Source organism: Humulus lupulus, chromosome 2, assembly GCF_963169125.1.
Source record: "Humulus lupulus chromosome 2, drHumLupu1.1, whole genome shotgun sequence".
NCBI classification, from domain to species: domain Eukaryota; kingdom Viridiplantae; phylum Streptophyta; class Magnoliopsida; order Rosales; family Cannabaceae; genus Humulus; species Humulus lupulus.
In genome coordinates this window covers 9472128-9544216 of record NC_084794.1, presented here as the reverse complement: position 1 = coordinate 9544216, position 72089 = coordinate 9472128, and the positions used below count along the sequence as shown (strand labels likewise).

At 33.8% G+C, this 72089-nt stretch overlaps 5 protein-coding genes and 2 non-coding genes across 8 annotated transcripts; 4 read left to right on the top strand and 3 right to left on the bottom strand.

Annotated features, from left to right (window-relative positions):
• Positions 1 to 23699: 23699 nt before the first annotated feature.
• LOC133817220 (chalcone isomerase-like protein 1) lies at positions 23700 to 27832 on the bottom strand. Its single transcript, XM_062249675.1, has 4 exons — positions 27595 to 27832; positions 24368 to 24611; positions 24193 to 24284; positions 23700 to 24092 (listed from the first exon to the last, which is right to left on the bottom strand). The coding sequence occupies exons 1-4, from the start codon at positions 27767 to 27769 to the stop codon at positions 23953 to 23955; spliced, it is 651 nt and encodes a 216-aa protein (XP_062105659.1). The 5' UTR covers positions 27770 to 27832; the 3' UTR covers positions 23700 to 23952.
• Positions 27833 to 34185: 6353 nt separating this feature from the next.
• On the top strand, positions 34186 to 36525 carry LOC133817219 (ribosomal RNA-processing protein 8). 2 transcript variants are annotated; one of them, XM_062249674.1, is made up of 9 exons: positions 34186 to 34433; positions 34522 to 34583; positions 34802 to 34853; positions 35183 to 35297; positions 35418 to 35512; positions 35690 to 35796; positions 35890 to 36004; positions 36086 to 36130; positions 36225 to 36525. In XM_062249674.1, exons 1-9 carry the CDS (start codon positions 34227 to 34229, stop codon positions 36303 to 36305), a joined length of 879 nt encoding a protein of 292 aa, XP_062105658.1. In that variant the 5' UTR covers positions 34186 to 34226; the 3' UTR covers positions 36306 to 36525. The 2 variants fall into 2 exon arrangements, with proteins under 2 accessions (XP_062105658.1, XP_062105657.1); XM_062249673.1 differs by having other exon boundaries at positions 35890 to 36130.
• Positions 36526 to 37731: 1206 nt separating this feature from the next.
• Positions 37732 to 37803, top strand: TRNAQ-UUG (transfer RNA glutamine (anticodon UUG)). The gene has a single exon. It is a non-coding gene; the product is annotated as a tRNA-Gln (tRNA).
• A 10526-nt stretch (positions 37804 to 48329) lies between these two features.
• Positions 48330 to 52184, top strand: LOC133817217 (serine/threonine-protein kinase STY13-like). The gene is made up of 6 exons (XM_062249672.1): positions 48330 to 49106; positions 49546 to 49678; positions 49846 to 50041; positions 50569 to 50693; positions 50791 to 50949; positions 51485 to 52184. The coding sequence occupies exons 1-6, from the start codon at positions 48970 to 48972 to the stop codon at positions 51797 to 51799; spliced, it is 1065 nt and encodes a 354-aa protein (XP_062105656.1). The 5' UTR covers positions 48330 to 48969; the 3' UTR covers positions 51800 to 52184.
• Positions 52185 to 52651: 467 nt separating this feature from the next.
• TRNAD-GUC (transfer RNA aspartic acid (anticodon GUC)) lies at positions 52652 to 52723 on the bottom strand. The gene has a single exon. It is a non-coding gene; the product is annotated as a tRNA-Asp (tRNA).
• A 918-nt stretch (positions 52724 to 53641) lies between these two features.
• On the top strand, positions 53642 to 58148 carry LOC133817216 (SUPPRESSOR OF GAMMA RESPONSE 1). Its single transcript, XM_062249671.1, has 6 exons — positions 53642 to 53828; positions 54970 to 55102; positions 55439 to 55622; positions 56680 to 57170; positions 57297 to 57575; positions 57674 to 58148. The coding sequence occupies exons 1-6, from the start codon at positions 53821 to 53823 to the stop codon at positions 57728 to 57730; spliced, it is 1152 nt and encodes a 383-aa protein (XP_062105655.1). The 5' UTR covers positions 53642 to 53820; the 3' UTR covers positions 57731 to 58148.
• A 3366-nt stretch (positions 58149 to 61514) lies between these two features.
• Positions 61515 to 63307, bottom strand: LOC133815826 (3-ketoacyl-CoA synthase 5-like). The gene has a single exon (XM_062248623.1). It carries the CDS (start codon positions 63259 to 63261, stop codon positions 61771 to 61773), a length of 1491 nt encoding a protein of 496 aa, XP_062104607.1. The 5' UTR covers positions 63262 to 63307; the 3' UTR covers positions 61515 to 61770.
• Between the last annotated feature and the right edge of the window lie 8782 nt (positions 63308 to 72089).

The following is a 72089-nucleotide window of genomic DNA, read 5'->3' as shown; positions in this document are numbered from 1 at the left end:
TATAGTCGTTATGATAACGACAGAACTTGGTAGTATCTCTTCTCGAAATATCCTTTCGAATGGGGGCAGGTTTCTTATAAGGCACACTGGAACTCGTGGCCTGATGAACCTCTCCCCGAGACTCAATAAGGGCAGTGTAGTTAGTGAATCGAGGTACATAACGATTACCCTTGGCTCGTTTATTGTCAGAGGTGGAAGGCTCATTGTGCGGCCGTTTCCCCCCATTCTTGCCATTGCCATTGTCGTTCCTGTTGCCTTTGTCGTTGCCGTTGGGCTTCGACCCATTGGCAGCTTTGGCGGGCTCGGCTGTCCCCTTGTCCTTGCCTGGGGGCTTCCCTTCATTGGCGATGGCATCCTCGAGCTAGATATATCGATCAGCTCGATCCAAAAATTCCTGGGTAGTTCTGACCCCATGTTTTCTGAGGCTGTCCCAGAGAGGCGTGCGGTGCTTAACCCCTGCAGTTATGGCCATCATCTTGCCTTCGTCTCCCACTGTTTTTCCCCAGCAGCTGCTCGCATAAAACGCTGGACGTAATCCTTCAGTGGTTCTCCATCTTGCTAGCGTATTTCGACCAGCTGATTTGCCTCAGTCGGGTGCACACGACCCGCATAGAATTGTCCGTAGAATTCTTTCACGAACATTTCCCAGGAAACTATACTTGCAGGAGGGAATTTGAAAAACCACTCATGTGCGGCATCAAAAAGTGTTGCAGGGAAGATCCTGCACCGAGCGTCTTCGGACACTTTCTGGATATCCATTTGTATCTCAAACTTGTTGACGTGAGATACCGAGTCACCATACCCGTCAAAGTTCAGAAGCATAGGCATCTTAAACTTGCCAGGAGTTTTTGCCATAGCTATCCTCTGGACGAAAGTAGTGCCCTTTCTCCTATCGTGGTCGATATACGATGTTCTTCCCCTAACCAGCTGCTGCACTGCCTGATTGAGGGCATCTATTTGGGCCTGCACGGCGCCAGGAATCGCCAGGGCCTCTGGTGCTGGGGGAACGTACTCATCGTGTCGTTCTCGGCGATCGTTGAGCACGTCTCTTAAATCCTCGTCTCTTCTCCGCTGCTCGCTAGCTCCGAGCCGATTGAAGACGTTATTTTGTCGGGGCTGCCCCCCAACGTCCCGTCTTTCGGGTTGGTCATCCCTAGGTGGTAAGCTTCTGCCCCCACCTCTTTCTTCATTCCTCCGACCGGCGTTTCCTCTGCCTGAGTCGGCCTCGTTATAATCATGGCCATCTCTGAATCTTGATTGGCTATGATGGGATCGGTTGTTCCCTCGGTTGCCTTCCCGGGATGGAACCTCCCGAGCATTAGAGGGTGGCCTGCGTTGGTCGGTAGGTCCCCGTGCATTATCATGCCGTGGGGGGCCTCAGACCACAGAGCCTGACTCTGAGTTCCTTCTGTTACCAGGAGGATGGTGTCCTCTGCTCAGAGGGTTTGGCTCATCCCCCCTATGGCGTCTAGGACTGCGAGGCGGCTGCCCGGCCCTATTCTGCCTTTGTTGTGGGGGATTGCCGCGACCATCTTGGGATGGAGGCTGTGCCTTAGGGTCCCTTAGTGGGACATCGTCCTGAGGCACCGATGGCTGCTCGGGCCTTTGGGGGCTCAAGGGCTGGATAGGCGGACTAGGATTAGGACCCCTTTGGGGCGGCCCATTCGTAGGTTGATCAGGCTGCGAGGTAGGTGCAGCCTGGTTCCTAGCCAGCTGTAGGGCTGCTTCGAGGGCTGCCATGGCCTCCCTCTGGAAACGATCCATCTCCGCCTGCCTTTCACTCAGTTCCAGGCGCTGTCGTTCAATCTCCTGTTGCTGCCGCGCCATGATTTCGGCAGCACTTTCCTGGCTGGCCCTCAGATTGACCAGTTCATCCTGCAATACCCCCAGGGTATTCTTCAGCGTCTCGGAATCCATTTCTTCCTCATCGAACTCCAAATGTGGCTCATCCTCAGTCACGTTTGGAGGAGGAGGCGGGTGAGATGGTGCAACACCAGCCGCCTGTCCAGTTTTCTTGGTAGTTTTCGCCATTGATATTTCAATGATACTGTATCAAGCTCTCAATGAAAGCATCAGAATGTTGACCCTGATTTTGGCCAACTGACACGAAGTCAAATATGCTTGATGTGGACAAATGCGTTGAAATGAATGTGATGACAAAAACAATAAAGAACACAAGAGTTTATAGTGGTTCGACCCCAGAATATGGTAACAACCTACGTCCACTTGAATTTTTATTAATATAGAATTCAAAGGATTGATCAAATAACTAAGGTTCAATGAGTTTCACCAACCTCTAAAGAACAAAACAATATATCAAATAGAATAACTATAATCTCCGATCATCAGAAAGCAAAAACTTCCCTTCCTTGAGCTATCTTTCTCTATTTATAGGCTCAAGGAAGATTACATTAATTTGTTACAGATATTCTTTCCTAAATAATAGGATACTCAGGAAATCATGGGAGATTATTTCGGATTCGATCATAACTGCATCAGATTTTCTCTATGTATAGCATGCATACGACCAAGCTGGTCGTATATAGAAATTGAGCGTTGTGCTAATAGTTATCTTCCTGGTCGATAGTCGAGCAAGAATTTTGTCAGATGTCCGCCACGTGTATTAAATGTCTGCCATGTCATCCATGCCAGTTTTTTGGATAACATAAGATAAAAAATAATTAAAAAATAAAAATAAAAAAAGCTAAACTTTATAACAAACTTAGTAAAATAGATTATACCAATAAACCCAAAAATAAAATCATATAAAACTAAATCAAATACTAAATTTAAAAAATATAATCAATTTTAACAAAATTAAATAAAGCTAATTAATATTAATCAAAACCTAAAATGTTATGACTAACCCGTCTTTTCCTCTTCTTCTCTTCTTCATTTTCTTCTTGATCTGAGTTCTCCTTCTCTTTGTCAATTTGATATCTATAGGCTAGAAGATGGGTTGTCGGAGTTGTGGATCGAGGACGCACTGCTAGTTCTAGATTGAGGATGGGTGGTCGAGGGGAGAGAAGGTTTCCATTGACGAGGAAGAAAGAGAGGAAGAGGGCACAGGTCTACAAAGAGGGAGTAGGGGAGAAGAAGGGCTTTGGATGTAGGTGGTCAAGGGTGAGAGAAGGTTGTCGTTGACGAGGAAGAAAAAGGGGAAGAGACAGTAGATATACAGAGAGGAAGTAAGGGCGAAGAAGGGTTTTAGACGCAGGTGGTTAAGGGTGAGAGAAGGTTGTCGTTGACGAGGAAGAAAAAGAGGAAGAGGTTGCAAATCTATAGGGTGGCTTGGCTTCATGGGTGGAGGGTTTCACCAACAGTGTGCATCATAGGCAGAGGGCTTCAGATCTGCCTTGTAACGCCCCATGTCACTATGCTTGCTTCCTGGAATGACAACTAGCCCTGCAAACCAACATGATTCTTTCTAGCGTGCTTTTTCCTCACTTGCACGCTTCCTGAGAAAACCTCCCAGGAGGTCACTGTTGCAACTCCTTCTCCAACAACTCCTTATCTATTTGCAAGGATACCGCATCTTCCTGCGAATCATTAATCATGTTATCTAACGTCTCCATCCGCACCTCATGCTGTGTGCAGAACTGGCTTTTTTCCATCCACTTGCCAGTCATCGCCACTAGGTCTGCCTTTAGCTTGTCACGTTCTATCTCTAGTTCGATAGACCCTACTAACTTTGCCTTTGTGGCCACCACTTTCTCTTTCACCTCAGCCAGCTCCGCTTCTAGATTTTTTATAGCCTCTACAAGCACATCACGATTAGCTTTGGCCATCATTCTCCCTGCACGTTCCTCCTCCAGCATGGTGGCCTGTTCAACCATTTTAGAGCTGTTCTGAACAGCCGCTGCATATTCCTTCCTAGCAGCAGACGCGCATACATAGCTATGTAGAAAATTCACTAAACTTGTCAAACATCAAATGCGATACGCACTATGTAGCGACCCAAATTTGCTAATAAGGCTTAGGGCCTTGGTTAGTGTGCCTGGAGGGCAATAAGTGAATTATTGTTATATTATGTGAATATGTGATAGAGATGCATGTTTAGTTGAATTAAATATGCATGTGGGCCCCGTTTGGATATTAGGGGCATGTGTGAGATTTTAGCCGTTGAGGGTATAAATGTGATATGTTTGTGATATATCTGCGTAGCACGATCCGAGACAGTTCTAGGGAACCGCTAGTCAGAAAGTCATAAGGGGGTTGAGAATCTGACTCGGGGCGAGTCGAGGGGTATACCGTATATTTGAGGATAGAATGTCTAGGAGGGAATATTGGGGAAATTTACCATTTTTCCCTCTGTTGACCCTGATTTTGGCCAACTGTCACAGATTCAAATATGCTTGATGTGGACAAATGCGTTGAAATGAATGTGATGACAAAAACAATAAAGAACACACGAGTTTATAGTGGTTCGGCCCCAGAATATGGTAACAACCTACGTCCACTTGAACTGTTATTGATAGAGGATTTAAAGGAGTGATCAAAGAACTAGGGTTCAATGAGTTTCACCAACCTCTGAAGAACAAAACAATATATCAAATAGAATAACTCTAATCTCCGATCATCCGAAAGCAAAAAGCTCCCTTCCTTGAGCTATCTTTCTCTATTTATAGGCTCAAGGAAGATTACATTAATTTGTTACAGATATACTTTCCTAAATAATCGGATACTCAGGAAATCATGGGAGATAATTTTGGATTCGATCATAACTGCATCAGATTTTCTCCGTGTATAGCGTGCATATGACCAGGCTGGTCGTATATAGAAATTGAGCGTTGTGCTAATAGTTATCTTCCTGGTCGATAGTTGAGCAAGAATTTTGCCAGATGTCAGCCACGTGTATTAAATGTCTGCCATGTCATCCATGCCAGTTTTTTGGATAACACCCTCGGGGATGTTTTCGGTACCCCGAGTCTTGAGGTAACCTTAAAGCTTAAGTTAAATAAAATAAAGCATAGGAAGTCTTTAGAAACTCATAAACCAACTCTTTCTTTCCCTCTCACCTGAAGTTGTCTTCTCTTCTTTCTCACCATTTCTCTCTAAGGCATATCAAAGGAAATTTTGGTGAAACTAACTAGAAGCTAAGGAATTGGGCTGGTAGACTTGAGGAATTAAAGCTTGGAACCTAGAGGATCAACACAGAAACATAACTCAACAAGGTCAACTTCTTAATATATTGAGTTGTGTTAATTTGCAGCTGGTTTTAGGTTGAATATTAGAGTTTTGCATGTTGGAGGGATGAGGATTCAACTTTGATTTCTATAAGGGTTTTGGCTTGAGTTATCGTTGGGTTTTGTTGTTGAATCAATAGTAAAATCTTTGTGATAACTAGTTTGGATTGTTGGCTTGATTCTGGGGATAATTGGACTGGTTTTTTAGGTGAAAATAGTGAGTTTTTCTAGGCTCGAGGGGTCGGGCCACAGCGCTGTTCTTACTGAGCCGCGGCCCCTTAGAACTTGGGGCACCTGGAAATGAAGGCGCGTCGCAGCGCCCTTTAGGAAGGGCTGCGGCGCGTGTTGGATATTTTGAGGCAAGGCTTCGGGTTGACCTGGGGGGCGCGGCATGAGTCCCTAGGGCCGCGGCGCTTAAGGTACTTTTGGGTTTTTAAGAGGTTTTAGGCTCGGGAATTCACTAGTTAAGGCTCGGGATGGATTTTATCACCCGGATTGATAGAATTCAAGGCTCCAGAGATTAGAATTATGACTCAAAGCCATTTAATGGATTAGAACTTGATGGATGAATATTGTTAATGCGCTGTGATTAGGGCGCCGGCGAGGCTCGGACTAGGGAACTGTGCTCAGGATATCGGTGCTTAGAAAGCTCGGGACACAGGTAAGAAAACTACTGTTCCCATAGAGCTTGTGTTGCAGGGCTCGGGCCTATATGATTGTGTTGCGAGGCATGGCCCTTTGACTGGATTTACGTGTGTTTTAATATCTGTTTAGTATATAATGTGTATGTATTAATGATGGAACGGCGAAGGCCGAGAACGGCAAGGGGCTAGGAGCAACATTTGGCACGCGGAGTGCGAGTTGCCAAGGTGAGACCCCAAGGGATACTTGGGATATCCTTACGGTTTAGACTGCGAACCCAAGGCCTGGTAAAGCGCCTGGGATGGCATGGCCGTACTTGTATGACCAGGTGTTGGCTTGATTTTATATTAAATGTTTTATATGCATTTATCATCTGCTTGTGAGGGTTTTCTTGTTGGGCTTCGGCTCACGGGTGCTCTATGGTGCAGGTAAAGGCAAAGGGAGGGTCGATCAACCTTGAGTATGGCGAGTGGGACGAGCGGCACATACATGTCCAGTCTGTCTGGCTGCCACAGCCAGGGGTGTTTTGGGAGATGTTTGTACAAAACTTGAATTTTGTCGTTTAGTCGACTTTGGTTATATTTTGAGTTGTAAATAATTCTAAGCAATGTTTTGGGATCCCAAATGTTAAATGTTTTATAACTTTTCAATAAAAGGTTTATTCCCAAGTTTATGACTCTGATTATGATTTAATTACACTTTTGTTCTAAAACTTCGATTAGCAAGTTAGTTGCACATTTTAAACTCACTTAGTAATGGCTCTAAGGTAGTAGGGCGTTACACACTACATGACACTAACTCTAGCACATACAGGGTATTCGTACACATATTCTATTAATCAAAACTCACCATCCATATGTGGTCAGATACTTGTTGAAGCAAATCTCCCTGACCGCTTAACGACCCAGCCGCTTCAGCAGGGAGGTGTGGCCTACTGATGCGCAACATCTCCTCCCCCACCTCTGTTGACGCGGAAGGCACATACTCTGGCAGCCCCTTTACTTTACCAATTGCTTCTCTCCCTGCTGACGCAGCAACAGAAGCAACGGGGGCAACTGGTTCCCCACCTCTTGTTAGTGATGACACCACGATGCTACCAGATGCCAGCGCAGTTAATCCCTTCTCAGGGAGTTGTGGCATGGAGGAACGAACAAAGCCCTTCACCAATATCCTCACCTAGTTCACTCGGAAAAAACATTGGCGTCTGGACTCCAGAAGACGTCAGCTGCTCTAGAAAGGCGTTGGGTGACTCAAAATTACTTGTTGTCTCTGGGGACACAATGATGACCTCCCCCAAGGATGTCCCAGTCGCTGCAGAAGAAGCTATGCAAGCATCGACACCCAAGTTCTGACCGCCTACAGCCTTGGTAGCTCCTGATCTTTGACAAACAGGAGCAGTTTCTGAGGTGATGGCTTGGCCCGCATCGACTGGTCGAGAGGGACTGCATGTGGTCCCTAAACCACCCCCGAAAGCATCTTCTAAAAAACGATTCTTGCAGGAGGCAGAAGTGGGGCGTTTCCCCTCTGATCCATGTCTATGGCCAATGTCAGACCCTCCAGTCAAGGTAGAGACAGAAGACACCGCCTTTGCCAATCTTGGACAGGTGTTGGGAGATCTCGCCCCCACCAGCGAGCATCATGCACCCGTGTAGTAGTTGTCACTTCTGACGACTTAACTGTTGTAGAAGACAGAGCCACAGGGAGCAAGACATTTTTCGGGCCTTCACTCGGAGAGGATCCTAGTGCGAAATAGAAAGAGGATGGAAGAGGTGAAGGATCAGCTAAGGCAGGCCCCAGAGGCATCTTGGGTAAAGCCAGAGCTTGCCCATGTGGTAATTTCCCAGGCGTAAGCTTGGGGATTGATAAAGAAGAGCCTCCAGTGGCAGAAGCAGACCCTCTTGAAATGCGAAGCTTGGGTGAAATACATTTCCCATCGTCCGAATCCTCATCAGAAGATTCCTCCTGAGACTTCCTCTTTCCCAGGGCGTCCTTTGGTAGAGGCATCTGTTGGAGAGGTTGGACTTGCAGAGCAGCAAAGAGCATGGAAGACCACCCATGTATGCGAGAGTACCTGCGAGCCAAAGCAGATTTGTCAGGGGACGTTTCTGCAGCAAGGGGTGAATCAGAACCATCCCTCCTTTTGCTCTTAGGGACCCCTTGGCACTTGGTACATGCTGTGAAGGTCTCGGAACACGCCCTTTCATACTCGGTCTTTGATAATGATAGAGTCGAAGGGCATGTGGAGAAATTTTTAAGAACACTCCCAATTGCTTCACACATGTAGCAGTAACCTTGGAGAGGGACATGTCAACCTTCAGCGTTCTAACTCGCATAGCCCCTAGATCAGTTCGATCCATGAAGCAAAGCCGAGTCATAATCTGCATACAATAGGGATTCATGACACCTCTGATGCTAATGGCATTTTCTTTAGACTCATGAATGAGCCATTTCTCTGTCAACAGGCTCTGTCTCTCAAGGCTCATGCTGACTTAAGGCCACGAGAAATCTGGAACATAAAATAAAATTGCAACACAAAGGACCAAATCAATAGATAATCTTTAAACACAGCATATCTACACAAAAGAAGAGAAAGAAAAAAGTAAAGACAAAGCTCACCTCTTATAAAAACCCTGACTAAAGGGAAGATTTCTTGGGGCAAGAATTCATGGTACCACGCACCTCCGACTGCAAATAAATACTTGTCCCAATTCATGTGGGAGTTGTCGAAATCAGTGAAAATGGTTCGGTCCTTCTTGGGAGAAAAATAGAAGGTCTTCCAGGGCTTGCCTTCTATTGCTTTGTTCATAAACTTGGTGAAGCACGCATAAATGTCATCCGATTGGATGTCGACGTTCCTGAGAGCTCCAATCATTTGAGCCCCAACTATGGATTGAATGGCGTTTGGAAGAAACTGCGACATGTGAGCCCTAGAATTTGAAATTATCTGGGCCAGCAGAGCGGGAAGAGGAAATCGAAGCCATTCGATGTGCCTCAGGCTCATGACGATCTCCCCGGGCTTGACCACATCTTTAAACCGCCATTCTCTTAGCTCAGAATCCGTGAGCATTTGGACCATGACGTTGTCTAGGATATCGAATGATTTGCGTATACGGTCGAGTGCATCTTTGTACCCTTCGCGGTCTACTGGTTCGGGAGACGAACGTGAAGACATGATTAGGAAAATTTTGGGAGATTGACTACCTACGGAAGTGAAGGAGCAAATGAACTTAGGGCTTTTTTCTCTGTTTCTCTTTGAAAAAGTCGAAATGAAAGTTGGTAGATTTGAAAATTGAGAGATTTGAATTGGAACTACAAAATGGGAGAGGGAATACCATAATCAAGTGCAATGCTTGGTAATTGTGTTCACATTAAATTCGAAATGACATTTTTCAGGGAGGAATGTGACTATGCGCACACGATACACCTCGATTGACGAGAAGCGACGGCGTTGGGCGAAAGTTTTAAAGATGAAGAGTCGACCCAAGGTTCGAATGATCTGGTGTGCATACCACATTCAAAACTCAGGCCGGGGGGCATCTGTTGGGCCCAAAATATTTGGCCCAAAGGGCTTCTCCATTTAAAGTAAATCGAAACAGAGCGTTTTAGCCCCTACAGAAGCTCCAGAATCAGAGGCCACGGGACAGAGGCAGTTCGCACCTCTGTCCTTTACACACTTAAAATATCCGAAAGCATTTTGGAGGGAAATTCAGTTATTCCTCCAACCAATCAGGGAGCAAACTTAACCGACTAACCACCTAATATTTCTTATTCTATAAATACCTTGTCCTCGTTTAGATAAGGGGATCGAAATCTGACTTAAGCATCGAAGTGTCTTTCTTGCAGGTACTCCCAAACGATTCGACGATCATCAGAGTCATCTTCATTGATGGAGAACGACCGAAGAACCAGAGTTTGACGAAAAGTACCTTTAGATTTAGAAAGAAAAAATTGTTTCATCAACAGTCACCCATCATGAGACTACTCTAGGTCAAGCACGCTTAACTTTGAAGTTCTCAATTGATGGGCTACCGAAAAGAAGATACGCCTTGTTGGCATAGGTACCCATCAATCCATTTAAGCCTTCTTCAACTGTGTAGTCCCATACCTACACAGTCCTAGAATCATCACACTTGACCTTCCCCAAGCGATATGGAATTGCACAGCTTTTTACCCAGTCTTTCCCCTTGCGGATTACGGGATTCTGACTGTCACATGCCTATTTTTTTTTTTTTTTGGCTCAGAAAAAATCTGAATGTGTTTCATGATATGAAATATGCTTGAGTTTGTGTGTTTTTGGATTTTGGATAGAAATTTTTGTTTGTATATCTAGAAAATATTTCATTTGGATTTTGGATGCAAATCTTAACAGAATTATTAAACTTTGATGTTGCTTTGTATGCTAAAGATGAACATTATATCAAAATTTTGGGATCTAGGGCTTGGATTTAGCATTTAATTTGTTGGTATAGAACTTGAAGAAATTTAGGGCTTGGATTTTGGGTTTATTGGCATAATCTATTTTATTAAGTTTGTTTTAATTTGTTGTTATAAAGTTTAAAGTTTTGATTTTTTTAATTATTTTTTATTTTAAATATAATTTATATAATTTTGGTTTAAAATTTATTTTAATTATTTAAATAATTCACTAATAATAAAACTCAGGGTATTCTAGTCATTTAAAAAAAATTATGACCAAAATCGGGCTCAAGGTATTACTTTGTTCAGTTTTTGCAAAACACGTGGTCCGATTTGTCATTAAACAAAACTCAATGGTTGATGTAACTTCCACTTAAGTCCAAAAGTCAGGAATTTGAACCCTTGCTTCATTAATTGTTATTCATTTTAATTAGATCCACTCTAATAATGAAAACAAATGGGCTAACCCATAAGAGAGGAATTTAAACTTTACACTTTCAATTGAATCCAAATTTCTTAACATTTACTAAACAATGAAAATAAAAGAAAATAACATGTTTTATTAAAATAAGAAATTATTTACAAACCAGCAAAAAAATTCATAAAATAAAACTTAACAATGTGTTCTTATATTCATCTAATCTTTCACATCAGATCCATCTTCTAGTATGTCATGAGTGAAGTCCTCATAATCCTCTTGGGTATAGATAAATCTTGATGTGAAAGGAACATTACTAAGAAAGCCTTCCCTAAGGTTGTCTACTAACTGATGAACCTTTTCTCCGATTTCTCCATTTAGTAATATGACATCTTCGAATATTCTAAAATTATGTGCAAACCTATCCATAAATATGTTGTATTTATCTTCAATAGGTACATCATGATCAAATAAAAATTTGTTCCATGCTATCTTTAAAGTTGGTTCTGCTAGCGGTAATTTGGCTAAGTGCATGAGATCTATGAACTTCTCATGTGATTTTAACAGGGTTGTATGACTACCAATATTCTTTTCTATCTCCTTGTGAATTCGGTCAATTCTAAGAAACATCTTTTCGAACTCAGTCTCACCATCAGGGTCGGTTATTCTTCTTATCGCCTTAACTTTTCTAACAACACTTGGGTCCATGGTGCTAAATTATGAAAATAATACAAGAGAAACATTGCAAACATATTTTAAAAATGAGTATACTTACTTAGTAGTGAGTGTTCCTTTGTAGTTGTCTTGTGTATTTCGTGAAAACGTTTAGGATCAATATAGTCGTGGTTCTAGTACCACTTGTAACACCTTAATTTCTCATAATATTATTGAACACAGCGTTGGATCATAAACTAAAATATTGCTCCTTTATTTAAGAAAAATTATAATAAAAAAAAGGGATTCCATGTCTTTACAAAAAATAAAATAATGTTTTTAACAAAATGAACTGAGCAACATTTGAATAAAAAGAAAATGCATTGTAAATAAAGTCATAGGCCTGTTGATCATTCCTCGACTATATGGTCCCCACGAATACATCACTAAGCTCTTAGGTCTCACTCGCCACCGACCTTTCTATCCTCAATTGTCTACACAACAACATAATAAGGAGTGAGCTTCTAAGCCCAATAAGGAAAATACAAACAAAAGTCATATAACAAGTAATCATAACAGACATAACATAATCATACAAAAGTTCATAATAACGCTAATTTATACTAATCATACAAGATCATAATATATTCTAGGTCATAACATAGGTCATAATAACAAGACAGGTATAAGAAAAAGATAAGTGCTTAGACAGGGGTGGCAATTAAGCCCCGGACATAAGTTCGTCATACAATTTTTGCAATCGAGCCTACCGGACATCAACTTAGGTATGTCATACATTTTTTAACACCTTAGGTCCAGCCACACTTATCTTCTTTTTGTACCTGAAATGTTAGGGTCATACATATCACAAACTAGGTCATCATAAACTAAACTACCTAATTTTCCTTACCTTGAGTGTGGAAAAAGAGAAGAAAATATATTGTTTTGCCATAGAGAATTGCCCAAAACCTTTATATATGACATAAAATTTAAGACTAGAGACTTATAATAAAACTATACTTCCAATAACTCTAAACCTTATACAGTCGTACCTTCACCGTGAAATCAAAAGATCGAACGCCTGAGCCTTTCTTCAATGCCTTTCTCCAATACTACACCAAGAGCTTGGAAACTTGAGATATTTTCGGGTATATATAATGGCTTGATAGGGTTTTATAATGACTAGAGTGTTTGAGGCTAATTAAGAAAATAGAAGAAGAAAGAAATCCTGAGCTTTATAAAGACTATAGTGGTTCGACTATGGTGTTTTTATAGGGCAACAAGATGAGAGCTTTTGGGCGCTATGGATTTCGAAAATGAGAGGCTTGAAAGCTTTGTTTAGAGTGTGAAAAATGAAGTTGTGAAAGGCTCTATTTATAGGCTTCAAATCCAACTCATTTCCTTGATTTTCTCCTCCACCATTCAACTAGTTTTTAAACTCCAAACCTTCCCTCCACTATATAGTTTCGGCCAGCCCCCTTTTTACTCATTCAAAGTGCTACAAATCCTCATTTGATGCCACACACACTTAAACTCAACAACATGTAGTCAAACTCCTTACTAATCTCTCTACAATGTCTTATGCGCCTCCACCTATGTGTTTTCAAGTTCAAAATGCTCCAACAAGCTTCAACTATCACATATTTCCTCTATATAGTTGTTGACTCTGACAACTTAGTTTTCTAGTCTCCATTTAACTAGCTTTGATTGGCACATAGTCACTTAATTTAAGCCTAATGTGACACCTATCTTGTAAAAATTCAAAATGAGTAAAAAACTATCCTATTTTTATGCTACACGCCCAAGACTAGTCCATTTGGTTCTTCAATTTAATTTTATTACTTACTTAATTAATCCATGAAACATTCACTTATTAATTCTATAGGAAATTTCGACCATACTAGCTTATTTTAAATAATTGGGACTTAATTTAATGTCACATGTATACTTCTTAGACCACCAAATAACATGTGTGTATTATTCTTTAATAAAACTATATTCTAATTTAATCATAAAAAAACTATACACTAATTTAATCATATGTTAAAACTATCCCATAATTTACTAGCTATAATAATTATAATCATCTAAATTATAATTATTTCTAAGTCAAAAGATTATACCTTCAAATAATTAATTTAAACTTAAAGCGATCTTTTTTAAATTTCATCACTCAAGTTAAATTATAAACTATAATAATAACTAACCTATGGGCATAATTAAGGAACTTATAAGAAAATAATAACCTTGGTTATTACAACTTTTGAAGATGATCTGAAAACTCAAGAATAATCAACTTTCATAATGGGAAAGTTTCCATCGAGAAGGAACTCAGAGCTTTTGATAAATGTTAATTATATATTTATATGTTTAAGCCTCCACTACGTCACCGTGGGTGGGTAAGAGGTGGTCGTCCATGGGAGAAGAAAAAGGCGGGGGAATCTGTACAATATTTACACTTGCCATAGAATAAAAAAAAATCATTTTGGGGTGGTTTTGGTAATTTTATAACAACAAAAAATGTTAGCCCACTTAACTGGGCATAGAACTAGCCCCATAAAAAGGTTGGGCCTATTTTACCATGAATACTGAACAAAACTTCAGAGTCGGAAAAACCCATCTAAAATTTCTATGTCAGAGGAAGAAGATGAAGAGTGAGTCAGTCATGGAGGACAGAGAAGGAAGTAGAAAACGGAAGAGGACGGGGCGTTGAAGACATGATAAAGCAATTTTTGAAGCTCACCGAAGCAATGGTTCTCAATAGAAAGAGGATTCTTCTAAGTTCAAAACATCACAAAGAGCCTCCAAGACCTTGAGTTATCTCGATAAGATGTGTATTTTCTTCATTTAACATAATTTTTTGGGTCAAATTCTTCCCCAAAACAATAACTTTTCTTCATTTAACATAATTTTTTGGGTCAAAATCTTCCCCAAAACAATAACTTTTCTCAATTGAAAAGATCTTCATCTTTAGTCAATCAGTTGATGTAGTACCTCAGATCCTTACACATTCTATTAGCTAAACCAATAGCATAAATATGCTCTTCAATTGAATTGAAAGAGTGAACCGGATGGGGAGTACTTGCAAAAAGATACTCCAATACTTACGTCAGTCAATAATTCTCCCTCTTCAATCCACAATTAAGCAAATAACAATCAATCCAAGGTCCCCAAAATGAGTCATTTATCCTACTATTTATAGAAAAACTAAAAAACATAATCGTGCTTCACATAGTTTTTGTAATAATTAAAAAATATATATTTTTAAATTTTATTGGGAAGATTGTGTGGTAAAGAGTCTTTTTCACCTTATTTGCATGTTCCTTATATAGACACGTGAACGTGTCTTGAACCCAATTTTTTTTATGATTGTGTTCATTGTACAACAAATAATTAAAATGTTGAAAACAAAGTTCAAATAGCTTGTTGTACGCATAATTTTATTCATATATTTATTATTATACACTTTGCATGATTTTTTTTTATAAAAAGTCTAAATTATGTATAAAGAAATTTATGTTTTGTGCAAAAGTTATTTTGGTCAATTACCCTTCATTTTTATAAATTAATTTTTACACCCCGTATTTTGTCAAAAGGTTAAAAATATAAATAGATTGATCAATTATTTGAACAATCTATTTTGACTGATTACCTGTTTTGAATTTTTATTTTTTTAAATTAACCTTTGGACCATGTATGTATTAAACAGGTTCAAAATTCTTTATAAAAAGTAAATTATATATAATATGCTTTGTGTAAGGGTTCACATCATTTTGAACCTTCTTTTTTAGCCGATTACCAGATTGGACTCTTTATTTTAAAGAAATTAACTTTTAGACCTCGTATTTTGGCAAAACGTTAAGAATAAGAATATATAAATAGATTATATTAATCTTTTTTTTAAATAAAAAAATGACAAATTATGAGAAAATAGATAAATCATGTATAATTAATTCTAGCAAGTCACATCATCTCCATATAGCTCTCCTTTATATAAATATATAGATTAATGAGAAAGGGGTATATAGATTAATGAGAAAGGGGAATTAGAGAGATTTACTCTGATTGGTTAACATGTCAATCTTTCTACTTCATTTCCTATCCTTCAAAACGTACTGCATAATATGAATGCAGAGCAATATTCAGCCTATGCACCTTTTTGCTTGCTCTCCGCCTGTTAGACTTTTAATTGTTAATGTAGAGCTTTTGAGGTCTTCGAGCGTTCATTCCTAGCTCTATGCTCTCCATTCATTCATTCAAAGCTGCAAGATCTTCATTCATTCGTGCAAAGCTTTAAACTCTTCATTTATTCATTAAAAGTCGTGAGTTCTTCATTCATTAATACATGTGAGCTCTTCATTTTTTAGAGTTATGATTATATTTGTATTAGTTAGTTAATATAACAACTTTGTATCTAATCTGTTACAACAAAATTGGTCTTAAACTTATCTTAGTTAGCCTATTATAAAAGGCTGGGTTTTTCCTCTTGTAAGATACTTCTTGAGAAATAATAAACACAAAGACTCTTTTTCCAAATATGGTATCAAAAGACACTACCTCCTTTTACGATTGATTGCACATCATTCTCACCTTCGGCGTTGATGGCATGCACCAGACGACAGCCTCCTCCTACCGATCAAGATCTCTCTAATGGTGCCACTGAAAATCTAGGTCACGCAAATTCTACCACTAATCGTTTTGACCCCATCGCACCACAAGAACCAAAACAACCACAACATCCGATCGAAAAATCTCCGGTCGCACCATCCCCGATTAGACCACAACCTTCAATCGCACAACCTCCAATCGCTCGGTCTTCGATTGGACAACAACCTCTAATTGCTCAAACTCCAATCGCACCACCTTTTCTTGGACCTCAACCTTCAGTTGTTCCACCAACCATGTTCAGCACACCTTTACCTCGTTCTACTCATGAAGACGATCCTTATTTTCTAGGGACTGGTGATCATCCCTGTCTAATCTTTGCCTCACCACCTCTCACGGTAAAAAATTTCCTCCATTGGTGCCGTGATTTTAAAAGTTCTATTGGGTCAAAGAACAAGACTGCATTTCTTAATGGCTCCCTACCACAACCTAATCCATCTGATCCTCTCTTCAATGCTTAGCTTCGTTGCAACCAAATGGTCATGTCTTGGATTATACATTCTGTTTCTCCATAAATCAAGAGTAGCATTAAGTTCCTGGATAAGACAACAACCATGTGGATGGAGCTCAATAACAGATTTGATCATGGCAATGGACCTAGAATCTTTGAACTCAATGAAAGTCTCATTAGTCTTCATCAAGGTGACGATTCTGTAAGTGCTTATTTCACTAAACTCAAATCTATGTGGGATGAAATAAATCAATTAAGGCCTAGAACTCCTTGTACTTGTGCTGCCTTTGTTGATAACCTTCATTTTCTGAATCAAGATCAAGTCTTACAGTTTTTAACAGGCCTTAACGATTCTTTTCATGTTGTAAGAGCTCAGATCTTGTTGATTAATCATTTTCCCCTTTTATCCAAAGTTTTTTTCCATGATTATTCAAGAAGAACGCAAAAGAAAACTTGGCTCTTCTCTCAACCCTAACTTGGTGGCTGTTGTTCCGGCTACTAATACTCGTCCTAAGAAAATGCATCCTACTTGTTCTAATTGTCACAAACCAGGACATCTCAAAGAAAAGTGTTACTTTCTACATGAATTCCCTCCGGGATATGGTGACAAGAGACGCACTGATGACAAAACTAAAGTCAATATTAACTCGGCTACTGTCACTCATCAAATTGGTATCACCACTATGACTCCTCCCATAATTGATTCTACTGCAAACAATTCCATAATACAGAGTATCATCTCTTTTCTAAGCCAACAACTTCAGAAGAGTGATTCTTCCACTCCACAAACTCAGCCAATGGTTTCCAATATTACTGGTAAATCTGTTTTTTTTCCCTCTACACATTGGATAATTGATAGTGGGGCTACCTACCATATTTGTTATGATATTGCTTGTTTTTCCTCTTTTAATGTTACTAATATTGCAAACACTGTCACTTTACCCACTGGTTTGCATATTAAGATTAACAAAATATGGACAATACATTTAAATGACAACTTAACTCTTCATGATGTCTTTATGTACCAGAATTTAGGTTCAATCTCTTCTCTGTTAATGCACATCTGAAAAGCAATCCTCAATCTCTTCTCTGTTAATGCACATCTGAAAAGCAATCCTCATTCTTTCTTGTTTACTGCCTCTCATTGCATTACTCAGGATCATACTCGAATTTCCAAGATTGGGATGGCTAATCGAGTTGGGAATCTTTACATAATTGCTCAGGACAAGCCTTATATTTCCTCTTGTTCTTATGTTTTTTCCAATAATTATGTATGTACTAATGTCAACCTATGACATAATCGCCTAGGCCATCCTTCCATGTTAATCACAAATACCATCAATAAAAGTTTGAATTTTTCTACTGATAAATCTCATGATATGCATTGTTCCATCTGTCATTTTGCTAAACAAAAGAGACTGCCATTTATTTGCAATAACAATATATCTTCTACTTCCTTTGATTTAATCCACATTGATATTTGCGGCCCATTTCAAATCACTACTACTGAAGGGTATAGATATTTTCTCACCATAGTTGATGACCTTACTAGATTTTCATGGCTTTATATGTTAAAATTAAAGTCTGATGTTCAAACCATAATTCCAGCATTTTTTTCACTGATTTTTACTTAGTTTTCTACTACAATTAAAGCTATTCGTTCTGATAATACTAAGGAATTTAATTTGACATCTTTTTATGCTACTAAGGGAATTCAACATTACCATTCATGTGTTGATAGACCCCAACAAAACTCCGTAGTAGAAAGAATGCACCAACATATTTTGAAAGTAGCTCGTGCTCTTGCTTTTCAATCAAATCTTCCACTATCATTGTAATGCCCCAAATTTCCTAATAAGGTTTAGGACTTTGATTAGGAGGCCGGGAGAGCCATAATTGATCTATTATGCTATTTAATAATCATAATCATATGCATGTTCATGTGAATTATATTATTATATGATGGTAAATGCATGCATATGGGAGTATTTATAGTCATGAGGCCATTTTGGTAATTTGGCCTGTTGAGGGCATATTTGTAAATTGGGTGCATATTGTAATTTATGAATGAGATTTTATTATTATGGAGATATATTCGAGCTATTCGACATGAGACGATCCTAGATTATGAGTTAGCGGTTTTGTCATAACGGAGTCAATTCTGGGGTAATAGAAATGTTTATTTGATGATATCTTCATTGGGTATCCTACAGGTATGAAATCTTATACTCTTCATGATATTGAAACAAAACAAGTTCACCATTCAAGAGACGTTATTTTCTATGAGAATATTTGTAACACCCTGGATAGTCAACTTCCTGGATAGCCAAGACCGTTACATTGTGTGTTTACAAATGTGCAAGACTTGCTAAACAAGTCATTTAGTTAAAAACGTGTTACAGAAACTACAGTTGAACTAGGGTTAAAAGATTTCGGTCTCAAAAGTTTCATTTCTTATAATCAAACATTTTTACATGGGATCCTAAAAGTAGCAACGTTAAAAGACAGTTTACAAAATTTCAGGATTAAAATACAGTTACTAGCCACTTTAAGGGCAAAACAGACAATTAGGCTCTTCTTGTCCTATACCACTCCTTAGCCGTGGCGGCCGATCAGCTGACTATGTACTTTCAGCCCCAAAGCTCTCCATCTCAGGACTGGTCCACTTTGCCCTTGCCTTTACCTGCACCACGTAGCACCTGTGAGCCAAGGCCCAGCAAGAAAACACAATAACAAAGCATAATCATCTAACAAAACAACCAAATAACTCATACAGTATAATCATATACTCAACATTCCAAATATTCACAATAATCAAGTACTCAGCATACCAAGTTCATCATTACATACAAATAACCAATTCACATATGATAACCAGGTCAACGCTCTTAGGCCACACCCTCTATTTATCCCACTGACTTCGTCTCGCTTAAACCGAGCTCAGTGATTATTAAGCTGTCCTCAGCTACCAATGGCTGAGCCGCACCCTGTGCACAAATATTGATTACGGCACTCTTAGGCCGTTTATCACATGTCTCATGGCATAATACCATCTATGACATTATACAGACATAGGGAGCCCTTAGTCCCAACGCAAACACATAACCGGGTGCAGTTTTCTTACCTTTAGATTCTGATAGCTTTGTTCAATTCAACCCCTAAGCACGATCCTGTTCGAGCCCTAGCATACACCTAGTCACGGTCACAAGTTAGAACCATGCCAAAATTCAAATCCAAAACCTAGCCTCGGGACAAACCCCGAACCCTCGAGAATTCCTAATTCCACCAAACGGGGTGGTGGAATCAAACCCCGAGCCCCCAGGCAAAAACCCTAAGAAATAACCCAAAAATCCCATTATGGGAACAGGGTAGCGCTACAGCACCATAAAGAGGGCGCTATAGCGCTACAAACAGAGCCAACATGCTCCCAGACACCCAAGCCTAGCGCTGTAGCGCCCTAAGGCTAAGCGGAAGGTCCTGCACATAAAAAATATTCCACTGCAGAGACCTTTTAAAGCCTTTGATTACCCAACCATATGAAACTTAAGCGCATGCACCCCAAAACAAGGAAATCACCATGGCTGAGTTTGAAGCTCAAAAACTCAACAGAACAACAGAAATCACAGAACTTAAAGCTAGAATTTCTTACCTTTGATAGAAGAGTTCGACCTAGGTTATCTTCCACACTTCCTTAGCCTTCACCTCCTCAAATCCTTAGGCTTAATCCCCTAGAATTCCCACAAAAACTCAGCTTAGAAACCAGTTCAACACCAAAAACCAAGAACTGAATAACAACCTCAAAACCTTACCTCAAATGGATGAATAACCTCTGCCAATTCCTCAAGCCAAATCAAGGTCCCTAGTGCTGAGCCTTAGCCAAGAGCTCCTCTGAATTTTAGTTCCAAAAGACCCCAAGAATTGAAGAAGGAACCCCAAACTGTGAGAGAGAGACTTCTATTTCTTTTTCCTTATTTCCTTTCTTTTCTTCAGACTTCTACTACTCTCTACACATCCCACTAAGGCATAAAGCAGCATGACCCTTATCTCTGATTTTAACCACCAAAAGACCAAACTTCCCCCCCATTTAAAACTAAGCTTTTAAACCTCCTAAGGGCATTTTAGTCATTACACTCAATTCCCGCTAATTCCTTGAATGTCTCTAATATTTACCGCTTACTTCCCGACATCTAACTAATCACCAATTATATTCCTCAATATCAAATTATCTCTGATATATTTCCTAAATTCCCATAAATACCCCCAGGCTCGCCCCCAGCCGGGTATAAATCCCCGCCGTGACTTTTTCGCTAAACCGCTCACTAGGATCGCCTCGAGTCACAAGCTACAAATATATCCACATAATAATGTGGTCTCAATAATTTATCACAGATATTTACAGTTATGTCCTCAATGGGCCAAATTACGAATATGCTCTTCTAACCTAATCATGGCCTATATGCATACTAATACACATAGTCATGCATCACAGATATCCAAATAATCATATAACATGCTTTTAATCATTTAAATCACATATAATCCAGTTATGCCCTCCCGGCACACTAATCAAGGCCCTTAAGCCTTATTAGTGAATTTGGGTCGTTACAATATTTTTCCTCTTTATAATTCTCATACTAATATTACTATAAATAATTTTTTTCATACCTCCTTGCTGTCATGTTTAGAATCTATTTCACCCAGGTCCCCTCCAACACATTGCACTGCACCTGAAATGTCCAAAAAGAACTCTTCTTAGCAGGATGATACCTCACAAGGATTACCTGTACACACAAAATCTAGTCGTCTTACTACTCGACCAAGTCATTTAAATGGCTATGTCTGTACAAATATTATTTGTAAACCATCTACTGCTCATCCCTTACATAAATATCTTTCTTATGACAGATTTTCTCCTTCTTTTTGTGCAGCCATTCTTACTGCTCATAGCACTACAGAACCTTCAAGTTATGCCAAAGCTTCACTCATACCTCAATGGCAACAAGCTATGATGTCCGAACTTGCTGCACTTGAACTTAATAATACTTGGAAAATAGTTTCTCTTCCTCATGTAAAACATACCATTGGCAGAAAATGGGTTTATAAAATAAAACATCAACCAAATGGTGAGATAGACAGATATAAAGCTAGACTCGTTGCAAAAGGTTACACGCAACAGCAAGGTATTGATTACATTGACACCTTTGCTCCTATCGCAAAATTCAATACTTTAAAGCTCCTTCTAGCTCTTGCTGCCACTTTTAATTTGTCTTTACACAAAATGGATATTAATATAATGCTTTTTTTTACATGGTGATTTAGAAGAAGAAATTTATATGAAAACTCCCCAAGGATATATACCTAAGGAGGATCTTCCTTCTAATCCAGTATGTAAATTAAAAAAAAAAACCTATATGGCCTAAAACAAGCATCTCGACAGTGGTATGCTAAACTCAACTCCACTTTAATTGAAGATGGCTTCAAACAATCTCATTCACATCATTCTGTTTTCATTAAAAATATGTCAGGTGTTTTTATAGCAATTTTGGTCTATGTTGATGACATAGTCATCACCACTACTAATGACCAAGCTATTCATGACTTTGAACTTCACCTTGACTCAAAATACAAATTAAAAGATCTTGGTCCTCTTCGTTTCTTCCTTGGCCATGAAATAGGCAGATCTAACTCTGGTATTTCTGTTTCTCAAAGACCCTTTCTCTTACAGCTCTTAAGTGATACATGATATCTAGGAACTAAAACTTCCTCCACACCTATGGAGCCTAATCTCAAGTTGAGCAAAGATGAAGGAGATGTCCTTCCTGATCCTACATCTTACAGAAGCATAATAAGCAAGTTGATTTATCTCACCATTACACAGCCTGATATATCTTTCGTTGTTAATAGGTCGAGTCAATTCTTATCCTTGCCTAGATTACCTCACTTAAAGGCTGCCCAAAGAATACTCCAATATTTGAAAGGAAGCCCTGGTCAAGGCCTTTTCTTTCCATCAAATAGTTAGCCACAACTTACCGCTTATGCTGAATCTACTTTTACTGCTCATGATCTCCATCGTAAGTTTTTTTAGATGCTGACTGGGATTCTTGTTTAGACACTAGAAGGTATGTCACAGGCTACTGCATATTTCTTGGTAAATCTCTTATTTCATGGAAATCAAAAAAACAAATTACAGTGTCTTGATCCTCAGCTGAAGCAGAATACAGAGCCATGGCTAACGCAACATGTGAGCTTACTTGGTTACTTGCTATTCTCCAAGATTTCGGCATCCATCACAAACAACCAGCTCTTCTCTTCTGTGACAATAATGTTGCCATTCACATCTCCAAAAATGCGGTTTTTCATGAACGTACGAAGCATGTTGAAATTGACTGTCATATTGTTAGAGAGAAAGTTCACAATGGCTCCATCAAGCTCATTCATGTTCCATCCAAAAGTAACCTTACTGATCTACTCACGAAATCACTGTTTCCAGCTCAATTCAAAGAATTATTATCCAAGATGAGTATCAAAAATCTCTACACTTCACCTTGAGGGGGAGTTTTTAGAGTTATGATTATATTTGTATTAGTTAGTTAATATAACAACTTTGTATCTAATCTGTTACAACAGATTTGGTCCTAAACTTATCTTAGTTAGCCTATTATAAAAGGCTGGGTTTTTCCTCTTGTAAGATACTTCTTGAGAAATAATAAAAACAGACTCTTTTTCCTAATATCATTCATTTATTAAGAGCTATGAGCTCTAAGTTCATTCATACAAAGCTTTGAGCTCTTCATTCATTCATTAAGAGTACGAGCTCTGTTTGTCATACTGCACGGTGCAAATCTATTATTTCACTTGCCATGTCATTTAGGAAAATATTTCCCCTACAATAATATTTCTTAATTAAATTGAGTTTCTTTAATATGAATTAATTTTAATTAATTTATTTATTTTCAGTGAAATACAGATGAAAGTGTGGTTGGCAGGTGGGCATCTCAGAATGCTTAACGAAACGTAATTAATTACTTACTCCCTCATATCTTACTATTCTTCCTTTTGATTTATTTTGCTTATTTTTATACCTATAATTTATTGGCCTCTTGTGCTGAGATGCAATTGGCTTCAAAGTTTTGCTTAATTAGATGAGCCAAATAGTTGTTGAATTATCATATTTTTGAAGAGAATCGATATGGGTTCCATTTGTTTTTGGCAACAAAGTTACCAATCTATGTATGTATATATTTTTTATATGGTAAGAGTGTAAAAATTCAAGACAAAAGAAGAGCTTTGCTTCTTGTATTTTCAGTAATGCACTAACTGCTGTTTGTTTGTATGAAATGAGCTCCTCGGATTGTATGCTTAAACTAAGTATGTGAAGCATAAAACACACTTGGAATCTATGACAGAAAGAAGAAAAAACATTCTCATTGTCTCCATTCTTATTGAATAAGTAAGTAGCTTTGTTCCTAATAAGTAGTGCAGACTTGAATCTTATTGATTGAAACTGTTTCTCCAATCTCTTAGAAGAGAGAAAGCATGGACTGTCCGAACATCTCTCTCGATTCCTTGTCACACTCCATCGTATCCTCTCCTAGATACATTCGAAAATAGGCTCTGCAAAGAAGTTCACTCTCAACCCTGCTTACAAGCTCTCCATTCACTGCACCCATCAAAACTTGTAACATTAGTTTTCTGTTAACTAGCTCGACAATGATAAAACAGTCAAACTACGTACACTACTGCTGTTTTTGTAGTCTAACCTTTTGTTTCAAGAACATATCCTTGTAGTTTAGATATCTCCAATTCAGAACCAGTTGCCAACTTGATTTTATCAGATGCAGAACCTAAAATTCTATAAGAAAAGCCCAAAACAATGAAGTTTGTATAGACAAGAATGTTTAAAAAAAAAAGTTGTAGAAAGTAGAAGCTTTGTACTTGTTTGCAAGGTCCTCATTCTTTTGGCCACCAGTGAGTTTCATTATAGATTCTACCACAGCTTCACTGAAGTTCTTTTTGACCATGCTCACTTTCAGGCCAGAAAAGACAGTTACTATTTTGATAGTCATACCAAAATCACCATCGATTGCCAACTGATACATCTCCTCTGTTGGTTTTGCTGGGGATTTTCCTATTTTTAACTTCAAAAGACTTTTCAACTTCTCATTATCTGCATACAACGCTGCAAGTCCAAGAATGGATCATATAAAGTATTGGTTAGATTTCAGTCAAGCTCTATATGATGGTATGTATGTATTATTTGATTTGACATATAAATGTTTTTGGAAGCCAACAAACTAACAGTATAATTCCTTTTGTATATATATCTTTGTAGAAAAATAATGAACAATGCCAAAGTATTTGGCCTATAACATTTTCATTTCCTACCATATCATCATTTAGATGTTATTAAATTGATTTTTTTTATCACCATAATGTTTGCTTATTTGTATAAACATCTTAGAGCTTTCACACTAGATGAGCTATAATAGCTAAACAAATAAAATATATCTCAAAACTTAAAAAAAAAAAAAACCAGTTCCATCATATGCTTTAAAATACCAAAATTTTACCTCTATCTACTATTGATGCTCCACATTTATTGAATATGTTCTAAATAATATTTTTGTTCTCTCTCTTTTCATTGTGATATAAAGAGATGATCTTTTAATATAGTAGCATTTAAGTCTCTATTATTTTTTACAAAGGCAAATGTCTCTGGTTTTTTGATATAGTAGCATTTAACTACATAATCTTTTTGTTAAGGCAAAAATCACTTACATTAACATATTGGTTCACATATTCCCTAAAGACTCATTAATTATTTTAATTGATTTTAAAATTGTAAAAGTCAAATAAAATTGTATTTAATTAATAAAAAATGTAAATTAATTTAAATAATGAATTAAAAATATATATTACATTTTTTAAAGGAAAAAATATATATTACTTAAAATTACTAAAATAAAATTTTATTCATTAACACATGTTTACATATTTACTAAAATATTTTTTTATTTATTAATTAAATTAAAATTGTATTATTGTACTAATTCTTACTCGCACCAATCAAATAATTTTAATCTAAGAACTAATAATTAATGAGTCTTTAGGAAACATGTGCATCAATATGTTAACGTAAACAACTTTTACCTTAAAAAAATTAGGGACTTAAATGCTATTATATCAAAAAATCAGAGACTTTTGTCTTAAAAAAAAACTAAGAACTTAAATGATACTATATCAAAAAATCATGAATTTTTACCACTAATAATCCTAATATATATACATATTCTACCATATATATATTCTTTCTCTACCATATATTTGTATAAAATAAAATATTACAATATTTTTTTACTGTTGTTTTTTTATTTGAATTTACACCACACATAAAACATATATTTTATATATAATATATTTATATTTTTTGTAATATTGATAATTAGAGAAAATATATGAATAATTTTGATTAAAAACAAGATATATTTATATGATATTATATATTGGTAGATATTGTATACATTAAAAGATGTAGAAATATTATTGATAGCAAGAAAAAATATTTGAAATAAATAAAAAAATATTATAATATATAATATTTAAATGATATAGATAAAAAAATAAGGAAGTTCGTGTATGGTGTAATATAAAAGTTGGAAGTAAAATAGAAAAAATAATGTTTTGGTAAGTTATTTTAAATGATATGAGTGATGATAGAGCATCACCAATGGAGTATCAAAAATGTGATGTATTATTATATTTAGCATATTTTAGCAAAAATATCATTCCAATGGTGTCCTAAAAAATATGTTAAATTTGGCACATGCTAAAAGTTATGCTAAATTTGGCACAAGATATAGTACGAGTCAAATTTGGCACAACAGCAAATGTCATTGTTTTATTTACTATATTGTCACTAATTTATTAATTGACAATTAATTACTAAACATATTACTTTTTTTATTCACTTATTTTACAATATAAAATTAAAAAAATAATTTTTGTATATTATCAATAAATATTAAATGAATTGTTGACTTTTTTAATTAATTTGTATCTTATGGATTGGAGTACAATTATAAATATTGAGTCAAATATAACATTGACTTATTTTTTGTGTCAAATTTGGCACAAAATTTACATGTTGCATTAAAAATGGTCTTAATCACTAAAATATATAAATAAATAAGTGATGAGTTCCACGGGCCTAAGCCCCCTTCTTTATTTAATTTCTATTTAATTTTTTATTGTATAATTTTTTTATTAAGAAAAATCTTCAAAATTTAGAAAAATAGTATATTGCGTCTCCTATATTTAAAAAAATACATAAAATAGTTTTCCTTCATTGTAAATCCTAACTTTGATTCTCATAGATGTTGATATCTATCTTTTTAACTAAACAATATGAATAAAAAGAAAATTTTGCAGTTGTACTTAAATTTTTACTTTTTTTATACTTAAATGCCATAATTTTTTTTTGGCAATAAAAGTACCAAAAAATAATTTTTTCTTGCATTATTGTGAGTACTAACTGTTAAATCTAACTTTTTTTGCAGTAAAAATACATAAACGGTGTGTTTCTTTACAGTTAAATAGCAAAACTAATTTTAGTAAAAATTACAAAAATATTAAAATAATTAAAATTCATTTTGAAATATAAAAAAAAATTAATGGATTTTAAAATTAAAACTAATTTTTTTCCCTTCGTCCTTGTCCCTCTTCTTCATCCCACAAGATATGTTCCTTCGGCATATTCCTCTATTCTCTTCTTTTCTTTTGTTTTTTTCTTATTTTAATTAAAATAGATTTTTCATATATTTTTTATTTTTAAATCAATTAAAATATTTTAAAATATATTTTTATTTTTTATATTTTAAAATTACTATAGGCATTTTGTTTTTTAAAATAAATAAAATATATTTTAATATAAAATTTTGGTTTTAATTTTAAAATCAACTAAAATATTTTTTATATTTAAAATAAATTTTAAGTATGTTTTTCATTTTAAAATTCCTACAAGATTCAAAAATGGAGAAACTAATTTTAATGTTTTTTTAATTTTCACCGAAAAAAATGATATTTAACTACAAGTAAAAACAAAGTTTAGACACTTTTACCGCAAATGTTCCTAATAAGAATGAACATAGAAAAGGAATACATACCAAAGCCATAAACCTTAATGTTCAGGCCAAGTATAGATTTCTTGTTCAAGCCAACACAGTTCAAGCTTTTGCCATCGTTTAATTTAACCGGAAAAGCAATGCCAGTCTTTGACTCAATGTGAACCGCCACCTCCTTGGCGGCGGCGTTGGAGCTTCCACTCTGGAAAGTTGCCATTATTTGAGTGTTTGTGTTAATATGATGAAAGAAATGAAAGAGAAATGGAGTTTTGATGGTGAGCAGTGAATACAATATAGCTATATATTTATATTGGATGTTAGATGTTAGATGCAATAAATATGCATGGAAAAAAAAATGTTTTATGTAAAGAGTTTCAATTGGCTCTTGACTATGGAAAAATGTTGTCCTTTCTAGCTGCTACACGATTTAGAGATGGCCATTGAGCTATATAAGTAGTAAGAAAATGTTATGTTATAGGCATTAATTAGCATGGAAAAAATGATGATTTTTAAATTTAGGTTTTTTTTTTAATTAAAAAGCAATACAAAGTTAATTCTTGTGTACAAAAAATTCAAATTAGAGATAAAATTCAAATTCTCTTATCTGTGTACTCATGAAACATACTGTTTGAACCTTGATTATGACTCAATAAATCATCCAGAATTTTTAGAAAAATAAAACATTACAATATCTTTTTACTGTTATTTTTAGTCACAACGAATCCATATACATTTTTTAAGAAATTCATAATAATTTATTGTGTTGAAAATAAAGTTCAAACAACATGTGGTACGCATGCCTAATTCTTTTTTCTGTGCACTCGTGAAACAGCTTGTTTGAACCTTGATTATGGCTCAATAAATTATCCAGATTTTTTATAAAAATGTGTTGTAGGTTCGTTGTGACTACAATATATATCATCATATAAAACAATTAGGATTATAATTTATCCACTACATAGGACTCATCTACCATAGAATTTCCCATGTATTTAGTAATGATAAAATTATTTTATTTTAAAGTTTATATATATATATATATGTATTAATTGAGGTATTGTAAGATGGCATAATAGGGTGGGGCATCATATATTTTTTCCATTCAAATAAATTAGGCACCACCTCAAGCTAATTATGTTACACGATTTAGAGATGGTAGGTATGGAAAAAAAATTCATTTTAGGTGAAGTGTTTGTAATTGCATTAATTATAGGAAATTTTGTAGTGAAAATTAATAAGTAATCTAAAAGATTGCACTCAAGTTGCTAAGTAATTTTTTAGGTGGCTAAAATCAATGAGTAGTCGGAAAATATTACACTTATCACTGAGTATTTCTTTGATAGCAAAAGTCACATTTTACACCAATTTGGTATAATGATCTGTTATATTTATTGACTTCATTGCAATTTCTCTTAATGATATAATAGATAGGTTAGATTGTGATTCCAGTTCTCCTCACTATAAAAAAAAATTAATATAAGAATATTAGTATGCATCCACGACGGTTTGTGTAACAAAAAAATGTGAATTTAAGTTGGTTAATTTGTCACCATTTCATACTAAAAGTAGGAGCATTGATATAAGGCACCGTATAGTGTCCAACATCATATAATATGACATATTATGATAAGTGCAAATCAATTAATATCTAATCCTGCATATATGAATTTAAATTGAAATATGTGAGACTAAATATTAAATTGTACCAATAACAATATAACATGTCATAAGATATTGGACACCTTAAAATACATACGAATTCTCTAAAGGTATAATTTCATTTCGGTCAATATAGTTATGGTCTCACTATTCTATTTTACAAATTTAAATATTATTGATTAAGTCATTTATATTATAATTTGTATAATAACTAGATTGTGACTTTTTTTCTTTTGAAAAATGCTTTTGTCATGATTTAATAAAATACAAGAATTAATCATTTGGAAAAATTACAAAACAAATGGTGTATTTCGTAAAAAAAAAAAAGTACACATGGGCACAACTACAATGGTGTATGCATTTTATGCACTACTTCATAAGGATGTTCATTGTAGTCACAGCAAACCTCCTGCAAATTTTTAAGAAAATTTGAATAATTTAGGATGCTGAAATAGGGTTTTAAACTTTCAGCATTGTCATTCATGCATATATTATTTTAGACCTTATTTTCGACACCTTAAATTATTCAAATTTTCTTGAAAAATTGTAGGAGGTTTATTGTGATTATTATGAATATTATCATGTAAAAAAATAAGTTCTACGTATGTAAAAATATACGAATCACCATGATAGTGCATAAAAGTGTGCACCATTGTAGTCGTACTCAATATATATATATATAGGACAATTCATTAGTGCAGCCCCCCTAATAAAATGCACAGATGCATTCCTCTATGTTTTGGCACGCGAAGAAGTTATAACATTTAATTTTGTTATATGACAGTATTCGTTGTAGTTATTTAGGATATCTTGCAACTTTTCAGGAAATTCTAAATTATTTAATGTACCAAAATCATAGTTTAAACAATCTGTTGCACACGTGCTTATTTTATTTTTGTAAGTATGTACGACATATTATTTCAATTCTTATTTCAGCATCTGAAATAATTTAGAATTTCCTAAAAATTTGTAGGATATCCTAAATAATTACACTGAATACCGTCATATAAAAATTTGAGATTATAACTTCTTCATGTGCCAAAAGTAATAATTCAATTTTTTTTAATTTTACATCACTGAATTTTTCACATATATATATATATACATTCCATAAATGCTACTGCTTATTACAAAAGCAATCACACAGAAGAAAATAATTCAAATTTGCAGTCTTCATGTTCCAAATAATTCAAATTTGCAGTCTTCATGTTCCAAACCCATTGTGCTCCTCCTCTCATCCTATTCCTAGCTTCTATCACTATATATATAATATACATATATAAAAATATATATATGCACTTGTACTCATACACATATTTATCTATCCAACCTAAATAGTTATGTTATCTCTCTCTTCCATTCTATATAAATTGTTATTCTATATTGTAATAATTCATATATAGTCATAAAAATTTCAATTCCCACTCATAACCAATTATAAATTGACATTAACTCTATGTTGTAATAAGTAATAATATTTACAGATCCCATCTTAATAAATATGTCTCTACAAAGTAATAATTATCTCATTATTGCTCAGAGTTTGTGTTACAAACAATGTATTTGTATGTAAATTTTACATTGAAATAAAAACTTTTAAACTTCTAAGCTAACAACATTATACAAATGCACATACATACTACTTTTTTTTAAACTATCACATCTTTTTCAATGTTCACACATTGAATTTAACATGTTTATTTATAAATTAATTATCAATTTAAATTTCTAAAATAATTTTGTATATTTACAACTTTATATAAATACACTGGGGAATTCTCCTATAGGGGCTTCACTTTAAGCTCTACCGGTAGGGCTCTCAGTGTTTACAACCCGTGAACAGTTTTCGGCGCGATTTTTTTTTATAACCGTGTATATTGTAGCTATTTAGAGCATCCTGCAAATTTTCAGAAAATTCTGAATAGTTTACAGTACCGAAAACTAGGTTCAAGCATGTTGTTGCACGCGTGACTAATTTTTTTTATGCACGTGGAAAACAACATGTTTGAACCTAGTTTTCAGTACTGTAAACTATACGAAATTTTCTGAAAATTTGCAGGATGCTCTAAATAGCTACAATATACATGGTCATAAAAAAAATCGCGCCAAAAACTGTTCACGGATCGAGAAACACTGAGAGCCCTATCAGTGGGACTTAAAGTGAAGCCCTATAAAAAAAATTTCCTAAATACATTATAGCTATATCTTTAAATACTTTTGTTTATCAATGTTTATAAAGCAAAATTTACATATTTTATTAATTATTAATTATATTTATACTTAAATGTGTATATTTCTTATATTTTATAGATATCTTCTATTAAGTTATAACATTTTTATAGTAATAAAAATAATTAGTCCAAATATTATTATTATAAATAGGTTTTAGTGTATAAACACGGTTAAATATTGACTTCCTTCTTTGACAAAAAAAATATTGATCTTCTTCTCTTTAGATTTTTGTTTTTTTTCTTTCCCTTTTCTCCATATAATTAATTCATTTAAAGTCATATATATAGTCTTCTAATTTTACTTTTATACATATATATATATATATATCCACGATAATAAATATGATTTTTCCCCTTAAACTATTACTACTTGTAAATCATGCCTCCAAATTTTTTACATTGTTAAAATTTTTCCTGAACTTTGCACATTACTAAATTACGAAACTTCCGTTAGTTTTCGAATGATGTGGCTAACAGAATACTAATTTGGCAGTTTGGGCACTAATGTAGCAGTTTTAACAACGTGAAAAGTTCGGGGAGCATGATTTGCAAGTGGTAATAATTTGGGTAAAAAAATTATATTTATTCTATATATAAATTTATAATTAATATTTAAATTTGATAAGCACAAATATATATGTCATTTCTTCAACCTCTAATTAAATTAGATATCTTCTATTCTACTGTCTTTGTTAGTAGTTTATTATATTTTTGTAAATATTTGTTACAAAAATATAATAAAAAGTTATAAAATTAGTGTTGTAAATTTTAGTTACTAAGTAAATTTATAAAGTATTTTTGTAAATAGCAGTTATAGAAATATATATCTTTATTTGTGAAGTTAGTTTTGTAAACTTTTGTTACAAAATTAAACTTTTTAAGTTATGAAAATATTGTTTGAAAAAATATATTTTTATAACTGGCTTTTATAAAAAAGAAATAAATGTATAGTTCGCCTTTTTTTTATTTGTGTTTATGATGTTACCACTCCATATTTTTGTAAAAAAAATTCATTTTTTTTTTAATTTTTGTGTATTTTTTGAAATTTCCCAATTAATTTTTGTAATGAAATTACCACGTGAAGGTAACCACATAGAATTAAGGGGACTTTACACAACTATGCACATTAAATTAAATAATTACAACTTTGTTAGAGATAAAAATATATACCCAAAACGTATTAATTATTTTTATATATAACCGACTAACATACTATGGTTAATTTCTTAAAATACTCACTAACATACCAATTTTCTTAAAATACTCACTAACATACCAACTTTGTTATTTCCTTAAATACTCACAACATACCAATTTTCTTAAAATAACATAGTTAACCAACTTATTAATAATTCATATAACTAATACTTTATTTGGTTTTATTATTAATAAAGAAACATCATGGTTATACTGCAAGGTTAGTGGAAAATTAAAAACCAAGTAGTCATCGACTGCATAATCCAAAGAAGTGAAAAACAAGCATTTTGGATACTGTTTGCTAGTTGTTTATTGTTTATTCTAAGCATATTCTATTTGTTATAATGGATATAACATATAACTTATTTGGTTTCATTTTTATTAAGAATATGTTTCTACTATTATTATCTTTTGATACCAAAAAGTAGTATTTGAGACTCTGTTGGATACCTAACAACAGCTATTGTAATATATATCACTAAGTATGTAAAGGGTAGCTTATAATGTTTAAATGTTGAATACTAATAGGTAGTTTTTTTATGTAATATATATCACTAAGTATATAAATATAAATTTATTGTTGGATTTATACTGCAACGTATTTAAATGTTTGATACTAATAAATAGTTTTTATTGTTGCTAATATATATAGTTTGGCTATTAGCAACACAACTCTATTGTTGTACTATAGTAACCAACTTGAAAAGTAATATAAAGACTGAAGATCGTAAGCTGCCACCAAGTAGTCCAATATTGAGCAAAACAATCAATTTGGGTATCATTTGATAGCTTTTTAATGTTTCTATTACTTTTATTTTTTATTTTTCTTCTAATCTAATATGAAAATTACATACCTTGCCCATTTCTTATATTTCTTGAAATTGGTTTTAATGATAACATTTGTTATAAGAATAGTGGCTATTAGTGGCTAAACCATCAAACTTATTTGGTGTCATCTTTAATTAGAATATGTATATACATCAATATCATTTGATACTCGATAGTTGAATAATTATAATGATATGCTTGTTTAAATTAGTAATGTCGTTTGATACTAGTAAGTATATAATTATAAAAATATAATGTTATATAAGGAAATATATTGAATGTGATATATTATGATAAAAAAAAAGTTGGTATAATAAATAGGTAAATAAAGTTTGATTGTTTGTTGTTTCGGTTAATAAATATTATAATACTATATTAAAATATCAGTTTCAAATTAGTAATTATTTATGTTATAAGGTGTGTGAGTGTAAATCCTCCTAGAATTAATTAGCCGTGCCTGATTTTTAATGTTCACTTTGTAATTTATGACACTACTTTTCCAATCGATTAATACCACTTTAGTAAATCACACCATTGTATTAGCATAGTATAAGATTAGTGATATAAGTGCATTATTTTAGAAAATAAGTGTATTTGTGAAGTTACAGTGGGCTTAAGCTCAGTAACAATGTTAGCCCACTTAAATGTGCTAATTGGGCCTGAAGCTATAAAAAGGTCCGGCCCATTTTTACCATGAATACTGAGCAAAGCCCTAGAGTCGGAATAACCCATCTGAAATTTCTACGTCGGAGGAAGAAGATGAAGAGTGAGCCTGTCATGGAGAACAGAGAAGGAAGTAGAAAGCGGAAGAGGGGTGGTCGTTGCAGACGTAAAAGTGATAAACCTTCTCATCTAACCAAAGAAACTTCTGAAGCTCACCGAAGCAATGGTCCTCAAAAAAAAGAGGATTCTTCTAAGCTCAAAACATCACAGAAAGCCTCCAAGTCCTTGAGTTTTCTCGATAAAGTCTGTACTTTTCTTCATTGAACATAATATTTCTAAATTAAATTGAGTTTTTATTTTCATATATTAATTATTTTTCAATGAGATACAGATGAAAGCGCGGTTGGCAGGTGGGCATTTCAGAATGCTTAACGAAAAGCTCTATACTTGCACGTAATTAGTTACTTAATCTCTCATATCTAATATCTCTTTCTTTTGGTTTATCTTGTTTATGTTTGTATATACAATATATTGGTTGGCTTCAAAATTTTGCTTCGATGAGCCAAATAGCTGTTGAAGTATCATATTTTTGTAGAGAATTTATCTGGGTTCCGTATGTTTTTGGTAACAAACTTGCTAATTTATATTCTTTTTTTTTTTTTTTGTTAAAGTGGAAAGGAGGCACTTGAATACTTCAAAGAAGACCCAGAATTGTTTGATATGGTATGAGTGCATCAATTCAAGACAAAAGAAGAGCTTTGCGTTTTGTATTTTCAATGGTGTACTAATTACTGCGTTTTGTATGCTAATTCCTGGTTGTTCATGTAAAATGAGTTCCTTGGATTGTATGCTTACACTGAGTATGTAAAGCATTAAGAATTTTGAACTGTAAAACTATGTGAATTACATTTGCTCTATTCCTTTGTTTTATATAATGTCATTTCAGTAACACTATATTGTTTGGTCGTTTAGGGAAATTTCCATAAACAACAACTTGTTATGTTAAAGTTTTTGTTCGATAATTGACATTTCTTACTTACTTACCTGTCCAGTATCATGCAGGGTACCAAGAGCAAATGTCACATTGGCCTGAGCTACCAGTTAATATAATTATAAAGTGGTTGAAAGATCACGGATCTTCTATGGTTGTTGCTGATTTTGGGTGTGGTGAGTTACTTTATTATTCATTTCATTGCACTCTACTACATTAGACAATTATAAAACTTTCTTCTTTTCTCCTTTGATTAATTCTTGGTGACATGTTTTTCCACATTACCATATCTTCAGGGGATGCTCGCCTTGCAAAACATGTGAAGAACAAAGTCTTCTCCTTTGATCTTGTCTCAAACGATCCATCAGTCGTTGCTTGTGACATGTCAAATGTATGTATGTTTTACGGTAATTACTTATAGTGATCGTTAATAACAATTGTGATAGGGACTTACTGTGAATGATTAAAGCCTTTTTAATTGATCATCGGTCATATTGTTAAATACATTTTATTAAGTGAGAACGATTAAGCAATTCCTTGAACTTTAGTTGTTTGTATCTACTGGCAGACACCTCTTGATTCTGAATCCGTAGATGTTGCTGTCTTTTGCCTTTCGCTTATGGGAACCAACTTTTCAAGTTACCTGCAGGAGGCATACAGAGTTCTCAAGCCATGGTCTTCACCTCAATACTTTTAAAACTTTATTTTGATGACCTTTTGTGTTTATTTTTCTTGTTCTGTAACTTATACATGGTGGTTTGTCCACAGTGGGTGGCTTTTGATAGCAGAAGTAAAAAGCAGGTTTGATCCAACTAGCGGAGGAGCCGACCCCAACAACTTTACCAAAGCCATTTGCGAGCTGGGATTTTCTTCGGTGTCAAAGGTATGTTCATGTTACTACCAGAATCAAGTTTTGCACAAATTGATACTAGCATTGATGCTGACAGATTCTTTTCTCATTCAGGACTTCTCTAACAAGATGTTCATTTTATTCTACTTCAAGAAAAAAGTGAGCTATTTCGAATGCTGTACATTCAGTTCATACATTGATTTGTTTGCCGTTGACAAGGACATTGTTAATAATACTCACCTGTTTTCTGCAGGAAGAGCTAAATTCGAAGAAGAAAAAGAAAAAAGATATTGAATGGCCTGAGCTCAAGCCTTGTTTGTACAAGCGCCGGTAAGACAACAGTAAAAGAGTTAAAACTTTCGTACTCTTTGGTTGTTACTTTGATAGTTATGTAACATAATACCTCAGTGCTAAAGCTTCTCTAACAGTATAGTTTGGTATGAATATTCATTTCTGGTCCATTACGTTTTAGAATTTTTGTATGATTCTTTTATTTATAGGTGTGAAAATTCAAAATACCTCTAATTAAGTAAAATTATTATCTTTAGATTTCATTCTATGTACTAGTATGGATTGTCGCAAATACCAGCCGTTGAGTTCTATTTATGGATGGAAGACACAAACTAAGTTGTAAAATCCTTTTGTTCTTAAAAAAAAAAGTTTTAAAAGTCTTTTTTGCAAAATAATTTTTGATTAATTTTATAAATTCTCCAACTTCTTATTACTTAGAATTTTAAAAAATTAGTGAATTGACAAACGATTATGAAACTAGTGTTGATATGTATAAAATATTTTAACATATACATGGAATGGAATAGGGCATTTTTGAAAAAGAAAATATATATTTTGAAAGCATTTTGGTATAATGAATATAATTAGAAAGCATTTTATTTGTTAGTTATTTTCAAAAGGAATTTAAGGGTATTTGACTATGTTAACTAAGAAGCCTTTATTGCACTAACCCTATATTTGGTATGGAAGGAAAGAAAGTGTAGAAGAGAAAAGTGGAAAGTTTAAAAAAAAATGTTTGGTAGGAAAGAAAATGAGAAGAAAAGTTTTAAGTGGGGTCTACTATTTTTTTTCTCCTCCCAAATGGGGCGAAAAGAGAAGATAAAAGTTCTATAAATACAGATGCATGTAAAATTTCTAAATTAATTTTCTCAACACATATTTTATATTAATATTTTAAGAGTAATATAGAAATTTCACAATAAATCATTTTCTTTCCTTTTCTCATACAAAACAACCATGAAGGAAATATGCACCCCTTTCTATCTCTTTTATTTTCTACCTCTTTATATTTTCTTTCTCTTCAATTTTCATTCCTCCATGCCAAACATTGGTAAATTTAATGCAATTTAAATAAGAATATACTTTTTACATACATAAAAATTAAGTTTATGAATAAATTAAGCTTTATACTTATTAACACATATTTTTAATCTAATATTACTCTAAATATTTATTTTACATAATAAATTAAAGTTAATTAGCAACTGAATTAAATTAAATAAATATTCAATCAAATAATAATATTAAACATTAAAAACTTTATTATACATTATAAATAAATAAGAACTACTATCATAAAGTAAGAATTACTATATAATTGGTAAATTTAAAAAAATTTGAATTTGATTAATAAAATATATAAAATAAAATAAAATAAAGTATTATAACTTTTAGTGTGATTTTCAGATTAAACAAAGATAAAGTACGAATAGGATAAAATATAAAGCTTGGATTGGAGATGAGCACGGGGTTCTATGGTGTAGTGGTTAGCACTCTGGACTTTGAATCCAGCGACCTGGGTTCGACTCCCGGTAGGACCTAATAACTCGTTTATTATTTTATACTTATCAGAGAGAAAAACAAATACAAATAAGACACTACAATCATTGATACCTAAATTTAATACATCCCTTCTCTCAAATTTCAATATTTAATTTGAAGTTTTTTTTTTTAATTTCTTGGAAAAGGGAAAGAAAAAAAATTAAAAATATATATATATATATAATACATCCAAATATGGACTAGGACTAGCGAGAGCAACCACTTGAAAATTTGGTTCTTATATAGTTTATTTATTGAACGAATTCAGATGCTAACAATTAAGCATTAAATATATTGCGACAAAAAAATAAGCAATAAATATATATTGTAAAATTAATATAAAAGATTTTGGATTATTATATGGCAGGGGCTTCAAAGAGAACCCCACTATTTTGTATTTCCGATTTGTGAACAATTTTTGGCGTGATTTTTTTTTATGATCGTGTATATTTTAGTTATTTATAATTTCTTGTAAATTTTTAAAAAATTCCGAATAATTTACAGTGTCAAAAATTATGTTCAAACATATTATTTTTCACGCTCATAAAAAAAAAAAATTAATTATGGGTGTAACAACTTATTTTTAAATAGTTTTAAAAACTATTAACGGTTGAGAGCTTACCTTTATTAAAACTCCTACGGTATAAATTTCGAAAGATTTTTTTCTAATATAAAAAAACTAATTAATAAAAAATTAGAAATAAAAAAAAGTAGAAAAGAAAAGCAGTAAATGAACGGAATGGTACGTGATGTGTAGTACGTACGGTCAATTATACCATATGATTAGGGGTTAGGATGGTGTAATGTGAATGCGAGCTTATGTTATGTGTCGGAGTCGGACATGTCAGACTCCGGTACGTGTGTAAATCTTCACCCTAGATTTTGCTGCCTAAATAAACTTGCACAAACAAAAATAGGACAAGGAAAAAATCAATGTGGCATTAAATAATTAAATAATCTAATAAAAACTATAATGTAAGGTAGTTCTCCTCTATTCTATAAATTATATTCTCAACTATTTTTTTTTATGTAATTTTGTATATTGTAGTTATAGTTGATAAGGTATAAATTTTTTAAAATTTTTGAATAATTTAAGATGTTAAAATTAGAGTTCAAAATATTATATTGTACGTGCAATAAAATGTTTGAACTAAGTTTTTGATACCTTAAGACCCTGTTTAACATTGTTTTATGTTTTTTGTTTTCAAAATTGTGTTTTCAGAAATGAGAATAGAAAACAGTTTTTGTAGTTTTAAAAAAACAACAGGTATTTGGTTAATGTTTTCTAAAAATAATATTTTAGTTTTTTTTTTTTTTTAATCTTAAATAAAAAATAAAAAATATATTTACAAAAAGAAAAATCTTTATAGAGTTTGTAATAAATAATGAGGTAATAAAGAAAAAGTGATGAAAAATAAGAAGAGAAATTTTGAGGAAGAAAAATTGCGAAGAGAGAAAAAGTGATGAGAGAGAATATGACGAGATAGAAAAAATGAGGAGAGGGAAAATGAATATATAGGAAATGATGAGAGAGAAAATAATGAGATAATAAGTTATGAGAGATAAAATAAAGAGATCAAAAGTGATGAGAGAGAAAATAAGGAAAAGAAAAGTGAGGAGAGATAAATTAACGAGAGATAGAAAGTGATCTGAGATAATAATAATAATTAAAAATGTTATGTGAGAAAAAAAAATGACAAAAAAAATTTAGAACAACTAAAAATAACTTTTTGTTGTTCTCAAATTTTTTTGTTTATTGTAACTTTAATTTTAAAAATTATTCTATGAAAACAATGTCAAAAACTCATATTTGTTTTCTGAAATTTTTTTAAGCTTTAAAATAAAAAAATATTTTTTTAATTAAGGAATAAACCATCCATAAATTATTCAAAATTCCCTTTTAACCTAGGTTGAGTGTTAATACTTAATAAAGATTTTTCTCTTAAATGTATTTCTAATGAAACTCAATCACTATTGGCTTTTCTTAAGAAAATCTAATTCATTTTTGTGTGTAGGGAAATATGTTTTCTCATTTATTCCACAAGTTCTGCTCATTGAGAAAGTTAGCATCATGAATGAAAAAAAAATTAGTAAATAAAATTTTTTCAACAAAAACAAAGAGGAAAAAAAATATGGGGTCAATTGGCCTTCATTTTTACGTTATACAAAGCTTTATCACAAATTCCAAAAATATATACATCACTATATTTTAAAAAAAGAAAAAACTTCAAAAATTTGATTGGTTTATTATTCTAAGATCCAATAGCCAAGACATTTTAGCGAATATGATTTTCTAGAGGAAGAGTTTAGTGTTTTTTAGCAACTTTTCAACTTTTAGAAATTGACTAATCTAACTCAATCATAATACTTTGCACTAAGAAATAAAAGCTACTATTTAAAAAAAATCTAATAATCAATTTTTTTTCTTCCTCAAAATCATTGTCACAAGTTTTATTGAAAAAAAAAAAGATGATTTTAAATAAATGATAAGGTATTAAAGTGTAGGAGTATTATATGGTAGCCCACCGATGTGATTCTTTTGTATTTTCGACCCATGAATAATATTTGGTGCGAATTTTTTTATGATTGTGTATAATGTAGTTATTTATAGTATCTTATAATTTTTCAGAAAATTCCGAATAATTTACGGTGCCGAAAATTAGGTTCAAACATGTTATTTTCCATGCGCATAAAAAAATTAGTCACGTGTGCAACAACGTGTTTGTAAACTAGTTTTCAGTGTTGTACATTATTCAGAATTTTTTAAAAATTTACAAAATATTTTAAATAACTACAATATACACGATTATAAAAAAATCACATCGAAAATTATTTACGGATTGAGAACTAATAGAATCCTTCATTCCTAAAGTGTAATTGAAAAACTTTAAATCTGAGTAGCTTTATTACCATTATACCCCTTAATTATAAAAAAAGTATAAATAAAAACAAAGTGGAATAATAAACAACATGAAGCACGTGATAATGAATTGAAAAAAGGGTACAAGATGTTATTTATAATGTATCTATCTATTCCTTTCCTTATCTTCTTAATTTATTATGTATTATGTATTATTTATTATTTATTTATACTTGTCTTCTTTCTCCATTATCATGATTTTTTTATAAAATTTAATTTAAAGCACCCTCCGCTTCCTCTTGTCCTCATATTTCACTTAGCTAGTACCAAGTCCTAACTCAACTCATCACAAGTCTTCACTATAACAGCAACTGTGTGATATTTTTTTTCTTCTTCTTCTAACCAATTATTGAATATACGACAGTCAATAATAATTTGATTGGACTTTTTTAACAATAAAATATCTTTTTATTATATGATTTGTTTTTAGTCGTTGGATCACCAATCTACAACAACCAACCGTGGTGTGTAGAGATAGTCAAAACTTAATGCCAACCCACCGACTCAACTCATTTCGCAAATTCCAAATGTCCAATTTCCCAAACTTAAATCTTCTTCTCTCTTTTATATAAATATATATATATATATTTATATTGGAAATATTGCCTTTAAAATGAGTGTTATAAATTTGAATTATTTTTTGCGTGAATTTTTGTATGACTATATATATTATATTTATTTATTGTATTTTATAAATTTTTAGAAAATTTTAAATAATTTATAATGTTGAAAATTAGTTTAAAAACAGGTAGTTGAACGCGTGACTAATTTTTTTATGTGCGTGGAAAATAACATGTTTTAACATAGTTTTCGATAGTGTAAATTATTCAGAATTTTCTAAAAATTTATAAGATACTCTAAATAACTAAAATATACATGTTCATATAAAAAATATCTAGCCAAAAACTATTCGCGACTTCGAAATACAAAAAAATATCATCATGAGATTCTTTTTGAAGCCCCCTACAATAGAATGCTCATAATATATGTATAAATATATAGGATATATATAATTTAATATATATGAAAATACCTGTGTTTACTGTTTAAAATGTGACATTACTTTCAATTCTTATGAATTTTTTTTATTAAAACAACACTTATTGTTTTAAGAATATATTACATATTGCTTTTTTTTTTTTAAATTAATAATTAATAATTTTACCTAAATTTACTGTCTGCTATTGAAAAAACAAACATAAGTGGGTGAGAAAAACTTAAATTCATATTTATTTTTATTTCTAAAGCAAGTCTACATTATGCTCATTGTTGATTAGAAAATACGCAATGAATATTTTTTTTCAATGTAAAATCTTGAATATCACTCAAACAAAAAAGAAATGAATATAATTGAACTTCTTATATATATAATTAGTTTTCATTAATAAGTGTAACTATCATTAGTTTGACATATAATGTATATTTTTTTGGAATATTGTCGGTGATAATACTAAAAAAAAATTAAAAGTTACTCTTTAATTTTTTATTTTTTTTCGGTAATAATACATAAATCTATAATTTTGGTGCAACCGTTAGTACTCACCGTTAATTGTCTGTTAAATATCAACGTGATGTATTTTTATTAGTCTAATTAACAGCGATAATATCCAAATCTTTTCAAAAGTTACACTTTAATACCCAACTTTTTTGTTGGCGGTAATACCTAAATCTACAAATTTGGTTCAACCGTTAGTACTCACTATTAACTGTCTGTTAAGTATCTACATGACACATATGGATTTTGGGATGATTTTAGACTAGATTATTTAAATATTATAAAAATCACTTTAAATTTTAAAAAAATCTAAAAGATTATTAAAAACTATTTAATAAAACTAAAATTTGCAAATTCAAAACAACCCAAAATAAAAATTGAAACTCAAAATCATCCCAAAATCCATATTATTATACTTAGTTTTTAATAATCTTTTAGTTTTTTTAAATTTTAAAATGATTTTTATGGTATTTAAATAATTTAGAGATATTGGCGGCGATAATACTCAAATCGTTTCAAAAGTTTAACTTTAATACTTAAATTTACGAGTTAAAAAATATGTCGTGTGAATTCTTAACAAATAATTAACGCTGAGCACTAATAATTGCACAAAAATAGTAAATTTACGTAAATTTTAATATTAAAATGTAATTTTTGAAAAAAATTGGGTATTGTATATAATTAGGTAATGGTAAAGAATAATTACCTTGTTAAAAGAGTGGTCTAATCTAGTGTCAAATTTTTCAACTTTGACAATAATAGTGTCCAAAAAAGGGAATAACAAATCACGTAGAATTTTTAGGCACAAGTTGAGAAAAAAACATGAAACTGAAAAGGAAAAGTGTACCATTTTGATACCATTGAAGGACACTTGTTCTAAATTTATTTGATTAGGACACACTGTAACTTACCATGGGGTCCATTCTAATTACTTTGCACCGACACAATAAACCACCCACAACAAAATTCTTGAAGAAGAGTACGACATTACAACATTTGACTAATATGAATTGGTCCAATTAGAAATAGAAATGAGAATAAAAAAGCATCGAATAATTGAGGTTTGATAGATGGTTGTTGTTAATTTCATTCTACGTCTCCTTAAACAACATTTCATTCTTCTCATTGGTTGATCATTGAAAATGAGAATGAATATAAAAATTTTATGAATGGCTGTGATCGTATTTTATAAGAAGAATAAACGCGTTATTATTTTTTTAAATAGTGGGTCCTAATTTTAATAAATATGATTGGTTAGGCTAAACTGCCACATTAGTGTGTGTAATGTTTATGTGTATATTTTAGGTGCACATATCATTACTCTTTATTGGAAATCATACTCTATTGTAAATTTTTCTTATATATATGAGAGAATTTTAAATATATATTATTAATTTTTTTTTATGTTAAGTTGACATACTTTATGTATGAGGAGGTCTCTAGCTCAAATTTTCTTTAATGAGTTAAAAAAAAATTGGTATATTTTAAATAAATTATTAAATTGATTTTAATCATTAATTAAAAAATCTCAACGGTCATACACTTAGTCTAATAATATTAGATCTCTCTTTATTTCAAGCTCGAATCTTCTCTCTCCAATGCCAAAAATAAAATATCTTGCAATTAAAATCTACCAACCATCTACAATTAAATATAACATAACTAATCAATATTAATTTATATGTAGTATAACTTCCATAAAGTGTTCTATTATTAGAATAATCCTCGTTTAGTCGTAAAAAGTTATAGGCACAACTTAAGGTGACTAATTATAAATATTTACATTGTCATAAGTTATAATATTTTTTTATTATGATTTTAAAAAATGTCTTAATATTAAATATATTTATATATGTGCTATTTTATACATACTAAAAATTCATGATAAAATTAATTATCAATTTAGATTTCTAAAATAATTTTGTAAATTTCTAACATTATATATATATATATATATACATTGTAGTTATACTTTTATGTAATTTTTCTTTATTAAGATTTATACATTGAATTTGATATATTTTATCTATTATTATTTAATTTAAATTTAAATATATATTTTCAATATTTTATAAATATAATTCTATTAAGTTATAATATCCTTGTAATAATAAAAATATGTTGGTCCAACATTATTATTATTATTATTATAATAGAAAGATTTGTATTCACATGATCAATATTTGTTAATATTTCAAATGAACTTTGTATTGAGCAGGCAACCAATAATATTGTGATAGACTATTTTAACCAAAATTTGCATGCATTGTATTTATTTGGTTCACATCATACATTTTCATTGACAAAATATCATTTTTGACAAATGTGGAACACACACATATATATAAATATATAATTTTATTAAAGTTATTATATAAGATTTAATTGTTTGAAAATGAGAATAAAAAGTATTGAATAATTGAGGTTTGGTGGTTATTGTTAATTTCATCCTATGTCTCCTTAAATATTCAAGCTCAAGCCTATAGCTCTTTGTTAGCTTCTCATTGGTTGATAATTAGAAATGAAATTAATATATTTATATGTAGGGTATGCTTTTATACTTTAGTGTTAGGATTAAATCCTGATCGTCCATCAAGATTGTACAATATAATTTTGACAATTTATCATAATTGTACACTATAAATGAATAATTAGTAATTTATATGTATATTAGGTAAAAACAGCATTCAATGCACGTTTGCTTAGTTTTAAAATTCTAAACATGCTTATTCAAATATGTATTTATTTTTATCATATTTTTTTAATTATCATATAAATTTTAAATAAATAAAAAATATCATAAAAATAAATAAAATATATTTAATACATAATGGAATGAATTACAGTTCTATATTATATATAAATATTTATATTAATAATCTATAATAATTTGTGCATATATGACATTTAATCACAACATTATAATAATATTAAAAAAAATTAATAATAAAATAAAATAAGAATAGAAAAGTCAAGTGTATCAACTATTTTAGTTTTTAATGTATCTCTCAATGTCTTTTGGTAAATTTAATAAAGAAAAAAAACTCTAATCACTTGATAAAAAAAACTATCATAAAAATTTGTGTGTATGACATTATTATTTTTAAATAAATATGATTTAGTTATCATAAAATATCTTTAAAATTTCCTATTTTAATTAATTTATTTATTTTTGTTTAAGTTTATGTTTGTTCTAGTTTTTGAATTTGACAATGACAACAAGAGATTATATATTATATGTTTAATATAATATTAATATTATATGTGATTTTAAATTTAAGTTTGTTGTTATTTTTTTTAAAAGAAGTTTGCTGCTAGTTGATAATAGATTATAATATATATGTTATTATTCTAATACGTGAAGTTTAAGTTTAAATAAATTTTATTTAAGTTATAAAATATATTGTTTCATTATTTTTAAATAATTATTATTGTAAAATATCTCAAAAATATCATATTTTAATTTGTTTAATTATTAATTTATTTAAGTTTAAATCATGTTTACTAAATATAAGAATATTCTTGTACGCCCTGATTTTCCCACGGGCTGATTAGCAGGCCGAGTTACTGACTAATCACAATTAGTCCATGAACATCCCCAAGACCGGAGCTCCCGCTTCGAGGTCGTACCTTCTTAGCTCGAGCAATCCCTAAGGACACGCCAAGGTTGCCCAGGACTAGGGGAAAGAACCTGAAGGCCGAAGGTCGGGTCAGGGGAGTAGATCGTGGCACGAGCTATGTACGGAGCTCTGACCCTCTGTAAAGTCAACACACGCAAGATAAACGTGCATATATCTGACATCACGTGTCCGATATCTCCCTGACTTCTCGGACACGCAGCAGGAACGTGCATGTTCTGAAACCCACGGCTGGGTTGGGCCGTGCGGCCCATTATCTTCTTACCTATCGATTTGACCATACTTATGTGTCAGGTTTAGGAATTAATCATGAATGTCACAGAGTTGATATGACAAATAATAAGGTCACGGGATGACCTCCTTACCAACTTCCAGGTGCCTTCTCCTATAAATATGGAGAACCTGGGAGTTGATAAGGGTTGGGAAAAATAGTTTCTGAATAGATATATGCTTTGTAACTAGATACCCAGAAGATATCAATAATATTGACTAGTGGAGTAGAATGATTTTAACCTTTGAACCACTTAAAAACGTGCCTTGAGTCACCTAGTTCATTCTCTAAGGTTTTATATCTGCGACGGTTCTATATTCAGCACTAATCCATTTCTCTTCTTCTCTTAATTACCTGTTGGTGAAGAACCGCGTCAACAATTCTAATATTTCATTAAAGTTAAATTAAAAAAATAAAAAATCTTTAAAACAAAATTTTTTTGTTATCTACGCACTATTTATATAAAAGAAGAAGAGACATGGAAAAAAAAAATTAGAGGTATATATCTTGTTATTAATTTTAGATGTTAAATTAGGATACTTTATGGAAAGGTCTCGAGTTCAATTTCTTTTTTGTAAGTTAAAAAAAATTAGTACACTATTTATTAAATATTTTTTTTAATAAACTATCAAATTGATCTTAGAGGTTGAGTAAAATTTCACGAGTTAAAATTTATGTAACTATTTATCTATAGATAAAACATAATTATTAAATATTTCAATTCAAGCAAAGAAATCTTATGTACTTTACTAGCTGCCAATTAGTTTGTGTTTATGAGTTTCTATTTTTATTGTTGGATAAGTAGAAACCATAGTTTTCATATTTTTACACTAAAGTCTAATTTTGTGTTTGTATTGAGTAAAGAACCAATAATATTGTGAGAGACTATTTTAACCAAAATTTTCATGTATTGTATCTATTTGGGTTCTATAAAATTTGATAGTTTTGGGGATTAAAGGTTAACATCACACTTTTTTCATTTCATTCATAGAAAGTTCCTTAAAATTCATTATATCAATTGGCATCAATTTTGTTGAAGTAGGTAGCTTTCAAGTCAAAAGATAATCTCAAATATTTTAATCAACAACTTGGATTGGAAGGAGTAGAAGAAGCAACATAACCTCATCTTTTTTTTTTTTTTTAAGCTTTCTCAAATTAATTGAACACTTAAATTCAACCAAGATGATATTTGATTCCTTTTTTAGACATACAAATCCAAAAGTCATCATCATCACCATAGATTAAAGAAGTGTTCTTTTAAGTAATGGGACAAAATAGACCATTAAGAAAATGACTACTCACTTTTGACAAAATTAACCATAAATGCTGTAGAAAACCTTAGATGACTCTAACCCATAGCTTCATTGCATCCAATAATTCTAAAATGCAATTATGGTGTTTATGCTTATTTTTCAGATACAATCATTTTTGTTTTTCCAATTGGTTATCAAATTATCAGTAACATCTTACTAATTAAAATAAATCACAATGATAACAAGATTAATACTACCAATGAGATGTTTTATTTTGATTAATTAGAAACCAATTAAAAATCCTTTTTTTCTTATCTTTATTCTACCAAAGTCAATACTATATCTCATTTCCTTTAACACCACCTTTTCTAATCTAATCAAAAAGTTGTGTTAGAGTCAATGATCAGTGATTTCTGATTTGATTAGCATACCTTTATGCAAACAAGAAAACATTTATTTGTTACCCATATGAAAGATGAGATTTTCTTTTAAGTTATTGATAAGACATCAATAATGTATGTCCTTAAAAGATTATTATAATTAATTATTGGTATAATTTTCTAAAATTTAAGTTTTTTTTTTTAAAAAAAAAGATAATAACTTGAAGACAATAAAGATATATAAACAACTTGGTCCTTTAGATTAGATTGAATGGGGTTTGTCTTCACTCTTCACTGCACCTTTGCCAAACCAAACCATCTCATTAAGCTGTTAATCAAAGTATTGTTAAAGTACATTAATCACAAGTACACACAAAAAAAAAATTAAATAAATAAACAAACAAACCACTCAATTATCCAATTATATGATAAGCATCAAAATCTCTCTCTCTCTCTCTCACAGGATTTTGTTTATACTCTTATTCTGTCTCCTTAGGCTCTACCTCTTTCGTATAAATGTTAATAATTATTATTATTATTTTCAAAGAGAGCACACTGTTTCTGACAAGGACAATTCCCTCACCGCGGCTTTATCTACAGATCGAGAACACAGCAGTTCATTTCATTCCCAACGCGTAAAAAAATAAAAAATAAAGGACCAATTCTTTCATTTCAACTCAAACCCACCTCTCATTTACCACCATCTTCTCGAATCCCCATCTGGGTCATCGAGTTTCGGCCGCCATTGATTTTGAGAGCTTCTCTGGTTTTGTTTCACTTAGCTAAGATATATTAGATTTGTTTGTCTCTTCACTCTGCTCCTGACAGAGCTTTATTCCTGTTTTGTTTTGGCTTTCCTTACAAAATTTATTGCTTCTGTTGGTGGGTGGCCTCCGAGTGATGTTCTCTGCCTCCGAATGAAGGCACATGGTGGATTTTTTTAAGATTTTTTCGAGCGTGATTTTGGGGATGAGTCTGTGCTGTGAGCCTTGCCATGTGTACAAAGCTCAGAACATATGTATTTTCTATACATCTGGCTGAAATCTCTCTCTCTCTCTCTGTCCTAACATAGTATTGTTTTTTCTTTTTCTTTAAAAAATAAATTGGAACTTGGGTGAGAAATTGAGTTTACTTGAAAAGGGTATGGTTTGTTAAGTCAATATATGGTGGATTAGGGTACTACTGGTTTGGTTAAGCTCAGAGAAAGCATGGGATCTGGTAATGGTAATGGGGTTTACTCGGTCGACGAGTTCAGTTTAGATGCCAAGTGGTTGATCGATCCAAAACATCTTTTTGTTGGACCGAGGATTGGGGAGGGTGCACACGCCAAAGTGTACGAAGGAAAGTAAGTCAACTTCACTTCTCTGTTTTTGTGTCCTTTTTCTTCTGTTTTTTTGGATCTTGGAAGGAGCTCAAGGCTTTAGACATTTACTTTGTACTTGAGGATTTTTCTCTCTGACTGGCCTACAGAGGATTTCCAGATTTGGTCTCTCTGATCTCCATTTAATTAGGTTTCTAGAGTTATAACATTACTGCCCCCACAGTCACTCCTTGCTTCCAAAGGGCCCCTCTTTCAATCTCTACTGACCCAATTAGATTCAGAACTCCTTATGTTATAAAGGGTTGCTTTTTGTTTTGTTGGTTTATTTTTAGAGTTTTTTGTTTTATTGGTCAATTGGGTTTCCAACAGAAATGACAATCACAAATTTTGCATATAATCTCAATCTGGGTTTTTGATTATAACAATTATTATTTGGGTCTTTAATATCTTCTTCTATTTCCAGATATAAGAATCAGACTGTTGCTGTTAAAATCATTCATAGAGGAGAGACACCAGAAGAGATTAACAAGAGAGAAGGGAGGTTTGCAAGAGAGGTTGCAATGCTGTCTAAAGTTCAGCACAAAAATTTAGTGAAGGTTTGTTTGGTCAGCAAATTTTCTCTTTACTATAAGCGCTAGTCTCCATATATGTGATCATTTTATCTGGATTTATAATTATGATAGTGATATTTCAATGATAACTATAAGTAACATATGTGCAATGTCTAAGAGGGTTGTTGATTGTGTTTGCCTTTTATCATCAGTTTATTGGAGCTTGCAAGGAACCTGTCATGGTCGTAGTCACAGAGCTTCTGTTAGGTGGGACGTTGCGAAAATACTTGTTGAATATGCGGCCAAGATGCTTGGATACGCGTGTGGCAGTCGGGTTCGCACTTGATATTGCTCGTGCAATGGAATGCTTGCACTCTCATGGGATCATTCACCGTGACCTCAAACCTGGTGTGTTCTTACTTCCTTTTTGGTTGAATGATAACATATTAATCACAAGCTTTTAGATGAGTAATGGGCTTGTGTTTGTATGTCTCAGTATGAGTGAACTGGCTTTCTATTTTCATTTTATTTTTTTTAACACAATTTTGGTTCCATTAGCATGTTCATGGTTGGGAAGGATTTAGTTAATTCATGACTTGTTTATGGAAAATTGAAGAAACTAGCAAACATAGTTAATCCTTTTGGATCTTAAACATGACATGGCTTGTATAAAAGTCACCAAAATTGACTGTTATAGGTTCTCTCCTAGTAAGTTGATAGACAATGTGCAAAGCATTGAACTTTTCTGGGCTCTTGGCATTTCTTAGTAGCGTCTTCCACGAGTCATGAGGGATTAGCGATCGAGTTTACTTTAAAATCTCATAATTTTGGCATCTTTTTTTTTTTGAATGATGCTACTAATATTTAACACATGTTGCTAGGAATAGGGGATTCTACTATAATTCTAATGATTTTGCTTTCTTTTTCCTATCCAGAGAACTTGATTTTGACTGCAGACCATAAAACAGTTAAGCTCGCCGACTTTGGCTTAGCTAGAGAAGAGTCACTGACAGAGATGATGACTGCTGAAACTGGGACTTATCGGTGGATGGCGCCAGAGGTAAAAATGAATTATGATTCTAGCATTGTGATTCTCGCTTTCTTAATCTGTCATCCGAATGCTGTTTTTAATTGGGATACATATGATCTGATGGCAGCTTTACAGCACAGTGACATTAAGGCATGGTGAGAAGAAGCATTACAATCATAAGGTGGATGCATACAGCTTTGCAATTGTTTTATGGGAGCTCATCCATAATAAGTTGCCTTTTGAAGGCATGTCAAATCTACAAGCAGCATACGCTGCAGCCTTCAAGGTAATGAATGAGCTGTTCATAAAAATTTGACCATTTCTTCAATACATTTAAGATGGTATTTTCTGGATAGAGTTCTTTTCAGACATGAATGAATAGACCTTGCATATTCATTTGTGCTAGCCCCATAATTAAAAACTTGTAAGTAACACTCTTATCAAGTTAATTTTTCATAGACTCTGAAGCTAAATCAGGCTCAGTTGCTCCATAATGCTGATAGCGGAAAGTTGGTTCTGAAAATAAAGAGTTTTATCTCTCACAGATGTTATCTTTTTGAATTTTGCTTTCATACTGATTGAAATATGAACCGCTAACAAAGTAGGAATGCTGAAAAAAAAACCATCTAGGACAATTTTGAAACTGGTCATCTAGTTACTACCTTTTTTGGAAGTGGGCTTTGTAGGAGGGAAATCACAAACTTGACTGTTTGAACTATCTTTCATGAATTATTTAGTTATGACTTGAACGGTTAAAAAACTTGACAAGCAAGTTAGTTACCTTTTGGTTTAACATTGTACTTCTTCTGTTGTTGTTTCAGAATGTGAGGCCAAGTGCTGAGGACCTCCCTGAGGATTTGGCATTGATTGTAACTTCATGTTGGAAAGAGGATCCAAATGACCGACCCAACTTCAGCCAAATCATACAAATGCTCCTGCACTATCTCTCAACGATTTCACCTCCTGAGCCGGTAATCCCACTACGGATTTTCAGATCTGAGAACGCCGTGCTGCCACCTGAGTCACCGGGTACCAGTTCCTTAATGGCCGTTAGAGACGACGCAGGAGGCACACCGAAAACCGACATGGAAGAGAAGCCTAAAGGTCTCTTCTTCTGCTTTAACCAGTGTTACTAATCCCTCAACAGGGCACAATTACGCCTCCTGAGATATTAAAAAAAACAACAACTATTAGGAAAACATAATAAACAATACCCTGTAAAAATGCATCTTCAAAACAAGATGTTACTTTGAAATAGTCATTGGAGCTGCCACAAGAAGAAGAACCTGCCTTGTGTCTGATTTTACTGTCAAAATTTATGTAGTCTCTCTCTCAATCACATTAGCTTATAGTTCTGAAAGTGATGGAGTTGGGGTTGCTGTGATGTAATTACATTGTAAAATAAGGGTTCATCCAAAAGCCTTTACTCTATTACAAACTGACAACTTTTTTACTTAAATGAAAAAGAAAAGCCTGGAGTTTGGTTTAATCATTCAATCTTCTCCAATGGCATTTGCTTTACCAGGCATCTAAACTCCAAAGAGACCATTAAAGAAAGAAAAAAACAAAAAAACAAATCATCAGTAGTAAAGCTCACCTTTAATCCCAGAGTTAGTAAACAGTGAATAACTCTGACTATTATGTTTGAAATAAGCGACTATACTTTTTTCTTTTTTTTTTTATAACAACATGGTGTTAATTTTTTTTAATGGCTTCTCTATTTTCTATTCAAGCTCCCTTTCAGTTGAGTCAGCTCATTTATTTAGCTTCAGCTTTCTGATGATTCTGCCATGACTGTTCTCTTCACTGAATCAGGAGAAATAGACCAAAATAATAAAACATTTCAGTATTTAAAAAAGAAGAAGAAAATATTGTGAAGATAACCTTTCCTTAATTCTATGGTTTTTCAATTGAGTCAGCTCATATATCTTTAGCTTCAGTTCGTTGTTCCAGGAGAAAAATACTAAAATAAAAATAGTAAAAACAAACGCCGTTGCCGGGGATCGAACCCGGGTCACCCGCGTGACAGGCGGGAATACTTACCACTATACTACAACGACTTGTTGGTAATGAGTTTAGCTTTTAAATTTAAGACAATTTATAACGAAAAGGCCTTAATGGGCCCAAATCTAAAAGGCCCGTATCCTCCAAAATGGGCTGGGCCGTAAAAAAATCGGCGTGACAGGTGAAAATGTTTAGGGATTTTTTCATAAATATAGTTTTTTTTGTTTTTAATATGCAAAATTATGGTAATTAATTTTTTTTTAGTTTGTATGTATAAATTTAATTAAAAAAAAAATCAGATTGTGAAGAAACAATATGGCATAATAATAATTTTTTACAAAAATATGACATAATAATAATTTTTTTACAAAAATATGGAAAAAAATCTCATACAAGAAATACAAATTTTAAAAAGTCATAAAATAATACTAGTAAAATATTTTTTAAAATTTTATTAAAAAACCTATATAAAATGTAATTTTCACAAATACTTGCCACTGTAACGACATGATTGTTTGTAAATTTAATTTTAATTATCAATAAAAGACAAAAGACGTAAACGACAGTGAATAACTGAATGTCGTTTTTGAGCCGACAAAGAGAGCCACGTCATGTGCGCACGAGCGTAATTAATGTGATTGCAGAGGACAAAAATGGCAATCCAAGTAGTCTCCCCAACGCGTTCCATATATAGCTTGGAGAGCAAGACTGAGGAGGGCGATGTCCCACCAGTGAATTTACGAAAATGCCACTGAGCTTCCGAAGTTCTCTGAACAAAATATAGTCCTTAGCTACATGTCCGAACCCAAAGCCTCGGAGTCAGGTGTGGTCAACGGTGGGACCCATGTGGTCACTTGTTGGGTCCTCGTTTCTTCTAAGATTCTTCTTCCGAACCTTAGGTTCGGTTTCCAAGCCTATCAAACGGGCTCCTAGGCCTAGTTTTCCCGCTTACTCATTACATACTTTGTCACTTGTCATCTCACCTTAACTTAATCTAGTGGAGAAACCCAACCAGTGAGAGTAGAGAGTGTGCTCAAGACAAGGACATAAACGAAAGCTAAGCTGAAGCTGAAGCGAAACAAACATTCTCTGTCTGTTTTGGTGTTCTGGGGTTTTAAGATAATCATCTTTTTGTTTAGTTGGTCTTCAAGATATGGAAAGGTAAGCTTCGTTTGATGATGATGATGATGATAGTCATCGATGGATTCGAACTCGAAGACCAAGTTCTTATATTTTTTATTTTGAAGATGGGTTTAGCTTTTCGCTTGATTTTCATGGGGTTTTTGTTAACCCCTGGTTGGATTCTTTTTAACTGGAACTCGAAACGCGTTGTGTGAAACCAACTTTTGATGGGTTTCTTATTTTTTATATTTTTGGATTGAGCTGAGACATTTACTGAGGATTAAGCTTGTTCAAGTTAGAAAAAGATAATGTTTTTTTGGGAAATTCTGACATAGAGAGTGAGCTTTATGGGTTTTATTCAGTAGGATTGTTTTTCTGCTGTTTCATGAGGTACCCATTTTCGGTCTTCTTAATCTTTATCCTCAAACTTGGACTCGGTATAATGATATGAAAAAAATAAGATGAGGGTTTTTGGATTTTGTTTGTTCATAGTGGGGACCTATTTAGTATTATGACGGAGGACCATTAATACTCAACCCCCAAAAAAATGAACTTGAACTAAAAAAAAGGGGAAAAAAGGTTATTGAGGTGATACTTTTATTACCCAAAATGGGCTTTTACAGACTATAAGATGCTTTTTTTTTTTCGTTTTCAGGTTTAGACCTGTTTTCATTGATCTCTGTAAAGACTGTGATAACTTTCCTTTTGTAAACGCTGAAGTATCAACTTTTTGTTCTGTTCTGAGTTATAGTGGACTTAAACCAGAAGGTAGCTTGTAGGCTTTAACCACTAGTATCAGCATTACAGATAATGTGATTTAGACACTTTAGATTCTTCCAAACTAGGTAACTTCATTTGCACTTGAATGTGCTACACCAATTATTGTGCTAGAATAATTGTCTGTTTCTTGAACGTTTAGAGAGAAATAAAATGCCCGTACAAGGTAATAATACCATTAGTGGTCAGTTTCTGTTTGCTGTCACAAAGGGTTCTAGTGAAATCCATGGGACACATTTTGCCATATATTTTGTGTCATTGCCAAGTTGTTTGCTGTGTATTGTAGTTCATATTTCCACTTTGGACCTTAAACTTCTTCTTTCTCCCTTAATAAAGGAAATGCTGCTAGTTTTTACTCTTTTGGTAACTCGTAATTCTGGCTTATATTCGATCATTGTTGCAGGAGTTGGCTCATTAACAGCAGAGGAATTGCAAAAAAAGTAAAGAATGCTTCTCGTTCTTCTGCTTATCAAATAAGAGACTGTGGAGCAAATCGTGAATGCCCAAATTGCCATCATGATATTGACAACAGTGATGTAAGAATTGTACTCGGTTGTTTTTGTTAAGTACAAATAATGAATTGCCATTTGTTTTACTATCTGTTCAATTGTATTCTTTGGTTTAAATGCAAGCTACATTGGCTTTCTTTAGGAAAATTTGGCATGGATATGTTTTTTGTTTATAAAGAAAGAGTTAGTAGTTATCCGTTTGTTAAATTGGTCGAGCTGGGGTTTGTACTTCGGAACTCTTACACACCCAACCAACTAAGCTAGTCTTAAGTAGCTTTGGCATGGATATTATTTGCTGTTTACTGACTGCTTTCTGATAATCTCTCTTAACAATGTGTATCTTTGTGTGCATTTCTTATACAGGTTTCTTCTGAGTGGCCAGGGCTGCCAGCTGGTGTAAAGTTTGAACCATCTGATGAAGAACTCCTGTATCATTTATCTGGAAAATGTGGTGTTGGAAACATAATTCCTCATGTGTTTATTGATGAATTCATCCCAACACTTGAGGGGGAAGGAATTTACTGTGACCATCCAGAAAATCTTCCAGGTAAATTGTGTTCTAATTCCATTCTAATACAATATAAGCAAATTATTGAGCACCAACACATTTTCTAAACTCAAATTAGATATGACTCTATAATGATGGGTTGCATTGCAGATTTCTCTTCTTGCTTTGCCAAAATTTCTCTTTTCCTTACTTTTTTTTTAGTTTTCCTCTCTTTTTTCGGTACCCTCAAGTTTGACGATTGAAGAGGGATGGTGGTGTGACTGATGAATCTAGTTATTATATGTACATTTAAGTAACTTTTTCGTTTAATCTGGTGAGGAACTTGTTGAGTAGATCAATGTTTAAAAAGGCGTTTTTAAGCCTCGAGGCGTTTTTGTTTTGTGAAGCGAAACGTAAGCCTTGAGGCGTATTGAGGCGTAAGCCTCAAATTTTTAATTAAAAAAATATATTTTAGATACCTAAAAATATATAGTTAATAATTAGAAATTATAAATCATAAAATAAAACACTCAATGTCTCATAAAAGTTTAGCATACCATAAAATGTGTCATACAACTCAAACATAAACTTGGATAAAATTATAATTTAAAGATAAAAGTTTTGTTTCTAGAACTAGAATGCTAGATTAAACTATCCTAGAACAAACTTGAGTAGTAAATGATGAAGAAGAGAGGAGAAGGAAGAGAAGTGTGCTGCCGTGTGTTTTAGGTTAGAAGAAATGATATTAGAGAAATAAGGTTTTAGAGTTTTTAATTATAAGAATTCGGCCTTTACTTTTCTTTGTTTTAAAGTGTGAAATGGGCCTAAAATTTTAAATTAAAAACCCTAAATTTGGGCTTCAAAATGTGGTCTAAAAGGGCCCAAAACTGGTACTGATGTGAGGCTTAAGCCTCACAAAAAAGCCTCAAGGCTGTCCACTTTGACAGCCTCATATCACAGAGGCGTAAGCCTGCCTCTAGGGATCAAACCAGGGCTTAAGCCCTGAAACTGTTTTTTTACGCCTCACAGTGAGGCTAGCCTCAAGGCGCGCCTCAAATACGTTTTTTTAAACATTGGAGTAGATCTCAGTTCTCACCCTACCTTGTTTTCATTTCAGGTGCTAAGAAAGATGGAAGCAGCATTCATTTTTTTCATAAAACAATTAATGCATACGCCACTGGTCAAAGGAAACGTCGCAAGGTCCAATGTCAGCAGGGTTCAACAGCAGAGCACGTGCGCTGGCACAAGACGGGTAAAACTAAACCTGTGATTGAAAATGGAGTTCAAAAGGGGTGGAAGAAGATTATGGTTCTATATAAAAGCACTAAGAAGGGCTCTAAGCCAGATAAAACTAATTGGAAAATGCACCAATTCCATCTGGGAACTGGAGAAGAGGAAAATGAAGGACAGTACGTTGTGTCGAAGATCTTCTACAAGCAGTCTGAAAACAGTGATAACAGTCCTCTGATTGAAGAATCTGATATGAAGGTGGCACATGAAGCCAGTCCCAAAACTCCAATTTCAAATCCACCAATCCCACCTCGACATGGCAAATCTATAATGAATGATGATATTGCTGACACTACTCTGTTGCAGTCAGCTGCCAAGGTAGTTAAAACTTAAAAGATCTAATGTGTATTGCACTGTAATCATATTAGAATGTTATACAATTTCATGAATGTTTGGCGAAGCCTTTTATTGTCTTTTTCCCTCAAGAGTCGTCTTTTATTACAGGAAGGAGATCCTATCGGCGAGTCATCTCTTCTCCCTCAAACAGACATTCTGGGTGAGGACAATATGGATTTCCCATGGCTGGCGGGCGAATCACAGGCTGATGAATACTATGATCCTAATTGCATTGATAATTCCTTGTTGTGCAAGGAAACTTTTGATTCAAGTTCAAGATTAACGTACATACCTAACACTGACTTAACTGGAAAAAGCATTCCCCCTTGTGGTATTTCTGACCTTGAAAACCTTGAGTTGGATACTCCACCAGATTTCCAGCTCTCTGTAAGCTTTCTTCATTACCTTCCCACTATTTGTTCTGCTGAGATTCTACATATAGTGGTACTAATTAATATATATATATATATTTTCTCCCAATGCAGGATTTGCAGTTTTGTTCACAAGACAGTAGTATACTTGAGTGGTTGGATTGGTTATGAGAGAGCATATAGAGGCAACTACTTGAAGATGATAATCCTAATGGGTGTTTTAATCACCAGAGATATTTATCATGTTTTCTCTACTAAAATTGATGGAGAAAATGGAAGAAGCAGCCTTGATATAATCTACATCAGACCTACTTAATCCTTACTATGTTTAAAGCTAATTTGTATTATTGTGTATTAAGTTGTGTTGTTGATGGTATGAAGTTGTGTTGAGAAAAAAATGAAGTGTTATTGATAGGGATTCAGGTGTTGCTTCTAAAGATTGCTTTAAAGATCTCATTTTTATGAATGAAAGCCAATGAAAGCAGCGGTTGAATCTTCAGTTGCATTTATCTTCTGCTATTAATATGTAGACAGTGGAAGTATGTTTTATAATTTTATTAAGACATGTTTTGAGTTTCTTCTCTCTTTATATTATTTTTCAAAGAAACGACAAAAAAATACAATAAACGACATTAATTGTTAAAACGGGTATAAAAACGACATTAACCGGATTATCATGATATTTTTTCGAGATATTATGTTCATTTAGTTTTAATTTATTATGTCCAAGGTTAATTTATTTAAAGGTAAAATATTTGGATTTTTATGATAACTGTGGTTTAGCCGTAATTAGTGATTCTTTTAAGCATTTTGTTGAATCACGTTCTTTTTTTTCTTTATTCAAGAATTATTTTGAACTAGGTATTAGATCTGTCAAGGGCATTTTTCTTGGTTACCCTATAGGAACTAAATGTTATAGACTTTGTGTTAATTAAAATGGTAAGCTTAAAATTATAATTTCAATAAATGTTATCTTTAATGAGCATTATTTTCCTCACTTGAAAGTCGATATTGATAGTGTTTCAAATGATGCCGGTGGAACAAGTAAAAGGAACATGGCTGAGTTTGAAGTTAAGCTGAGAAACTTTGAAGGAAATACTCAAGCTACTGCTGATATGAATGACCAAAGTGAATTTGAAACTGAGCTAGATGCAAAAGAACAACAACCTGATCTATCTGGGTATCAATTGGCAAGAGATCGGGAGAGAAAAGTTATACAACCTCCAGCAAGATATGCTGAAGCTGACTTGGTGGCTTATGCACTTGCATCAGTGTAGCAAACTGACACACCAGAACCCAACAGTGTTGAAGAGGCTCTTTCAGGGAAGAATAAGGGTGAATGGAGTCAAGCAATGAAGGAAGAAATTTATTCATTGAGCAAAAACAGAACATGGGATTTAGTTGCAAAACCAAAAGGTCAGAAAGTGGTTTCATGTTAATGAATTTTCAAGGTGAAGGAAGGTCTGAGTAAAGATGAGTCTTTGAGGTTCAAAGCAAGGCTTGTCACAAAGGGGTTTATACAAGTGGAAGGAATCGATTACAATGAAGTATTCATACCTATAGTAAAGTATAAGACTAAAATATTGATGCTATCTCTTGCAACACAACTAAATTTAGAAGTAGAACAGCTTGATGTCAAGACTGCCTTCTTAAATGATTTTATAGAGGAAGACATTTATATGCATCAACCACCTGGTTTTCAGGTGGAATCAAGCAATAAAGAGATAGTGTGCAAGCTTAGAAGGTCACTATATGGACTTAAACAGTCACCACGACAATGGAATAAGAGTTTTGACACCTATGTTCAAGACATTGGATTTGTTAAATCAAAGGTTGATCATTGCCTATACTACAAAAATCTTGAGCAATCTACATCAGTTTTTCTCTTACTATATGTAGATAATATGCTCATTATGGGGAAGGACAAAATAGTGATAAAAGGCATCAAAGACAAGCTGAAAGATGAATTTGAAATGAAGGAGCTCAATCAAGTCCAAAAGATACTTGGGATAGAAGTGACAAGGAACAGAAAAGATGGGATTCTGAATCTTAAAGAAGCAAGTTATATTCAGAGGGTACTTCAGAGATTCAACATGCAGGATTCAAAGAGTGTTTCAATACCTCTAGGAGGACAATTTGAACTTTCAAAAGATCAATGTCCAAAGACTATCGAGGAGACAAAGAAAATGGCAAAAGTCCCTTATGCTATGGCACTAGGGTGTTTAATGTACATCATGGTCAGCACTAGACAAGACATAGCACTTGCTCTAAGCATTCTTAGCAGGTTTATGTCCAACCCTGGATTAGAGCATTGGAATGCTCTTAAGTGGCTACTTAGATATCTAAAGGGAACTACTGAGATACAAGCAGATGGATCAAAAAGTTACACTTGAAGGTTTTTTAGATGCAAACTATGCAGCAAGTAAGGATACAAGGAGGCAACTACTTCATATGTATTCACAACAAATGGAGATTGCATATGTTGGAAGTCCTAACTACCGTCAGTGGTGTCACTATCAACAACTGAAGCTGAGTTCATGGCCACCACCGAAGCATTTAAAGAGGCAATATTGTTACAAGGAATGCTACAAGCGCTGAAGATGATGAAAGGTAAAGCAAAGATATACTCAGATAATCAATCTTCAAATCACCTCTGTAAAAATCCAGTATACCATGAAAGGAGCAAACACATTGACATTCATTTGTTTTGGATAAGAGAAAAGATAGAGGAAGATGTGATATTATTAGACAAGATTGGTACTGAGGATAATCCAGCTGATATAGGAACTAGGGTGCTACCTGTGAACAAGTTTAAGCATTGCTTAAACTTGCTCAACCTTGGTAACTAATGCTGGAACTCTAGGATCACTATCTCTTCAAGTGGAATTCTATTTAGATTGTGATTTGAAGAATCTAGGTGGAATTTGTGGGAGTAGTTTCTTCAAATCCCAACTAATTCTGTTAATGGGTTGTTTGGTTTACAACTATCATAACAACCTCATTAACTTAAGGGTTATTTCTTTCCTTGGTCTATGAAATGACATATTGTCTCCACTTGTGAAGAAGAAGAAAGTGTATAGAAAAAGTTCAATTGAAACAGCAGAAACACCAGATTAGAGAGAGAGAGCTCAAGTGTGGAAATCAAGATTGAGTATTGAGAAAAGTTGTGAGAGCTGGATTTGGGGAACTGTATTGAGAAGCACAACTGTTGGGAAAGTGCTTGCTCAGGGATTGAGAAGAAAACACCTGTGTGATTGAGTGTTTAGAGGGTTTGATCCAAGATTGTTCCAAGAAGCTCCATTGAAGTCTTGTACTCATTTCGTTGATTTAATAAAGAAGAGATAGTGATTTCTAAAACTGGATTAGGTTTTGATAATTAGTCTTACTGATTTGATTTACCAAGATTCATCTAAAGTTCTTGAAAAGGAAAATATATCCTCATTTAAATTAATCAAGCTCTTTTAGGGAAATTATCTTTATATCTAAATGCTTTTGCATGTTTGGAGAGGGGGAAGGGGGTTAAATCGTACACTAGCGATTTGGTTAAAATCAAAACTTAGTTCTAGGTTCTAGCACCGATGCGTGTCGAGTTGAGTACTGCTCTTCACCAAACACATAAGCCAGTCAACGCTCACATAAAAAAGTCTGTACCAATATTCAAGGGTAAAAGTGAAACCCTGGTAATAGGGCTCGTGTTTTCACTAAAGACTAAGAGGGCCACAACAAGACCACAATCATGCTATACTGTTGGAAATTGGAGCCCACTAGTTCCCATGTTAAGATACATATTAGATCTGACCTTGCCTATACCGCAATTAGAAGTTATTTGAAGTCTAAAACAGCACATGTAAGATATTGAATCAGTCTCATCAGTTTGGTTCAGTTTGATTAGATTTTTTAAACATGGACATATTTGTGTTAAATTTTTTAGAAGAGTACTTGTAGACCGTTCTCGTAAAAAAGAAAAATGGTGCAATATGGCCCTTAATTAATAAAGATAGACAATATTGACTCAGATGGAGTAAAAACGAAAGTGAGGTCGAACAAAGTACAGGTGGTGGGATTTAAAGTAGTACCAGTACCTAATAATTCTAATTAACACTTAACTTAAACTCAAAGGTCAAAGCCATGTCTGGCATGAATGCTGGCTTGAAATTTCAGAACTAATACATTTACTCACACCATTCATCGGTGGCTGTTGAGCCGTATGACTACAGGATAGGATACCTATGAATACAATCAGCCCATGGGCTGATCTTGGACTCTTTAACTGCATCAGGCCTAATACATTTCAAGACTACACTGTTGCACTTAGGTCCGGTCCCCATCCCAAGCAGCCACACCATGTCACCTTTCTCCACTCTGTTTTTAGCCTCTAAGTAAGCCAGTTCATACCAGAGTGAAGACGAAGACTGGTTCCCAAACCTGTGAAGTGTCATTAGAGCAGGTTCCATGTCTCTCTTCTCGAGCTTCAAACCTTTGGCTATCTCCTTTATGACAGAAAGTCCTGAAGCTGGCAAACAAAAATGCTGTATCACAGTCTTGAAATCAGGCACGTAAATCTCGCATGACTTGTCAAAAAATCTCTTTCGTACAACCGAGACCACATGCCTGAATTTCTCCTTGAACGGCAAAAGAGACGATCCCAAAACGGTGACGTTTGAACGGAGAGTCTCTCCGGCAACTTGGAGCAAATCCCTTTTGAGGGTAACCCCAAGATTTCCTTTTGAGTCCTCTTCTCTTATGGCCGAAAGGTAAGCCTTATCCTCAAAGGCTCTCTGGGTTCTGAGAGTTCGAACAAGTTGGTACTTTGAATTTTTCTTTGCTTGTTTTTTGTTGGTGAGTAAGATTGCGGTACTGCCCATTCGGAAGAGACAGTTAATGGCCAATTTGGACCGGTCCTGGCCAGAGTACCAACCCGGTGAAAGAATTTCTGTGCTGAGTACAATGGCGTACGAGTCCTTATGGACTCTTAACAAATTTTTGGCCAAATCGATTCCTATAGCGCTTGCACTACAGCCCATGCCGGAGAGGTTGAAGCTCTTTATGTCACACTTCATGGCGTATTTTTTAATGACAATGGAGGAGAGAGAAGGGGTGGAACAGAACCCACTGCAATTTACTATGAGTATATCGATATTAGAAGGAGAGAGCTTGGTTTTGGTGAAAAGGTCATCCATGATGGGGAATAGAACCATATGAACTTCTTTGATGGATTCTTGGTGATGGGTTATGGGTGGAATGTAGTGTAAAGCTGGAGGTAGATACGTTTCTTCACTTTGGCCAGAAGAAGAAAGGATTTTGTCCATGAAAGTAAGGCTTTCACTTTCATAAGATTGAAACATTGATGCGTTTTCAAGGAATGTAGAGAAAGGGACTCTGCAGAAGCTTGGTGGCTTGAGACATGCGAAGTCAACCAAATAGACCGGATAAGAGTACTTTGCAAACCTGAGTTTAATGAGGACAAAGATAATGAGACAACTGGCGAGTAAAATATGAACAACGTTTGAAGGACTCCATTTCTGTAGGGTGCTTAAAAGCAAGGTTCCCATGAAGTATACTACAATCACTAAAAGAGCGAGAGAGTAGAAATTTTGCAACAAAAGTAGTGATGGTGCATTGTTCTGAGGAGGGAAATACGGGAATCGAGAGTGATCTTTAATGTGGAGTTGGTCATGGCTTGTTTTGGAAAGTGTTTCCATTAGTTCAAGAGATAGATCGAAGGAGATATAGGAAGAAGAAGTAGTTTATAACTTGGACATGGTATTTTAAATCTGGGGAAGGGTGACTTATTTATAAAGATGATAAACGAGGCTCTGCATGAAAAAAGAACGCAACGAGTAGAGATTTTAGTGATAGTTGCAGGAGACCGGTGAGACTTTCTACACAATAATAATAGCCAAGGGATGGAAAAGCCGTATTTATTATGTGGCAGTCAAACTGAAATTTTACTGTCACGTACATGGACATATTAACTTGTATAAATACTTGAGGCTTGAGAGATGGCATTAGCTGACAGACAATACTCTGCAATTATGGCTCCCATTATGTTCAATAAATGCTTTATACACCATATTATTGGTCAAATTCTCATAGTCCGACCATCCAATGCATGTGTAAATTTTATGTTAAATTTGAACCCAAAAAAAAATATTGAGTTATTTAAAATTGGAGAATATAACTGCCTCTCGTTTTGTAATAATTGAAAGTATATTTTTTTAAAAGAAAAACTTTTCTTAAATTATAATTAAAATATACTTTTTTTTTTGAAAGAGATAATTAAAATATACTTTAAAAAATTCTAAAAAATTGTTTGAAATTTTTAATAAGAAATTATGCAATACTAAATTAGCATTTGTTCATAACATGGACATTAGAACTCTCAATAACTTCCACCCTATTAGAGATTGTGAAAAGTCTTTCAATTAATGATGCTACATAATTTATATCAAGATTTATGTCAAATTTGCTTGTACTTGTAGCAAATAAGCTAAATTCACATATTTAGAGTAAATATAAATTAACATAGATATATTACATTTTCAAATATTAAATGGTGTGATCTAGATAAAATAATTATTTTGAAATTATTATATAGTTGTAGAAGTTACTATCACAATAAAGGGGTCATAATCTTTCTTGTACAAAAACATCCACAACTTTCTCAAAGTAATATTTGATGTGACCAACTATACATAAAAATTAAAAAAAATTAATAATATAATAATAAAGAGAAAAATAAAATAAATGAAAATATGATATATTTAAAACAACTTAGCTACTATAACAAACATATTCATGTATATATATAGTACTACTTTTATTGATTATCTTATTTTTACTAATTTGTTAGATTTTAACTTCAAATTGAATTTACTAAATATATTACTCCTTAGAAAATGCACACATTAATCTCTTAATTGCTCAAATATTAACAAATAATTCATAAATAGAAACTATAACTTGCGTCCACCAAAATTTGAATTCACAAGTGAGCTCTTTAGATCCTTAAGTGCTTCCTCATTACCAACATAATAATTACAAGTACTACATTTTATGATATTCAAACCAAACATACAAATCATCACATACCTTAATGCTTTACTCCTATCTCATTTATTGTGCTTGAAACCCTAATTACTAAGATAATAATATTAAGTACTACTTCTTATTAGATTCATACCTAAAATATAAATCATCACATACCTTAATGACCTTTACTCATAACTCCTTTGTTGTGATAACTTATATCTCTACCTCACGTTGAAACCCTGCTAATTATCAAAATAATAATTATAAGTACTACTTTTTATGAGATTTAAACCTAAAATACAAATCATCACATACCTTATGACCTTTACACCTATTTCCTACTTGAAACTCTAATTGTCAAGATAATAATCACAAGTAATACTTCTTATGAGATTCAAAACCTAAAATACAAATCATCAAATACCTTAATGACATTTACTCCTATCTCCTTTGTTGTGCTTGAAACCCTTATTATCAAGATAATAATCACAAGTACTTCTTCTTATGAGATTCAAATATGACCTTTACTCTTATATCCTTGTGCCTGAAATCCTTATTACCACGATAATAAATATAAGTACTACTTATCTGATTCAAACCTAAAATACAAATCATCACATACCTTAAAGATTTGTAATCCTATTTATTTTGTTGTAATAACTTCTCTCTCCTTTTTCTCTCTCTCTCTCTACCCCGATACTCCACTCTCTCTTGAAATATCTTTTAGTATGCATCTATTTAAATTCTAATCATAATAGTATCTAGATTATTTTAAGAGTGTGTAACCATTTGGTACCTTGTGTTTTTGTAAAGTATTATTTTGGTATCCTCTGTTTTCAGTAATGCTCATATGATACTATGTATTTTAAAATTGTACATATTTGGTACTCTAAACTCAGATTAAATTAATAAAATTTTACCAATTTAATCAAACTGCTGTCAATTATGTAAGTTCTAAATTTAAATTTAAGTATTTAATTATATATAACTGATAACAGTATGATCATATTGACAAAATTTTATCTATCAAATATGAGTTTAGGGTATCAAATATGTATAATTTTAAAATACATGGTACCATATGAACATTATTGAAAACAAAAGGTACCAAAATGATACTTTGCAAAAACATAGGCTACCAAATGAATAAATTTCCTTATTTTAATATAAAATAATCATTTAAACTAATTAACTAATTAAATAACTCATGATGGAAATACAGATTAACATTAGAAAATATTTCTTCATTATTTTATAGGGGAAATATCTATCTATCTAACATCCTATTTTCTAGCCTATACTAATACTAATTAAAATTGAATCATAGCATGTATGCATTATATAATAATAATAATAATAGTGGTTAGTTTCGGTGGATTGTTTTTCGTTTCTCTGTTTGTACAGTAGGTTGGGTTGAATTGGGTGAATTGATTGGTTGAAGCTCATTTTCTTATTGATAAAAAAAATAGTGGTGCATTATTAAAAACACTAAATTACTACGCATAAAAAAAATTGAGGAAGCCAAATTCTAAACAAAGGCCATAAAACGTCATATGGTCACAAAACATCATATGTGTACTACAACAATACATAATAATATTATTTTAAATTTAAATAAGATATTGATTTTTTTTATTTATAATTAAATTTTCATATCTATTTTTGTAGATTTTACGTCATATGTCACCACAACAATACTATAATAATATTATTTTAAATTTAAATAAGATATTAATTTTATTTATTTATAATAATATGTTGATATCTATTTTTGTAGATTTTTTTAAAAAACATCTTTTTGTATAAATTTAAATAATTATTAACATATTCTTATACTTCTTATGCGTATAATTATTAACATATTTTTTGGTGTAAATATCAAAATAAAAATAGGACATCGTAACTGTAAATATAGATATTTAGAATATATATATCTCTCATTTTGATTAATAAATTAACTTAATTTATATTGTATATGAATTAGATAGATATTTTTATTTTTTTTAATTATAAAAATAAGTTATGGTAACTTTATATATATATATATATAGATATTTAGATATTTAATTCAAATTATATACCAATTAGATTGATATTTTTTTTAATCATAAATTTTTAAAATAAGAATTAAAACAGCAAAAATAATGAGAAAATAGAAAGAATATTTTGGAGCAATTTTATAATAACACATCTGTAATGCCCCAGATTCCCTAATGTGGTTTAGCGGCTAGATTTGTAGGCCGGGAGGGCCATAATTGCTTAATTACGCCACTAAATATGTTTATGCATGTTTATGAGAATTATATTATAATATAATGTTACTTGTATGCATATCGATGTTATGTGTTGAGACCACATTATAATGTGGGTTTGCTCGAGCTATTCGACATGAGAAGATCGTAGATTATTGATTAGCGATTTAGTCACAACGGGATTAAGTGTCGGGACTTGGGTTGAGTCTCGGGGTGATTTTGGTGATTAGAGCGTTACTGGGAGATAAAGGGTAACGGGATGTGAATTATTGGTGTTTGAGATTATTGAGAATAGCGGGAATTGGAGAGCGTTAATTATGATTAACGAGTTAGGAGGAAAGTACCAAAAATGCCCTTAGGAGCCTTTAGAAAGTATTAAATGACCTAGGGGTAAAATGGACATTTCACCCCTAGGATAGATATAACCCTTGTTGGCTGAGAAAATGAAGGAAAAACAGAGTACACTTTAGAGTTCTCCCGTACCTTCTTCTCCTCACTGTTCTTTGTGGTTTTTGAACCAATTTTGAGGATTCAAGCTTAGGAAGCAAGCCTTGGGAGTTTGGGCGTGTGTTCCACCATTGAAGGCCATCATAAGCCAAGCTTTGGGTAAGTTTCTAACCATGGTTTCTCTGGTTTGCTCTGTTTTGGTTTTACTTTACAGTTGAGATTACTAGGATGAATTCATGGTTTTTGTTGGGAGTTTTGGCTAGGGTTCCCATGCTGGTGATGTTTGGGGTGTGTTAGGATGGTTTTTGGGTTTATTTGGCATCAAGAATAGGCTTTGGAAGCTTGGAAATCGAGTTAGAATCGAAGGAGATGAAGAAGGTCGGTTCAAGGGTGTTTGGGCCTGGAGGTAGCGCTACAGCGCCCACCCTAGGACGCTATAGCGCTCCTCAGGAGGCTTTCTGGCGCTTGGGAGGTTCTGTGTTGAGCACTGTGGCGCTAGGGGTTGAGCGCTGTAGCGCTACCCTGTTCCTTCTAAGTCCCGTTTTGAGTGTTTTAAGGGTTTTTGACTTAGGGTTTCAATCCTTAAGGCCCGGGATCGAATCTACTCACCGTGTGGGCATGTTTCGGGGTCCCGAGGGTGGTGCTTAGGTTAAGACCCTATTATTGTGGATTCTCATTAATGGACATTATAATTGGTTGTGATTAGGTAACCGCTAAGGGACTAAAAGTTCGATCGTTCTCAGGGGTCATCTTTATCATACTTCTCGCTCGAACTTGAGGTAAGAAAACAGTGTATGAATACAGTTGCACCCTGTACAGGTATATGACATGCATGGTTTGATATTGAGGCGTGTTGGTTGCTATATATGAACGTGGATTTCATATTAAATGCTAATGAATGCTGATTACCTGCTTGAGACACTGACTAGTCAGGGACCGACTCTAAAGTCGATGATCACGCATTGAATGGCTCTATGGCATTAATGCGGGACCGGCCCTAAGGTCGATGAACTTATAAGCGCTTGCCTGGTCTACGACCAGAAGACTATAGCCAAGGTATATGACCCCGGTGACCGTTTGTCACGTGGCTAAGGGACGTTGTCCATAGTTTCGACCCTAGAGTCGTGAGGAAGGTTATGTTGGTGACCAACCACCATGCACCTGTCCTGAACATGCTTATGAAAGAGATCACCTATCAGTTAAGCCCTGGTGACCCTATCGTCACATGGCTAGAGGGAGTGATGCTCATTATTGTGACTTTTGGCTAATGTCACCTATTTGTTGGACTGATAGTCTTGAACGGTTATTATGATCGTTGTTGATATTATATCATGTTTTATTATGTTTTCTTGATGGGCCTTGGCTCATGGGTGCTATGTGGTGCAGGTAAAGGAAAGGAAAAGCTTGGCCAGCCTTGAGTGGAGAGCTTGGGCCGATGTGTTGTACATACAGGGCCGCTTGACCGCCACGGTCAAGAAGTTCTCAGAGGGACTAGGGGTTTACCCTATTTTTGCCGCTTAGGCTGGCGAGGATTGTAAATTTGAAACTGTAGCGACTCTTTTGTATTACGAACTTCTTGTAAACATTTTGAAAGGCTCATGAGCAGTTTGTTTACTTAATAAAATGCACCCTTTCCTTTTTGCTGGTTTTTCACCTTAACCTGATATTAACACTTAGATCACGTTTTTAACCAAAGGACTCGGGTAGCGGGTCAAATTTCTGGTTCACCGTTCACCGTAACTGTTCTGGGGTAACCAGGGCGTTACAACTTGGTATCAGAGCAATGCCAAGGTTAGGGTTCCTGTAGATTGGCTGGGTATGTACACACATCACCGAAGACAAGCTCGACTCATGTTTTGGTAACTATCTATGGGATAACATGTATAATTGTTTAAATGTGATATGTATTCTTTACCTGTGTGCATGAGATATTATGTTGAGCTTGTGCCCTGAGATATTATATCTTCAGCAAATGTGTACTAATTAGTACTGAGATTGCTGGCGCCTGCTTATTAGCATGGTTGTTTATAAGTTATTATGTGATACATGCTGAGTGCTGAGTGCCATAAACATGTATCTGCTTGTGAATACTGAATGACTGTGGAATGTGATAGTTGTCTGTTGTTCTTGGACCGTGAGGCGGCAAGAGGTTTAGTTATTACTACCTGACTGGCCGTATTGATTATTGTTTCAGTAAGGTATCAGTGACAGAATGAACTCAGGATAGACAAACATGTCAGCTGGCCAGAGTGATCCAGGCCAGAATAATAACAGTCAGGGTCAAGAGAATGACCAATCTCAGGTTCCACAACCAGCTTCTGCAAACTGGCAGCATTTGTTTAGCGATTTGCAGGCTACAGTGTTGAAACAAGGAGATGAGCTTCGTCTCCTAAGACAGCAGCAAGTGCCTGTAGTTGCCAGTGTTGCAGAGGCACCTTCTGTGTCAGTGCCAGTTATTGGGCCACTGCCTGGGGTTGAAAACAGATTGGAACCTCTTTATGAGCGGTTCAGGAAACAGCAACCTCCTGTGTTTGAAGGCAGTGCTGATCCTACCAAAGCTGAACAATGGATGAGCATGATTACCACTGTTTTGGATTTTATGAAGGTAGTTGGTACTGAGAGGGTGGCCTGTGCTACCTATATGTTTCGGGAAGATGCCCGGATTTGTTGGGAAGTGGTTGGCCAGACCAAGGATGTTAATCTCCTGAGCTGGGAGGAATTTCAGACTTTGTTCAATGAAAAGTACTATAATGACGCCATTAGAGCGGCGAAGGCTGATGAATTTATGAGGCTACTTCAGGGAAACTTATCAGTAACCGAGTATGCCTTAAGGTTTGACCGTTTGGCAAAGTTTGCCAAGGAGTTGGTGCCCACTGATGGGACCAGGAGAGAGCGGTTCTTACAGGGGCTACAGCCCAGGTTAGCCCGAGATGTGCGCATCACCACTGTGGCAGGAGTGACTACTTATGCACAGGTGGTGGAGAAGGCACTTACAGCTGAAACTGCAGAGATTAAGATCTGGCGTGAAAGTGCAGCCAGAATGGATTTCAGGAGGCCAGGTCCTCCATTTGTGGGTTCTGGTAGGGGTGTTGGCCCCAGTGACCAGAAGAGGAAGGTTCCTGATACCTTCCCAGTTCCAGGTCTTGAGAGGAGACCTCGTGGCAGTACAGTAGGTCGTCCTGGGGGCAGTGAAGCCTGGAGGTCTTATCCCGAGTGTCCTAGATGCAAGAGGTATCACTTGGGAGAGTGTAAGGCAAGGGCCTGCTTCTCTTGTGGAGCAGTGGGTCATCTGAAAAAGGATTGCCCTAAGGCAAGGAAGGAAGAGCCCAGGAAGGCAGACAGCTCGGCCCCAGCGCGAGTGTTTGCTTTGACTCAAGCAGAAGCTGAGGCTTCGCCCTCAGTTGTTACAGGTCAGCTTCTTAGTGCAGGAACTGCTTATAATGTATTGATTGACTCTGGTGCTACACATTCCTTTGTTGCTAGTAGTGTTATTGATAGATTGTGTAGACCTTGTGATTTCTATGCTGTGGGGTTTGGTACTTTGTTACCCACTGGGGAGCTGGTTGTATCCAGGAGGTGGGTCAGATCTTTGCCAGTGATGGTGGAGGGCATAGAGTTATCAGTGGATCTTATAGAGTTGGTTATGACTGACTTCGATATGATACTGGGTATGGACTGGTTAGCCAAGTATGGGGCAACCATTGACTGCAGAAGGAAGATGGTCACCTTTGAGCCTGAAGGTGAGGATCCTTTTGTATTTGTTGGTGCTGTGCATGGACCCCGTATTCCTATGGTTTCTGCATTGAGGGCTAGGGATTTGTTGCAAGGGGGTTGCATTGGATTCTTAGCCAGTGTAGTCGATACCACCTAGGTCGTGCCAGTGAGACCAGAGGATACTAGACTTGTATGTGAGTTTTTGGATGTGTTTCCAGAGGATTTTCCAGGGTTGCCACCATGCAGAGAGATTGAGCTCGTTATAGAACTGGCCCCAGGGACAGAGCCAGTGTCTAGAGCACCATACAGAATGGCCCCAGCTGAGTTGAAAGAATTAAAGGTACAGTTGCAAGAGCTGTTGGATCTGGGTTTTATCAGACCTAGCTTTTCACCTTGGGGTGCGCCAGTTCTGTTTGTGAAGAAGAAAGATGGTTCTCTGAGGATGTGTATAGATTACAGAGAACTGAATAAGTTGACAATTAAGAACAGGTATCCTTTGCCAAGGATAGATGATCTGTTTGATCAATTGCAGGGTAAGACGATATTCTCTAAGATCGACCTTCGTTCTGGTTATCATCAGTTGAGGGTTAAGGAGGGAGACATACCGAAGACTGCTTTTCGTACTAGGTATGGGCATTATGAGTTTTTGGTTATGTCATTTGGGTTGACTAATGCCCCTGCTGCTTTCATGGATATGATGAACAGAGTGTTCAAGGACTATTTGGACCAGTTTGTGATCGTCTTTATCGATGATATTCTGGTATATTCTCAGACTGAGTTAGAGCATGAGCAACACCTGAGGTTGGTTCTACAGAGATTGAGAGAGCACAGATTGTTTGCGAAGTTCAAGAAGTGTGAATTCTGGTTGTCTCAGGTGTCCTTTCTTGGGCATATTGTCAGTAAGGAGGGGATTACAGTAGATCCATCAAAGATTGAAGCGGTCAGAGATTGGCCAAGGCCAAAGAATGCTTCTGAGGTTAGAAGTTTCCTTGGATTGGCAGGATATTACAGGCGTTTTGTGGAGGGGTTCTCAAAGATTACTACCTCGTTGACTGAGCTGACACGCAAGGGTCAGAAGTTTGTGT

What these genes read in the sequence shown, in the direction of transcription:
- LOC133817220 (XM_062249675.1), bottom strand. Translation starts at nt 27,769, where the DNA reads ATGGCAACTTTCCAGAGTGGAAGCTCCAACGCCGCCGCCAAGGAGGTG. An exon ending in AATGAGGACCTTGCAAACAA is followed by an intron (nt 24,285 to 24,367) that starts GTACAAAGCTTC and finishes CTTTTCTTATAG; the next exon opens with AATTTTAGGTTCTGCATCTG. An exon ending in ATATGTTCTTGAAACAAAAG is followed by an intron (nt 24,093 to 24,192) that starts GTTAGACTACAA and finishes TGATGGGTGCAG; the next exon opens with TGAATGGAGAGCTTGTAAGC.
- LOC133817219 (XM_062249673.1), top strand. Translation starts at nt 34,227, where the DNA reads ATGAAGAGTGAGCCTGTCATGGAGAACAGAGAAGGAAGTAGAAAGCGG. An exon ending in TGTTGCTGATTTTGGGTGTG is followed by an intron (nt 35,298 to 35,417) that starts GTGAGTTACTTT and finishes CCATATCTTCAG; the next exon opens with GGGATGCTCGCCTTGCAAAA. An exon ending in TACAGAGTTCTCAAGCCATG is followed by an intron (nt 35,797 to 35,889) that starts GTCTTCACCTCA and finishes GTTTGTCCACAG; the next exon opens with TGGGTGGCTTTTGATAGCAG.
- LOC133817217 (XM_062249672.1), top strand. Translation starts at nt 48,970, where the DNA reads ATGGGATCTGGTAATGGTAATGGGGTTTACTCGGTCGACGAGTTCAGT. An exon ending in GCCAAAGTGTACGAAGGAAA is followed by an intron (nt 49,107 to 49,545) that starts GTAAGTCAACTT and finishes TTCTATTTCCAG; the next exon opens with ATATAAGAATCAGACTGTTG. An exon ending in TCACCGTGACCTCAAACCTG is followed by an intron (nt 50,042 to 50,568) that starts GTGTGTTCTTAC and finishes TTTCCTATCCAG; the next exon opens with AGAACTTGATTTTGACTGCA.
- LOC133817216 (XM_062249671.1), top strand. An exon ending in CCATCCAGAAAATCTTCCAG is followed by an intron (nt 55,623 to 56,679) that starts GTAAATTGTGTT and finishes TTTTCATTTCAG; the next exon opens with GTGCTAAGAAAGATGGAAGC. An exon ending in TGTTGCAGTCAGCTGCCAAG is followed by an intron (nt 57,171 to 57,296) that starts GTAGTTAAAACT and finishes CTTTTATTACAG; the next exon opens with GAAGGAGATCCTATCGGCGA.
- LOC133815826 (XM_062248623.1), bottom strand. Translation starts at nt 63,261, where the DNA reads ATGGAAACACTTTCCAAAACAAGCCATGACCAACTCCACATTAAAGAT.